General features: G+C 44.5%; 2 protein-coding genes across 6 annotated transcripts; both read left to right on the top strand.

Annotated features, from left to right (window-relative positions):
* Positions 1 to 15,913: 15,913 nt before the first annotated feature.
* Positions 15,914 to 20,746, top strand: LOC123181358 (uncharacterized). Its single transcript, XM_044593617.1, has 12 exons — positions 15,914 to 16,148; positions 16,243 to 16,520; positions 16,622 to 16,695; positions 16,771 to 16,865; positions 17,474 to 17,571; positions 17,725 to 17,808; positions 17,899 to 17,979; positions 18,074 to 18,178; positions 18,253 to 18,348; positions 19,652 to 19,731; positions 19,862 to 19,950; positions 20,037 to 20,746. Exons 1-12 carry the CDS (start codon positions 15,929 to 15,931, stop codon positions 20,372 to 20,374), a joined length of 1,638 nt encoding a protein of 545 aa, XP_044449552.1. The 5' UTR covers positions 15,914 to 15,928; the 3' UTR covers positions 20,375 to 20,746.
* Positions 20,747 to 25,327: 4,581 nt separating this feature from the next.
* LOC123181356 (zinc finger HIT domain-containing protein 2) lies at positions 25,328 to 30,207 on the top strand. 5 transcript variants are annotated; one of them, XM_044593614.1, is made up of 7 exons: positions 25,328 to 25,673; positions 26,488 to 26,680; positions 26,779 to 26,838; positions 27,580 to 27,586; positions 27,872 to 28,022; positions 28,826 to 28,867; positions 29,131 to 30,207. In XM_044593614.1, exons 5-7 carry the CDS (start codon positions 27,908 to 27,910, stop codon positions 30,006 to 30,008), a joined length of 1,035 nt encoding a protein of 344 aa, XP_044449549.1. In that variant the 5' UTR covers positions 25,328 to 25,673; positions 26,488 to 26,680; positions 26,779 to 26,838; positions 27,580 to 27,586; positions 27,872 to 27,907; the 3' UTR covers positions 30,009 to 30,207. The 5 variants fall into 5 exon arrangements, with proteins under 5 accessions (XP_044449549.1, XP_044449547.1, XP_044449550.1 ...); XM_044593612.1 differs by having other exon boundaries at positions 25,338 to 25,673; positions 27,872 to 28,031; XM_044593615.1 differs by lacking the exons at positions 25,328 to 25,673; positions 26,488 to 26,680; positions 26,779 to 26,838; positions 27,580 to 27,586 and adding an exon at positions 26,977 to 27,353 and having other exon boundaries at positions 27,878 to 28,022.
* Positions 30,208 to 72,089: the final 41,882 nt, after the last annotated feature.

The following is a 72,089-nucleotide window of genomic DNA, read 5'->3' as shown; positions in this document are numbered from 1 at the left end:
CGTCGATGTGATCCAGGTGATGCTAGTTCGCCGGATCCTCCCCTGCCAAAGCCGAAGCTCCCCTTTATGGGAATTCTATCCGGAGAAGCACCAGACTTTGGTGAGGCTCTTCGGAACCATGCACGAAGATGCCTGGAAGTTGCTTTTCAAGGGCGCCGAGAAGCCGCCGGCCATAGATTCGGACCGCGGGCACGATCTTGCCCATCCCGCCAATGCGGTAAATCCTTCACATCTCCAGGCGTACCCTTCACTTGCTTATTCAAGGAGGATAACTAAACTTTGCTAATTTATTTTTTCAGGTATGGACAGAGAAAGCGGAGCGAATTCGGTGTCCGGCTCCGCTGCCCGAGGAACCAGTCATCCCACTCCTGGCAAAGATGTTGGTTCCGGCGCCCTACAAAGCGCCGGAGAAGAAGGCCAAAAAGAAGGCCAAGGGGGTCCGGAGTGGCCCCCGCCGTAAGGGGGCTTCGGACATGACGTCCGAAGACAAGACTCACTCCTCTGCCGCCGAAGATGACAAGGAGGAGGAGGAGGAAAACAACGCTCCCCTGATGAGGGGAGGAAGAAGAGGGCGGCCTCCACAAATCTGGAGGCGGAGGCGCCCAAGAGGGGAAGGGCCCCCTCGCGCATAACTCTGCGTGGGACATCGACAGCAGCCCAGAACGACCCCCCCCCCAAGCAAGCCCCTGGCCGCGTCGTAAGTACTAAAAAGCCCAAATGCATCCATGTATCCAGCCTCTCCTCTCTATGGTATTAATATGATTAATCATGTTATTGCAGTCCGGCCCGCGACAGCTCCCAACGATCCTCATCAAGAGATTCGTTGGATTCAAAGGTGATGGCCAGTGAGTCACCGCCGGCCGCCTACTCTCCCACAGCCAAGGGTGACACCGAGGTGCTGTCGCGAAGGACCTTCCCAGGCCAGGGAGAGTCTCAGGAGGCCGTCAGGGTGGCGCCAGAGGGCGAAACCTCGACCGCCGGACACAGGGGGAAGCAGATCCCCATAGGGACTGGCGATGGGGGCCATGTTCAGTTCGGCCCTCATCCGGATATGGTTCCGGAGACCTATACGGCTCCAGAATCCGGCGTGCAACCTCCTTCGAAAGAAGGAGGTGTGCCTATCCCGCCGGTGACCTCTGTCCAACCAGAGGCACCGGATAATCTGCTGGAAGCGCTACGAGGCGCTTCCATTATGGATGAACACCGTATCCTTATGGGTACGATGATTGAGAAGGTTCAGTCCGTCAAGAGCGGATTGTCCGAAGCCTGCAGCAGCCTGCTGACAAGTTTTGAGGTAAGCGACGCAAAAGAGAAAATCCCAGTATAGACAGTAGCCCCTGAGACACTGTCCGGTGTTCGGAAAGAAAATCCGGACAAAGGATCAATCAATTTTTGCAGGAAACTAACTAAATGTGTCTTATATGAGTAAGCATGCGTCATTGCTGGCCGCGACCTCTCACACTACCGAAGTCTCCGAACTAAAGCAGAGACTGGGGCGGGCCGAGGAGGAGCTCGGCGAGGCGAGGAAGCAGCTAGAAGACAAGCAAGGTATGTAAAAACTCGCTATATATTTGGAAAGCATAAATGATGTGTATTGATCGTAGTGTCATTTTATGTGTAGGAGCGACGACCGAGGTCGAGGCCCTTAAAAAGGCCCTGGCCGAAGCCGTGGAGAAAGCTGCCAGGGAGCAAGCCGCCCGTAAGAAGCTCAAGGCCTGGCTTAACGAGGTCCAGCAGGAGCTCCAGGACGCTGTGAAAAAATGCGAGACCTTGGAGTGCGATGTTTCGGCTCGAGAGACCGAACTCGCCAAGGCTCGCCAAAGTGCGGAAGAGGCCCGGGTTGAAGCCCAGGGCGCCCTCCGGGAGATCCAGGAGGCCAAGAAGATCGCGACGGGTAAGGCGTTTAGTATGCAAAGCAAGTATGTGAAGAAGAAGTATTTCTTACTAACCCGGATTCGGAGTTCTCCAGGGGCGTTTGCGGATCTGCCGCGCAGTGTGTCAGACGCTGCATAGTTCTTTCGAGCCGAAGAAGGGAGCTCAACGGAGAAGCTGTTCTGGTCATAATACCTTGCGCCAGAACATCCAGTGCCCTTCACCGATCAGCTAAAACAGCTGGTTGAGCTGCATAGGGTGGCCGAACTGGCCATGAAGGATTTAATAATCCGGTTGTGGCCTGCCGAAGCTATACCCAGCAGCTACTTCGGTCTTGTGAAGTGGCTGGTAGATGCCTGTCCTCGGCTGGATATCATCAAGCGATCGGTCTGCATCGAGGGCGCGCGCATGGCCTTCGCCCGTGTCAAGGTGTGGTGGGCGAAGATGGATGCCTTCAAGCTTGTGACCGAGGGACCGCCTGAAGGCAAGGAGCACCGCACGCCCGAGCGATATTTTGGAGACGTCCTGGAGGGGTCTCGCATTGTGGCGACGCAATGTGCGCAGGACATTATCTTTGAATGAATACGTGTTGTCTCTGCCTTCTATGATGAAATGAAGTTGTTATGTAATATAATGTTTTGTTTGTTTTTTATTAAAAAAATTACCTCCTGTGCGGCCGTGTTGTATGAAATCTGAGAGTTGGCCAGTCGTCGGCTTCTGCCCCCATGTAGGTAGTACGGGGGTGTTCGGGATGGAATCTAAACACTCTTGATCCAATTGTTTGGTCCTTGAAGGAGGTGTTTAGCACAACGAACCAGGCAATCAGACTATGCGGCTTGAACACCCTCACTTAGCCATCGGAGTTTGACAATAAAAATATAGGCGCAGCCCCTAGTATCCGAACTAGGATGCTGTAAACACCTGATCGGGTAAGTACCGATCCCTCGCGTAAGGCGTAAAAAATCTCCAACGATTTGAGACCTCCGAAGAGCTCACCGGCTCTCACTGCATCATGACAGTCAGTTTTCGGCTTTCTCTACCGAGGTGCTCCTTCGGGTAAACCAGGGCACAATCGCAGTAGTTCTCCCTTTACTACCTTAGCCGATATAGCGGAACATAAGGTAGCAAGCACAGGAGCCGGGCAACCCAACTATTGACCAAAGACATGATTTGGAGCCAATGCATATAATGCTAAATTCGGGGTGCCGAACTATACTGTAAAAAGTGTTAGGACTTTGTTGCCGTAGTGCGGGGCGCTATGAAGCCCCTGGCAAATGTGAAACGTACCAAAGTGTACGGGTTCTATCTGATAAGGTTATCAACAGACAAAGGAAAACAGAAAAGGAGCACGAAGGTAATGAGCTGGGGCCCTAAAATTTGGGCCGCAAACTATTTCCATTATAATTTGATTAATACGTCAAAGCGCATTGATATAAATAGTGCGATAAGCAACAGGCTATTTGACATGCCACAACCAAGGGAGAGCTGCGTGTGGGTCCTGAAAACAGGTAGAGTGATCATTAAAGAGACCACCTAGAAATTTCCCTATGCATCTGTGCTTCTTGCCATCTTGGTGTATTTGTCCTTCGAAAGGACCGGTGATCAGGCCATCAGGGAAGGTCTGTGGAAAAGAAACCTGAAAAGGAGAAAAAGGAAACAATGAAAATATATGTGTCCGGGAGTGGTTGAGCCGTATTGTGGATCACCAGTTAGTTATGCCTCCGTCTATGCCCATGGTATTTTGAGTGCGTAGTTATGTACGCGTGGTGCGAATGCCGCCACTTGATCGGGACTGTGATGGAGGCCAAATTGCTAGTCGAGCTCTTGACGAGCCGAGCTGTCCTACTGCAGAATAGTCCGGACCCTCTTGATGGTGTCCGGGAGCTCGGCCGCCGAATTAAGGTTCTGCTTGAAAAGGCCGCTCTGTACTTCCGCTGCTAAGGCAGTGGTGTGCTCCTCGGTACGGAGGGAGCGTTCCGTGTTTCCATTAACTGTTATGACGCCGCGTGGTCTAGGCATCTTGAGCTTGAGGTAAGCATAATGAGGCACCGCATTGAATCGAGCAAATGCGGTTCGTCCGAGCAGTGCGTGATAGCCGCTGCGAAAAGGGACGATATCGAAGATTAACTCTTCGCTTCGGAAGTTGTCCGGAGATCCGAAGACAACCTCTAGCATAATTGAGCCCGTACAGCGAGCCTCTACACCTGGTATGACTCCTTTAAAGGTAGTCTTTGTGGGCTTGATCCGTGATGGGTTAATGCCCATTTTGCGCACTGTATCCTGATAGAGCAGATTGAGGCTGCTGCCACCGTCCATGAGGACTCGCGTCAGGTGGAATCCATCAATGATTGGGTCGAGGACCAGTGCGGCTGAACCGCCATGACGGATACTAGTCGGGTGATCCCGGCGATCAAAGGTGATCGGGCATGACGACCATGGATTGAATTTTGGGGCGACTGGCTCTATCGCATAGACGTCCCTGAGCGCGCGCTTGCGCTCCCTCTTAGGGATGTGTGTGGCATATATCATGTTCACCGTTTTGACCTGAGGGGGAAACTTCTTTTGTCCCCCTGTGTTCGGTTGCCGAGGCTCCTCGTCATCGTCCTCGCTTTGCGATCCCTTTTCCTTGTTCTCGGCATTTCACTTGCCGGCCTGTTTAAAAACCCAACAATCTCTGTTGGTATGATTTGCTGGTTTGTCTGGGGTGCCATGGATCTGGCACGGATGATCGAGTATGTGGTCCAAGTTGGATGGTCCCTGATTGTTTCTTTTATATGGCTTCTTCCGCTGACCAGACTTGGACTAAATCCGGCGTTGACTGTTGTGTCATCGGTGTTGTCACCATTGCTTTGGCGTTTGTGTCTACTACGTCGGAGCTTGCCGTTGCTATTTTTGACCTTGGAGGTGCCCATTTCACTTGCTGTGTTTTTGCTACGGGCCAGCCAACTATCCTCACCCGCACAAAAGCGGGTCATGAGTGCCGTGAGGGCTGCCATGGACTTCGGCTTTTCCTGTCCGAGGTGGCGGGCGAGCCATTCGTCACAGATGCTATGTTTAAAGGTCGCTAGGGCTTCGGCATCCGGACAGTCGACGATCTGGTTCTTTTTAGTTAGGATCCTAGTCCAGAATTTCCTGGCTGACTCTCCAGGCTGTTGAACTATGTGACTTAAGTCATCAGCATCTGGTGGCCGGACATATGTACCTTGGAAGTTGTCAAGGAAGGCTTCTTCCAAGTCCTCCCAGCTGCCATTAGAATTTTCAAGCAGACTGTTTAACCAGTGCCGAGCTGGCCCTTTGAGTTTTAGTGGGAGATATTTGATGGCGTGAAGGTCATCTCCGTGGGCCATATGGATGTGGAGAATAAAATCCTCGATCCATACCGCGGGATCGGTTGTTCCATCGTATGATTCGATATTTACGGGTTTAAACCCTTGTGGGAATTCATGATCCGTTACTTCGTCAGTGAAGCAAAGAGGTTATGCGGCGCCTCTATATCGGGCCGCGTCGCGACGTAGCTCCGATGGAGTCCATCTGCGGTTTTCGGCCCGGGCGTGACTAGGTTTGTCACGTCCGAATAGATAGCCGTCGTCGCGTGTCGAGGCACGTCCTCGCGATCTGTAGATCGATCTTGTATGTCCTGCTCTACTGTCCAGGTCCTGCCGAAGGTCGTATGTGTAACCCCGAGCTGTTTTATCTCTGCCTTTACGGCGAGGTGGGGCAGTCTGGTGTTCAGCTTGAGTTGCCGCTTTATCCCGACCGCGTGGTGGTCGGTCAGCCGCATTGCATGATGATGGTACGGGCTCCGGCGCCTCATCATCAAACTGAGGTAGCAATTTGCGCTTCGGGTAACTTTTGGTTGGGCACTTAAGGCCGTATTCTTTGGCTTCTAGGACATCAGTCCATCTGTCGTTGAGCAGATCTTGGTCAGCTTGAAGCTGCTGCTACTTCTTTTCCAGGCTCCTTGTAGTGGCTATTAGCTAGCGCTTGAAGCACTCCTGCTCGAGAGGTTCCTCAGGAACGATAAAATCCTCGTTGCTGAGGCTCGCCTCCTCCTCGGAGAGCGGATGATAACTACCATCCTCCGAGTCTTCGTCTATGGCCTGTTCATCAGGGCTGACTTGCCCATCTTCCCAATTGTCCTGTTCGGCAGTTTGTTCGTCAGGTTCTTCTACATCTTTGGCACCGTCCGGAGTGTTGTCGTCTCCTGTGCCGGTGTTGCCGTCTTTGCTGCGGCGTGATTTAGAGCGGCACCGCTGACGCCGACGCTTTGGTTGTGTCTTAGGGGGGTCATCCTCCACTGGGTTTTCCTTGTCATCGCCGATATTATCTTTTGGCGCATCCACCATGTATACGTCATATGAGGAAGTGGCCGTCCATCGTCCGGTGAACGGCGGGTTTTGGGCCTCCTCTTCTCCGGCATCGTCGTCCATACCGTCGATGTCTTTGGAGTCATAATCGAGCACGTCGGTTAGGTCTTCGACAGTGGCTATGAAGTGGGCGGTGGGTGGGAAACGAAATTCTCCATCATCAGCCTCCGGTCCAAACTGGATATAATTCGGCTGAGAGTCCTCCACTAGGGATAGATCTTTTAATGAGTTGAGCACGTCGCCTAAAGGCGAGTGCCGGAAGATGTCCGCGGCACTGAATTCGGCGATCGATGACCTATCCTGCTCGACATGCACGGACGCACATGGTTCGGAACTTATAGCTGGAAACAAGTCCGAGGTTCCGGAGACACAGATATCACCCGAGGTTAGGTCTGTGTGCGGCTCCAACGCCGCGGAATCTACGGCTTCCGTGGCGGGGTTGAGCTTCCCGTCCTCGGATGGCGCGATCTGCTCCAGATCTAAGGCCAGAGCGGTTATATGTGCAATTTCCTGGGCATGGCCCGATGACAGATTTAAGTCATGTTCATCGTGGCGACGGGGAGCGACTGCCGTGGTCTCGAATCCGTCGAAGATCAAGTCTGCGCGGATATCTGCGACGTAGTTCAAGCTCCCAAATTTGACCCGTTGGCCAGAGGCGTAGCTGTCGATCTCCTCCAGATGGCCAGGCGAGTTGGCCCGCAGTGCAAAGCCGTCGAACACGAAGATCTGTCCGGGGAGGAAGGTTTCCCCTTGGACGGCATCGTTGTTGACGATTGAAGGAGCCAACAAACCTTTTGAGGACGGCACAGTGGAAATCTCAATGAAAGCACCAATGTCGGTGTCAAAACCGGCGGATCTCGGGTAAGGGGTCCCGAACTGTGCGTCTAAGGTCGATGGTAACAGGAGACGGGGGACACAATGTTTACCCAGGTTTGGGCCCTCTCTATGGAGGTAATACCCTACTTCCTGCTTGATTGATCTTGATGAATATGAGTGTTACAAGAGTTGCTCTACCACGAGATCGTAATGGCTAAAACCCTAGAAGTCTAGCCTGTATGACTATAATTATCTTTCCGGACTAAGCCCTCCGGTTTATATAGACACCGGAGGGGGCTAGGGTTATACAAAGTCGGTTACAGAGAAAGGAATCTTCATATTTGGTTGCCAAGCTTGCCTTCCACACCAAGGAGAGTCCCATCCGGACACGGGAGAGAGTCTTCGGTCTTGTATCTTCACAGCCTAGTAGTCCGACCCATGTCCAACAGGCCGGACGCCCGAGGACCCCTTAGTCCAGGACTCCCTCAGCCGCCTCGCGGAGTTCCAGACTTCAACTCCAAGTCTTCTGGATTGCGTTTGTCCCAAGAAATATCATCGCGAAGGTTTCATTCCATTTGGATTCCATTTGGTATTACTTTTCTGCAAAACACTGAAATAGGCAAAAAAACAGAAACTGGCACTGGGCCTCCGGTTAATAACTTAGTCTCAAAAATAATATAAAAGAGCATATTAAAGCCCATTAAACATCCAAAACAGACAATATAATAGCATGGAACGATAAAAAATTATAGATACGTTGGAGACGTATCAAGCATCCCCAAGCTTAATTCCTGCTCGTCCTCGAGTAGGTAAATGATAAAAACAGAATTTTTGATGTGGAATGCTACCTAACATAATTTTTTTCAATGTAGTTTCTTTTATTGTGGCATGAATGTTCAGATCCGAAAGATTCAAGACAAAAGTTTAGTATTGACATAAAAACAATAATACTTCAAGCATACTAACCAAGCAATTATGTCTTCTCAAAATAACATAGCCAAAGAAAGCTCATCCCTACAAAATCATATAGTTTGGCTATGCTTCATCTTCATCACACAAAATGCTCCCATCATGCACAACCCCGATGACAAGCCAAGCAATTGTTTCATACTTTAGTATTCTCAAACTTTTTCAACTTTCACGCAATATATGAGCGCGAGCCATGGACATAGCACTATAGGTGGAATAGAATGGTGGTTGTGGAGAAGACAAAAAAGGAAGATGATCTCACATCAACTAGGCGTGTCAATGGGCTATGGATATGCCCATCAATAGATATTAATGTGAGTGAGCAGGGATTGCCATGCACTGGATGCACTAGAGCTATAAGTATATGAAAGCTCAACAAAAGAAACTAAGTGGGTGTGCATCCAACTCGCTTGCTCACGAAGACCTAGGGCATTTGAGGAAGCCCATCGTTGGAATATACAAGCCAAGTTCTATAATGAAAAATTCCCACTAGTATATGAAAGTGACAACATAAGAGACTCTCTATCATGAAGATCATGGTGCAACTTTGAAGCACAAGTGTGGAAAAAGGATAGTAACATTGTGCCTTCTCTATTTTTCTCTCATCATTTTTTTGGTGGGCTTCTTTGGCCTCTTTTTTTATTTGGGCTTGTTTGGCCTCTTTTATTTTTTTTCATCCGGAGTCTCATCCCGACTTGTTGGGGAATCATAGAGGCTGTTTGGTTCTAGGCCTATCATTGCCACACTTTGCCACACATTCTTGCCAACCTTGCCTAAGCTTAGTTCATTAGAATGAGAGCCACAAGTTGGCAAGCCTAAGGGAATCTTGCCACACTTTTTGTGTGTATGCCATGTGGGGCTCAAGTGTGGCTTGCCTAAGGTATGGCTTGAACCAAACACTCACCTAAGTTAGTCAAGCTTGCCTAACCTTAGGTGTGGCAACCTTTGGCAAAGTTAGTCACAAACCAAACAGCCCCATAGTCTCCATCATCCTTTCCTCACATGGGACAATGCTCTAATAATGAAGATCATCACACTTTTATTTACTTACAACTCAAGAATTACAACTCGATACCTAGAACAAAATATGACTCTATGTGAATGCCTCCGGCGGTGTACCGGGATATGCAATGAATCAAGAGTGACATGTATGAAAAATGAATGGTGGCCTTGCCACAAATACGATGTCAACTACATGATCATGTAAAGCAATATGACAATGATGGAGCGTGTCATAATAAACGGAACGGTGGAAAGTTGCATGGCAATATATCTCGGAATGGCTATGGAAATGCCATAATAGGTAGGTATGGTGGCTGTTTTGAGGAAGGTAAGTGATGGGTTCATGGTACCGGCGGAAGTTGCGCGGCACAAGAGAGGCTAGCAATGGTGGAAGGGTGAGAGTGCGTATAATCCATGGACTCAACATTAGTCATAAAGAACTCACATAATTATTGCAAAAATCTACAAGTCATCAAACCCAAAGCACTACGCGCATGCTCCTATAGATTGTTAGGAAAAGACCATCGCTCGTCCCCGACCGCCACTCATAAGGAAGGCAATCAAAGAAACGCCTCATGCTTCAAATTTGTCACACAACGGTTACCATACGTGCATGCTATGGGACTTGCAAACCCCAACACAAGTATTTCTCAATTTCACAATTACTCAACTAGCATGACCCTAATATCACTATCTTCATATCTCAAAACAATTATCAAGTATCAAACTTCTCATAGTATTTAATGCACTCTATATGAAAGTTTTTATTATACCCATCTTGAATGCCCATCATATTAGGATTAATTTTATAACCAAAGCAAATTGCCATGCTGTTCTAAAAGACTCTCAAAACAATATAAGTTAAGCATGAGAGATCAATAATTTCTATAAAATAAAACCACCACCGTGCTCTAAAAAGATATAAGCGAAACACTAGAGCAAAATTATCTAGCTCAAAAGATATAAGTGAAGCACATAGAGTATTCTAATAAATTCCGATTCATGTGTGTCTCTTCAAAAAGGTGTGTACAGCAAGGATGATTGTGGTAAACTAAAAAGCAAAAACTCAAATCATACAAGACGTTCCAAGCAAAACACATATCATGTGGTGAATAAAAATATAGCCTCAAGTAAAGTTACCGATAGACGAAGACGAAAGAGGGGATGCCTTCCGGGGCATCCCCAAGCTTAGGCTTTTGGTTGTCCTTGAATTTTACCTTGGGGTGCCTTGGGAATCCCCAATCTTAGGCTCTTTCCACTCCTTATTCCAAAATCCATCAAATCTTTACCCAAAAACTTGAAAACTTCACAACACAAAACTTAAACAGAAAATCTCATGAGCTCCGTCAGTATAAGAAAACAAACCACCACTTTAAGGTACTGTAATGAACTCATTATTTATTTATGTTGGTGTTAAACCTACTATATTCCCACTTCTCTATGGTTCATACCCCCCGATAGTAGCCATAGAGTCATTAAAATAAGCAAACAACACACGAAAAACAGAATCTGTCAAAAACAGAACAGTCTGTAGTAATCTGATTCATACGCATACTTCTCTAAATCCAAAAATTCTGAAATAAATTGGTGGACGTGAGGAATTTGTCTATTAATCATCTGCAAAAAGAATCAACCTAAAATCACTCTCCAGTAAAAAAAGGAATCTAATCTCGTGAGCGCAAAAGTTTCTGTTTTTTACAGCAAGATTGCAAAGACTTCACCCATGTCTTCCCAAAGGTTCTACTTGGCACAAACACTAACTAAAACATAAAACCACATCTAAACAGAGGCTAGATGAATTATTTATTACTAAACAGGAACAAAAAGCAAGAACAAAAATAAAACTGGGTTGCCTCCCAACAAGCGCCATCGTTTAACGCCCCTAGCTAGGCATTGATAATTTTAATGATGCTCACATCAAAGACAAGAATTAAAGCACAAAGAGAGCATCATAGAACATGTGATAAACACATCTAAGTCTAACATACTTCCTATGAATAGGCATTTTATAAGCAAACAAATTATTATAGCAAGCAAAAATTAGCATATGCAAGGAAGAAGAAAGAGACGATAGCAATCTCAACATGACGAGAGGTAATTTAGTAAGATAAAAATTGCTACAACCATATTTTCCTCTCTCATAATAATTACATGTAGGATCATAGTCAAATTCAACAAAATAGCTATCACATAACATATTCTCAACACGATCCACATGCATGCGAAGTTGACACTCTTCCAAAATAGTGGGATTATTATTAACTAAAGTCATGACCTCTCCAAACCCACTTTTATCAAAAATACCATAAGATTGAACATTCTCCAAATATGTGGGATCTAAAGTTGACACTCTTCCAAACCCACTTTCAATATTATTGCAAACACTATTATCAATCTCATATTCATCATGGGGCTTAAATAAATTTTCAAGATCATAAGAAGAATCACCCCAATCATGATCATTGCAACAAGTAGTAGACATAGCAAAACTAGCATCCCCAAGCTTAGGGTTTTGCATATTATTAGCACAATTGATATCAATAGAATTTATAGTAAAATCATTACAATCATGCTTTTTATTCAAGATCTATCGTGAATCACTGATCATAAAGTACTTCATCACAATTTTCAGATTCACGAATTTCAAGCAAAACCTCATAAAGATAATCTAGTGCACTCAACTCACTAGCAATAGGTTCATCATAATTGGATCTCTTAAAAAGATTAGCAAGTGGATGAGGATCAATAAACTTTTAGCAAGCGAAGATGCAAGCAAAAAGAAGGCACATGGTAACACAAGCAAACAAAAGATCGAACGGAAAGAAGGCGAAGAAAAGGCAAAGGTTTTCGAAAATCGTTTTAGAAGTGGGGGAGAGGAAAACGAGAGGCGAATGGCAAATAATGTAATGCGATGGAGAAGAGTTTATGATGGGTACTTGGTATGTCTTGACTTGGCGTAGATCTCCCCGGCAACGGTGCCAGAAATGGCTAGTTGACGGGAGATCAAATCTTGACTTGACTTGGCGCAAATCTCCCCAGCAACGGTGCCAGAAATCCTTCTTGCTACCTCTTGAGCATACGTTGGTTTTCCCTTGAAGAGGAAAAGGTGATGCAGCAAAGTAGCGTAAGTATTTCCCTTAGTTTTTGAGAACCAAGGTATCAATCCAGTAGGAGATAACACGCAAGTCACCTAGTACCTGCACAAACAATCAAGAACCTTGCAACCAACGCGATAAAGGGGTTGTCAATCCCTTCACGGCCAATCGCAAAAGTGAGATCTGATAAATATAGTAAGATAAATATTTTTGGTATTTTTGTTGTATAGATTGGAAAATAAAGATTGCAAAATAAATAAATAGTAAACTAGAATTGTAGATCGGAAACTTGTATGATGGAAAATAGACCCGGGGGCCATAGGTTTCACTAGTGGCTTCTCTCATGATAGCATATATTACGGTGGGTGAACAAATTACTGCCGAGCAATTGATAGAAAAGCGCATAACTATGAGAATATCTAGGCATGATCATGAATATAGGCATCACGTCCGTGTCAAGTAGACCAAAACGATTCTGCATCTACTACTATTACTCCACACATCGACCGCTATTCAGCATGCATCTAGAGTATTAAGTTCATAAGAACAGAGTAACACATTAGGCAAGATGACATGATGATAGAGGGATAAACTCAAGCAATATGATATAAACCCCATCTTTTTATCCTCGATGGCAACAATACAATATGTGCCTTGCTGCCCCTACTGTCACTGGGAAAGGATACCGCAAGATTGAACCCAAAGCTAAGCACTTCTCCCATTGCAAGAAAGATCAATCTAGTAGGCCAAACTAAACCGATAATTCGAAGAGACTTGCAAATATAACAAATCATGCATATAAGAATTCAGAGAAGAACCAAATGTTATTCATAGATAAACTTGATCATAAATCCACAATTCATTGGATCTCGGCAAACACACCGCAAAAGAGTATTACATCGAATAGATCTCCAAGAACATCGAGGAGAACTTTGTATTGAGAACCAAAGAGGGAGAAGAAGCCATCTAACTAATAACTATGGACCCGAAGGTCTGTGGTAAACTACTCACACATCATCGGAGAGGCTATGGTGTTGATGTAGAAGCCCTCCGTGATCGATTCCCCCTCCGGCAGATCGCCGAAAAAGGCCCCAAGATGGCCTAACCCACTTCCTATGCATAGGGATTTTGTGAGCAAACAACTTATGGGAGCAAGAATCAACTAGCATAGGAAGGCAAAACAAGTGCAACTTCAAGATTTTCAACACATAGAGAGGAAACTTGATATTATTGCAATATGTAGAAGTATATGTTCCTCTCTCATAATAATTTTCAGTAGCATCATGAATGAATTCAATAATATAACTATCACATAAAGCATTCTTTTCATGACCCACAAGCATAGAAATTTTACTACTCTCCACATAAGCAAATTTACTCTCATGAATAGTAGTGGGAGGAAACTCAACAAAATAACTATCATGAGATTGAGAATTAAAATCATGATGACAAGTTTCATGGTTATTATTATTCTTTATGTCATCACCATAATCATCATAGATAGCAACTTTGTTATCATAGTCAATTGAAGCCTCATCCAAAATGGTGGATTCATCACTAAATAAAGTGATGACCTCTCCAAATTCACTTTCATCAATATAGTCATCATAAATAGGAGGCATACTTTCATCATAATAAATTTTCTCATCAAAACTTGGGGGACTAAAAATATTGTCTTCATCAAACACAGCATCCCCAAGCTTATGGCTTTGCATATCATTAGCATCATGGATATTCAAAGAATTCATACTAACAACATTGCAATCATGCTCATCATTCAAATATTTTGTGCCAAACATTTTATTGACTTCTCCTTCTAACAATTGAGCACAATTTCCGATCCATTATTTTCAAGAAAGATATTATAAAGATGATCAATAATATGATGCAACCTCAATTCCAGTTTTTTGTAGTTTTCTTTTATAAACCAAACTAGTGATAAAACAAGAAAATAAAATATTCAATTGCAAGATCTAAAGATATACCTTCAAGCACTCACCTCCCCGGCAATGACGCTAGAAAAGAGCTTGATGTCTACTACGCAACTTTATTCTTGTAGACACGTGTTGGGCCTCCAAGCGCAGAGTTTTAAAGGATAGTAGCAATTTTCCCTCAAGTGGATGACCTAAGGTTTATCAATCCGTGAGAGATGTAGGATGAAGATGGTCTCTCTCAAACGACCCCGCAACCAAATACAAGAAATCTCTTGTGTCCCCAACACACCTAATACAATGACAAATTGTATAGGTGCACTATTCGGCGAAGAGATGGTGATAAAAGTGTAATATGGATGATAGAAATATATTTTTATAATCTGAATAAATAAAAACAGCAAGGTAGCAAATAGTAAACGGGCACAAAAACGGTATTGCAATGCTTAAAAATGAGGCCTAGGGTCCGTACTTTCGCTAGTGCATCTCCCAACAATGCTAATATAATCGGATCATATAACCATCCCTCAACGTGCAACGAAGAATCACTCCAAAGTTCCTATCTAGCGGAGAACATAAGAATAATTTTTTTGTAGGGTACAAAACCACCTCAAAGCTATTTTTTCGTTCGATCTATTCAAGAGTTCGTATTAAAATAACACCAAAGCAAATTCATATTCATAATACTCAATCCAACACAAGGAACTTCAAAGAGTGCCCCAAGATTTCTACCGGAGAAACAATGACAAGAACGTGCATCAACCCATATGCATAGATTACCCTAATGTCACCTCGGAAATCCGCGAGTTGAGTGACAAAATATATATCAAGTGAATCAATACGATACCCCATTGTCACCACGAGTATTCAATTGCAAGACATATATCAAGTGTTCTCAAATCCATAAAAGTATTCAATCCGATAACAACGAAATCTCAAAGGAAAAAACTCAATTCATCACAACAAGATAGAGAGGGGAAAACACCATATGATCCGACTATATTAACAAAGCCCGCGATACATCAAGATCGTGACATCTCAAGAACATGAGAGAGAGAGAGATTAAACACATAGCTACTGGTACAAAACCTCAGCCCCGAGGGTGGACTACTCCCTCCTCATCGTGGTGGCTGCCGGGATGATGACGATGGCCACCGGAGATGATTCCCTCCCCCTCCGGCAGGGTGCCGGAACAGGGTCTAGATTGGTTTTTGCGACGGCAGAACTTCTGATCTAGGTTAACCCCGAAGGGTTTTGGAATGTTTGTGAATTTATAGGGTAAAGAGGGGGTGCGGGAGGCCACCGAGGTGGGAACAACCCACTTGGGCGCGCCCTGGTGGGTTGTGCCCCCCTCGGGGCACCCCCCAGGTGATGCTCTGGCCCATCTTGAGTGTTCTGGTCCATAAAAAATCTCCAGCAAGTTTCGCGATGTTTGGACTCCGTTTGATATTGATTTCCTGCGATGTAAAAAACAAGCAAAAAAAAACAGCAACTGTCACTGGACACTGGGTTAATAGGTTAGTCCCCAAATATGATATAAATTTGCTATAAAATGATTGTAAAACATCTAAGAATGATAAAATAACAGCATGAATACTTCATAAATTATATATACGTTGGAGACGTATCAATATGCATAATGTTGTTGCCATACTGCAATTTCATCATACTTTATCGAAAAAGTCACATTGAAGTACAAGCGAGTTGGTGGAATTTCTCTTTTTGGTGTGAGAAGGCTACCGACTCCAAACCGTAGTGCAATTGGGACATCAGGGGTTCTTTTGTAAATACTTCTTCTGTTCTAAAATAAATGTTTTAACCTTAGTAGGAGTAGTTAGTAGTAGTAGTACTAAATTTTGGGACGCTGGGAGTATAAATGAACCGACTAGACACCGCTCCATCTGTGCCGTTCGCCTCAGGAGTCGGTCAGTCTCTGAACGCCGCCGCGCGAGAGAGAGGCATGGCGGCCGCACTGCTGCCGGAGACGGCGTCACGGCTGCTGACTCCGGAGACCCTCCGAACGGCGGCCAAGCAATCTCAGGGGATCCACCGTGTGCCTATCTCCCTCCGCCGCGCCATCAAGCGCTACCTCCGCGGTAACTCCCCTTCCCACCCCTCACTCCCGCCCACCACCTGCTCGACAAATTGCTCAGCGCTAACACTTCCACGGCTGCCGCCGTGCTCGCGCAGACCAGGACAAGACGCACATGCACCGAAAGGTGCTGCTGCTTTCGTCCTCCTTCGAGCGCGCAAAGGGCACCGGTGCCGAGCTGGCTGCGGCGTCAACCCGTAGCGCACTCCTCGACGACCCCCATGCGCCTGCGAGTGCCGAGCAGCGGACTGCACGGTGGAAGGTTCAGTCCTCCTACGGAGATATCGGCCTTCGGTACCGTGAGGATGAGACGGTCGCGTATGTCGCCTCCCGCATGCCGGCAATCTACGCCGCATGCCACCGCGTGCTCCGTGAGGTCCGAGAACCACCAGCCCCCCTTTTTGTTGTTTCCGTCCTCAGTGAGTTAAATCCGCCCACTGGGATGTTTTCATGGACTGAAGCGTGGCTTTGCTGCAGGTTCGTCGTCTGTCTCCAGGTTTTGCACCTAAGAACGTGTTGGACTTTGGAGCGGGGCCAAGCTCAGCACTTTGGTGCGTATGACCTATTTGACAAAAAAATTATTAAGTTCTCACTTTGCACAACCTAATGCCGCTACAAGAATGCAGGGCAATGAGGGCAGTGTGGCCGAAGTCCATAGAGAGGGTTAATTTGATTGAGCCCTCCAAAGAAATGCAGAGAGCGGGACAGACCCTTCTTGATAGTAAGCTATGCTATTTCTTGCTTAAATGATACAATTCATATTTCGATAATGTGATTGATTACTAGTATGTCAGAATTTGGTTTAGTATAACGATTTTATTATGGAAAATAATAACATAACCTTATGATGTTGGTTTCACTAACTAGAGCCACGTTGCAGCAAAGTTATTTTGAACTTTGAAATGTAAATCACAATGTTTGTCTTTTGTCTGTGTAACTTGGATTCCTATTTAGTGGTCTTCACTTACCAATTCCATGGCGGAGCTTTTAATTGCAAGCACTGAAAATATCTGTTTGCTTTGTTAGTACTCCCTCCGTAAAGAAATATAAGAGCGTTTAGAGTCTAAACGCTCTTATATTTCTTTACGGAGGGAGTACCTTGCTACTACCTCTTTTTTCAAAATATAAGACGTTTTGGTAGGCCATTTTAGCCTATCGAAGCATTTTATATTTTGGAATGAAGGTAGTAGTTTGCATCTGTGAATTTGCTGATAGATTTTCAGTTATACTGTTTGCTGCGCAAATGTTTATATATTTGAGGGGCTTGCCACTGTCTACAAATGTTGCTGATAAATTTATCGGCACTGTATAATCTGCAAATGTTTACAGATTTGAAGGGGTTGCCACTTATCCACAGCTATGATAGCATCCAAGAGTTGAACCGCAGCATCGAGAAACATGAGCGACGTCACGACCTTGTAATATCAGTAAGTTTTGACCTCTTCCTCTGTAATGTTCCATGGTGGTGGTTCAGTAGGCAGCAAAATTTAGGAATTACTACACATCATGCTGTATTGAATTGTTTCAATTATAGTTGCTTATTTTTCAACCTGCACTGAATATTTTTTCTCAATCTGCAGTCTTACGCACTTGGGGAGATTCCTTCATTGAATGACCGTATAACAATTGTGAGGCAACTTTGGGACCTAACAAAAGATGTTTTGGTATAATGACCCCTTCTCTCTCATGTTTGTGCATGTTTATGGGGGATATCTTTTTTACTTTGGTATCTCATAAACACGATTCATTTTAAGGTTTTGTTAGAGCCTGGAACTCCTCAAGGGTCAAAGATTATAAGCCAAATGCGCTCATATATCCTTTGGATGGAAAAGAGAGTATGTGCTTTCAGAAGCATTTAGTTAAGTATTCAGATATTTGACATATTCCCTGACAGTGTAGCATTTAATTACATAATATTTGTGCTTCCAGAAGTGCCGCAAGAGCGAAAAATCTACAGGTGCTGCTCCAAGTAAAATGAAGAGCATGGTTGTTCAAGAAGATTTGCTGAAAGATGGTGCCTTCGTGGTTGCCCCGGTGAGTTGAAACTGCAAATGCTCCAATCTTAGTTTGTGTTCCCGAGTAAAACTAATTTCGTTCTATCATATCAGTGTCCTCATGATGGTCGCTGTCCATTGGAGAATTCAGATAAATACTGCCACTTTGTTCAGAGATTGGAGAGGACATCATCACAGCGTATCTACAAGGTTTATTTTCCTTTTCACCTGTTCTATTTAAGCGACATTTAGTATGGATCGGAGGGAGTACTTTTCTTTCATGTTGTATGCTATGTCTTTCTTAAGATGCATTCTTGTCAGTTAGAGCAAAATTTGGGAAACTGCTTCCTTTCATCCGGATGTAGCGCTAGCTTGGCAGCCGCCTCGTCCACACGACACGCGTCCTATGGGACCCACGACCCCTTCTCTCTCCCGTGTAAAAAGATCCAGCCTTATCCTTCCCCAATTCCCACCACTCATCCCTCTTTCCGTCTGCGGCCGCGCACCCTTCATGGTTTCCACGCACCCCAAGCACTCCAAGATGCTGCCGCCGGTTGCTCTCGCCGCTGCAACGCCGGACGGGGCCACGCGCTGCAAGGCGGCCGCGCAGCGCTGCGAGCTCCACTCCCTCCCTCCCTGCGCTCTTCCTCCATGCTTCATGGATCCCAACACCACGGAGGGGCTACGGTGAGGTTGCTGCCAGCCGGTGCTGCGACGTCGCCGTCGTGCTGCTGCGGTGGTGCTGCGACGTCGCCGTCGTGCTGCAGCGGCATCTCGGATGCGACGACGGCTCGACTGCTGCAACGTTTGCTGCCACGGCGACTCAGGCGCTCTGGCGATGCTACGAGCCGAGGTGTTGGGCGGCATCTCGGCTGCTCCGACGACTGAACTACTGCGACCTTTGCTGCAACGGCGGCTCAGGCTGCTCCGACGATGCTGCGAGCTGGTGCTGCGACGGCGCCGTCGTGCCCGCCGGTGCTGCGGCGGCGGCGCAGTGCTGCAAGTCCGCTGGAGTTGCTATGTGTGCTATGGTCATGGTGGCGTTGGGAAGACAAGGAAGAAGACCATGTTGCGTTGACTTTCATCAACGGCAAAGACGCCCAGATCGTACGGTTCAGGAGGTGGATGTTGTTTGCTTTTTCTACATCCGGATGGCGCCTAGCGGCCACCGATTTTGACATACCATACATCTGAATCACTAATATCACAATCATCTATTAATCTCTGATTGAAAAATGCTATGCTGAATATGAGTTGCATGATTGATTAGCAGTTGATACATCTAGGATAGGCATCAAGCTCTCCAGAATTGTGCTGATCTCAAACCAGTACTTTTAGCAGTAAAGTATTACAACAAATCGTAGTATGCTTTTCACTTTTGAGGAGCTCACTGCAACAATTCCTTCTCCAACGTTTTGCATAAGATCTGCAAAATTATTTACGCATCTTTAACAAATGAAAACACTTTCTAATTTTTAGGCCTTTAAATTTCCTGTTTAAATGTTTAATGCAGAGGTCAAAAGGTGTGCCTTTGCGTGGTTTTGAGGATGAGAAATTCTGCTATGTTGCTTTAAGAAGGGGCAAGCGACCAGAGTAAGGGCTTGTGACTTTGAAGCCAGCTTTATGCAATCACTGCTATTATGTGCACCTTTGTTTAGATCACCGTACGCTCCTGCAAGTACATGCTGGACTTAATAACAATTCCTCCTTATCTCTGAACTAGGGAAGCTTGGCCACTTGATGGAATGAAATTTGATACTCTTAAAGAACGTCATGCGAAGAGAAACCCAGAAGATCTTATCATTGACTATGGTGATCATCTATCATTGATTACTTGTCTAGTCCTTCCTTATATGAATATTTTGAAAATTATGTATACTATGTTCTTTTTTGCTTAGACGATCAATTTCCAAGTGAGGAAGATGAAGAAGCTCCTGATGGCGATGAGGACAGTTTGGTCCCATATGCTTCTGATACACAAGAACTAAGTCTATTCCATGAGAGTGGAGAGGAGGAGGAAGAGGAACCCATCCGTGCTGATCTTGGAGGAGGCTGGGGCCGGATTATATACAGTCCCATTCGAAGAGGAAGACAAGTGCAGATGGATGTTTGCCGTGCCACCAAACGGGATGCGTCTGAAGGCGCGTTCGAGCGTGTCGTGGTCACACAAAGCAAGAACCCTGCTTTGCATCTTCAGGCCCGGAAGTCGCTTTGGGGTGACCTTTGGCCATTTTAGGCTACAGACTCTTCAAGCTTGCTTGTAGCCACATTTTAGGGGGCTCCCAATGTGTTCAGCAGTGGACTCGCTCCGTGAAAGTAGAATGTGGCGTTAGTGGTGCTTCTTTCAGTGTTAACTTTTGCTTCATCAGTATTTGTTTTTGAAAGGTTTTGCTTCTTCCATACATTTATTTATCTGTAACAGAGCTAGTCAGCAAACCTCATCTCAAATTCTTGATATCAGGGCTGTGCCGGAGTTCTGAGGTTTGAACTCTGCAGCATTGGAACGCTCTTCGTCAACAATGTAACTGGTCACCATCATTGTATTATAATAATAACAGCCAACAGCGCAGCACCTAATAATATCAAATGTACCCCCTAACATTCATAATATCCTATTTTTATGATTAAATTTGCGGCGATATCATGTAAGCATCTGATTGTGGATGGAAATTCTGGAGGTTTAGGGTTGATCGCCTTTCCCACCTCCAAGCAATCTAGTTTGATGTTAAGCATGAGTAGAAGTGGACGTCGCTTTGCAGCGCCGTTTGATCTGAAGCGGGTTTTTTGTGGTCGTCTATTTTTGGGGCAGTGTTTTTGTTCTCCTTCTGCATTTGGTTGCACTCCCTCCGTTTCTAAATATAACTCATACGGATGTATGTAGACATATTTTAGAGTGTAGATTCACTCATTTTGCTTCGTATGTAGTCATTTGTTGGAATCTCTAAAAAGACTTATATTTAGGAACGGAGGGAGTATATTTGTGCGATCTAGAGGACATCATGTTTTGACATTTATAACCAAATGGATCATGACAAACTACAAGAATGCTGACTCGTGAATGGAGTGTTTTAGAGTTTGAGCCTTTGAGGTGGGATGTGACGCGCTCTCAGCCGCCGCCACCTGTCGCGTCCTTGACTCTCCCTTTGAAATTTTTTTTTCTGTACGCGTTTTTGGCTTTTTGATGGGTTTTTTCGGTTTTTTGGCTTTTCGGTCTTCCTCCATTTTTACTTAGGTTTTGTACCAAAAAAATAAAAAAAATTGTGCATGAAAAAACGTGCTTTTTTCCTTCCAGGAGAGGCAAAGATTTGCTCATCTCGGAAAAGGAAAAAAAAATGCGTTTTTCCTTTCCATGAGAGGCACGAATTTAGTTCTCGTGGAGGCACAAAATTGCTTCAGCACCTCTCGAGAAAGGAAAATAAAACACTTTTTTTTACTTCCGTAAGAGAACGAATTTAGTTCTTGTGGAGACACGGATTTGCTTTTCATGGCATAGTCGTGCCTCTCGAAAAAGGAAAAAAAACACTTTGGTTTTGGTAATGCGGTGCCCCATGTTTGGTTTTGGTAATTGATGACAATCTCTATGGACTAATGGTTGCCTTGAGTTATATTTGAAGGATTTGTCCATAGGCATTCCTTGAAGTTCATGTGTTGGTTTCAAAGAGTTTATGTGGTGACCAAGGTGTTATTAAGGAATTATCCAAAGATTGGTCATGTGAGAGTTGAGCTTATTGCAAGCATGTCTTGGAGAAGAAGATTGTGTGATCATTCATGTATATCTTCAAGACATCATCCAAATGAAGAGAGTTGAAAAGATTCAAGGTTGATCAAGACTAAGTCAAGAGTGAATCAACTTGATCAACTCACAAAGCGTAGAAGATGTACCGAGAGGGATCAAGCGATCCCATGGTGTGGTAAGCATTGTCAATTACGCCTTGGGTACTAACCCATGATCTTCGTGAGAGTTCTTTGTGGGGTTAGGTTGCGGTGTGCAAGTTCAAGTGAAGCATCATGAAGAGATCAAATGCTTGAAGCTTGCCGTCCATTGTGGTGACAATGGACTTGTGAAGATGTTGCGGTGTGCAAGTTCAAGTGAAGCATCATGAAGAGATCAAATGCTTGAAGCTTGCCGTCCATTGTGGTGACAACGGAGTTGTGAAGATGTGCGGAAGAGTGGCTCACCCATAGTGGAGTATGGGGGAGCAATCAACTAGTCTTCATCGAGCCAACGCAACCAAGAAAGGTGGTCCAACTTGAGGGAGTCAAGATCGTCATCATCTAGCTCAAGTGGACCATGTGCAAGGCAAAGGTTTGCCCTTGATAGGTTTTCTATTTTACCGGTCTCATGATGGTAGTTGGGAGACCGGGTTATAGGATCGATTGCCGTACTATCAAGGGGGCTCTCGATGAGTAGCTTGATCGTATCATTCGTAGAGAGCTCAAACCATTGCATCCTTGCATCATCTTTCTTGGTTCTTGTTTGGTTTTTCTCTTTGTGAGTTTTGGAGCTTATGGTCATCTTGATGACAAGCTCGAGTTCATCGAAAGCGGAGTTCACTCGCATCTTCTATGATGTTTTCGATGTTGGAAGGTTATGCCGGTTCTTCTCGGTTGGAGGTTTCACTCCTCTATTTTGTTGGCATACCTTCCCTGCCTCTTCTTACTATAACCAGTCGCTGTTTTGATGCTACTCGTCGTCTTGTATCCAACAAGCTTGAGTTTGCTCAATTCGGAGCTCATATGAAGAAGTTTTGGCAGTTCTGTTTTTCTCCCTGCGGTAGTACCGCTTGTAGCGTCAAGCGGTAGTACCACGGTGGCAGCGGTAGCACCGCTTGTAGCGTCAAGCGGTAGTACCGCTCTACTACCGCCTCGATTTTGGGTCTGCTCTTTTCGTGTCGGGTTCAGCGGTAGTCGCGCGACAGTAAGGCACGGTAGTTCCGCCTATAAGCGGTAGTACCGCTCCGGTCGAGCGGTAGTACCGCTGGGGTGAGCGGTAGTACCGCTCGTGTTTTGTTGATCCAAGGTTCATGTTTTGTTGATCCGTTTCCCTGCTTCTTCCGCCCGAGCGGTAGTACCGCTCGTGTGCGGGCTGAGCACATAACGGTTGGATTTCCCCCCTCCTATAAAAAGGGGTCTTCTTCCCCAATGAACCTTATCCTTTGAGCTCGTGTTCTTCCCCCATTGTTGACCTTCTTCGAGCTTGCTCTCAATCCCTCCATGGATTCTTGCTAGTTTTTGAGGAAAAAGAGAGAGGAGATCTAGATCCACATTTTCACCAATCACTTTCTCCTTTTTGTGAGGGGAACCCCTTGGATCTAGATCTTGGAGTTCTTGGTGTTCTCCTTCTTGTTCTTCCTCTCATTTTCCTCCCTAGCATTAGTTGCTTCGGTGGGATTTGAGAGAGAAGGACTTGGGCACTCCGTGTGCCCTTGCCATTGCATTTGGTGCATCGGTTTGAGTTCTCCACGGTGATACGTGGAAGTTACAAGTTGAGAAGCTTATTACTCTTGGGTGCTTGGTACCCTTGAGCTTGTTCCTCTTGGGTGCTTGGGCGCCCTAGACGGTTGGTGGTGTTCGGAGCTCAATCATTGTGGTGTAAAGCTCCGGGCAAGCGTCGGGGTCTCCAATTAGGTTGTGGAGATCGCCCCGAGCAATTTGACGGGTTCCGGTGACCGCCCCCAAGGGTTGCCAAAGTGTACAGGTTCGGTGACCGCCCCCAAGGGTTGCCATTTGTACGGGTTCGGTGACCGCCCTCAAGGGTCCCTTAGTGGAATCACGGCATCTTGCATTGTGCGAGGGCGTGAGGAGATTACGGTGGCCCTAGTGGCTTCTTGGGGAGCATTGTGCCTCCACACCGCTCCAAACGGAGATTAGCATCCGCAAGGGTGTGAACTTCGGGATACATCGTCGTCTCCGCGTGCCTCGGTTATCTCTTATCCGAGCTCTTTACTTATGCACTTTACTTTGTGATAGCCATATTGTTTCTTGTCATATATCTTGCTATCACCTAGTAGTTTATCTTGCTTAGCATAAGTAGTTGGTGCACATAGGTGAGCCTAGTTGTTGTAGGTTTTGTGCTTGACAAATTAACCGCTAGGTTTATTCCGCATTTGTTCAAGCCTAAACCGTAATTATTTTAAAGCGCCTATTCACCCCCCCTCTAGGCGACATCCTCGATCTTTCATTTACTTTTCGTGGAGGCACGGATTTGCTTCCGCGAGAGCACATTCGTGCTTCTTTGATAAATGAAAAAACGCGTTTTTTCTTTCATGAGGGATATAGATTTACTTCTCATGTAGACAGGATTTGCTTCCGCGAGAGGCACAGTTGTGCGTCTTCGGAAAGGGAATAAAAACATGCTCACGATTCGGTTTTTTCACCTGGACTTTTTCGTAAAAAGAAAAGTTCGTCGAAACCTATCAACATGGGCTCTAACTTTAAAGATCTTGACGCGGGGAATCCAACGTGAAAATGGTTTCAAGATTTGGACGCATGGTTTAAGAGATAATATACTTTAAATAAACGAATCTAAAAAAAAATAAAACTCTCAGGTTGCAACAAGTGCCGCAACCTGCGAAGGTGGGAGTAATCTTTGCAAATAGTACTCCTTAATTAATTATTTCAGTTACAGTGCTTCAGATGTCTTTTTTAATTGATTTAAGTGGGCTGGCCCATATAAGCTTCTCCCCTGCACCGGTTTTGGAGACCTTCCCACCGTTTTCTTTTTGGGCTGCTGACTTTGGTTTTTGTTAGGCCGTTTCCCCCCTTTTTTTGTTTTCTTTTCTCTTTTTTCTTTTATATGTTCTTTTTCTTCAAATTTTTGAGAGTTTTATAATTTCTTGAAATTTGTCAAATTCACTAACACTATTCAATTTTTACTAAAAAAATTCAAATCCATAAACTTTTTCTAAATTTTGTACATTTTATTCCAAATCTGCAAACTTTTTTTAAATCAATGAAATTTATTTCAAAATTTTATTTTTTCTCGAATTCGCTACTTTTTAAAATTGAAAAAAGAGAGCAATTTTTGCTCATTTTTTTCCTGAAACAAATACAAGATAGCGATCGAGTTGGTTTTTTTTTTTAGCGCCAGATAGCGATCGAGTAGTGACGGGCGAACGAGAGCGAGCGCGGGCGCAAGGCCTATTGGGCCGTGGCCCATGCATCGCGCCCTGTGCGCTGCGGGAGCCAACGGGCGCTTAACGCACTGATTAGGGGCTCTCCACGAACAGCCGCCATCAGCGAGCGGCGGACGCGGGGCTCGAGCCTCCAACCCTAGCTAGCGACGAGCGGACGCGGGGCGAGCAGTAGCCGGCGATAGTGGTTAGCTTTGCCGGCGGTAAGCAGCAGCCCATGCCCTGCGCCCCACGGCAAGCAGCAGCCAAGCCCCACGCGCCAACGACAAGCAGCAGCAGCTGTTGGGCGGCGGACCCTAGGCGCCTAGCGTCGGGATTCGGAAGCAGCAGTCGGCACCCGCGCCAGGAGCCAGTCGCCACGAGCACGCCGCCCACGAGCTAGCGGCATCCAGCAAAATCAAGGTATATGTCCGACAAATCCTCAATATTTTTCTAAGTCAGTTCATGTACTGTTAGTTTATTATTACTAGTTCATGTATTGTTAGCTACTGTTAATTGATGTAGTATCCAATACAAATTATTTGCATATCTATAAAAATGGAGAGCACGAATATGATCATGCATAGTTTTATGCTAGTTCAAGCAATCCTCTTGTTGAACCTAAAGCTGTCCTAGTTAATGTGGATTTAGATCCCCTTACCTTAACTACATGTGCTAGAAAGATTCAAATTTGGTTTAAATTTTGATATATTTAAAAAATCCAGAAACATTCTGGTAAAAACTACATGTAGTATTAATTTGGAAAATTTTGAGCAGACAACCTGATTGGGTGATATTGACTATTTTGCTAGAACGTTTCAAATTTGGTTCAAAATTTGATATTTAAAAAAAAATCCACTAAATATTAAATGTTCCCAGTAATAATCTGGAAATTTTGAGCTTATTTGGACAATAGGATCGGGAGATGATGACCATTTCTTTCAAAAAGACGCTTAATTTTCTCACTGTTATCTTTGAGCCCATCCTGCATTTTCTTCCTGGATTCGCCACTGGGTGTGTCAACCTTAGACTACAAACACAAACATGTCCTTAATATTTGTAAGGATAATCACCAATGAAAGGAAAAAAGATGATCACCATCTTAGCTTGTCCACCGCTTAAAATTTGCTAAAGCCTGAACGAAAATATCCGATAGCCAGTTTTTAATCAAAGCTTCACTATATCTTGAACAACTCGGGGTTAATATGGACTTCTCTTTCTCATCCTCCGCGTTCAGCTTCAAGCTTCTTCCGGTTCCAGCTTCGAGAAAGCTTGGCGCCGCACGCCAGGAAGGAACCGACTCAAAACGCCTGTGCACAGCACCACTCGCTGGCGATGGAGAGGGTCGTGGTGGTCTCCGAGGATGCCGCCGCCTCGGTCTCCTCCGCCCCGTCCTCCTCCTTCGCGGAAACCAGGGTCATCTGCCGCGTGTGCGTCCTCATCGGCCCCTGCTCCCTCCCTACATTTTTCTCTCCTCTGGCTTGTAGAATCCTGATGATTGATATTCGCGCGTTTGGTGTTTGTGCAGATGTCAGAAGCAGTTCGCACAGTACACTTGTCCACGCTGCAACTCCCGCTACTGCTCGCTGCAGATGTCAGAAGCAGTTCGCACAGTACACTTGTCCACGCTGCACGTCTCTCTGTGCGCTCTGTCATTCGGTTATGCCCACACGGTGTTCTTCGAATTGCCGCAGTGGAGCGGTAACTTTTGGCAGAAACGGTATTCAGAATATATATTTTTGTGACAACTGTCTTGTTGCTTTTCAGTAGCTGTTTTGTTGCAAAACAGGCTAAAACGAAAATGTGGGGACATAGTGTGAATTCCTGAAAAAGGTTGCAATGCGTTGTGCTACACCAACAATACATGGTGCCATGCTGGATTTTAGTAACGTTCATTTATTTATATAAGATTAGAGGAGGAGCAAATCAATTGAAAGGACAGAAGTAACTGTGCATTTTCCCTGTTCTTGTGTCATAGGTTATTTGAGATCCATGGAAATATAGTTTGGATCTGTTAAAATTTCAACGGTAAGCAGTGGCGGAGCCAGCACCCGGCGAGCCTGGGCTCCCACGGTGCATCTCCTTCATACTTTATTAGAGAAAGTAAGTTCAGTTAAGAGTTAATTTCGGCAAAATCTTATCAACTTTGACTACACACATGTCTTGCCCCGGGTCCTTGAATAAGCAGGCTCCACCACTGACGGTAAGGTGTAGAAATTTGGAGGAGGCTGGGATTTGGGTCACATGCAATTAGGTACCATAGTTCACATCTGCTTGCTAACAGGGATGGATCTATATAAGTACATTCACTAGTTAGTTTGAGGAAAAATACGTGCATGTTGGTACTGTGGAAGACTGGTATTTGACTGCTATGTTATAGAGTCAATTTAGGCAAGCTGGTTCTGTGGGGTTATACTGCATTGTCGTGCTCACTGCTGAATGCCGTAATTTTCATTACCGTGAATTTTCCGTTGATAAGCTCTGGAATTGTGTGTCTTCTTCTGTGGAAGATTGGTATCTGACTATTTTCAGTGTTTACAGTTTTTTTGTTTTTTTTGCGGGGGTTTACAGTTAGCTTTACATCAAAGGTATTTCTTGTAATATTTTGTTTCATTCTTGTTTAACAGGGGCATAGTGTGCAATGCACTGAATCATTTATGCGTGAGAATGTTACGGAGGAGCTTAAGCAAATTCAGCCTGAAGATGAATCAAAAAGGAAGATGCTTGATATACTCAGACGGTTCCACTTGGAAGAAGAAATGGAGTCCGATGGTGAAGATAGTATGTTGGTTTAACAAGATTTTGTTTGTTATATGCATCTATGCTTGAGAACCATAGAACATAGTGTATTCCTTGGTTTACGCACAGGCACTCCAGTTTGCAGTCTTCTGCACTTTAGATGTGTATGCATTCTTATTGAGGCCTTCATAGCTGTCAACTATTGCTTCAATGTGTCTGATTATCTCCGTAGTTATATTGAGCTTTCTTGAAGTATGTTTTAGGAATTATCTTCTGGTTTGTCAGTCCCGCAAAAGTATGATTTCTGTTTGTGTATCATTTCCTCTCAAAACTGTTAGTAATTGGCAAACTAGATGATAGCTAATAAACAAGATAGTTGGCATGTGGTACGGTTTCTTGGTGCTCATATCTAGTTGTAATAGTTACTATTGTAGAAAATATTGCTTACAGGCTGCAATTGCCAGCAATTGTATCCAATTTCACAAAAATGGTTGAAATTAAGGTTACTGGGCAAAAAGTGAACTAATGCTTACCCTTGGAAAAAATGACCCTCTTCCCTAATTTTGTGACGGGATCTTATTTTGTGATGCATGGTGGCATCTGGATTTGTGCAATAGCTTCTCAGATGACCAAAACTTGGTCCAGGACTCCTTTTGATGTACAAATTACAATTTAGTTCGACACAGTTAGTTGGAGCTGCCTTTTATGAATTCATTTTATGCGTCCTTCTGGTGATTATTGTTAGACACTGAATTATCTTGTAGATAATTTATCTATCTTTTTTTATGCCATCAGTGATTTCACTTTCGTAATGCTGAACATTTTTTGCCCTGCAGAGTCAATGTTGTCAGAGGAGCTTATTCAGAAAGCCATCTCTGGTATGCTACATTTACTTCTGATCTTTATAATTGTGATAAATCAGTAGCATCTTGTAACACTATGATAGGTTCTTTAAACAAACTTGTTCATGTTGCAGTTTTGTTATGTGATGTTTAAGTGTAGCTTAGATGTTAATGGCATGCACATTTGTATTTTATTAAGCCTTTGCCATTCTACATTGGATGTATTGTTGGACCAGTAAATTTTTGCATTGTCCGTCAGGTTCTGCGTTGAGTTCTTATTTGTTCTTTCTACTAAATAGGTGACGAAATCAAGCTTGAGGACCTCTCTGATGATGAAATCAAACGATTTCGTCAAGCTCTGGCCTCTGGTGAACTCAGCAAGATGATTGAACCATGGACTCCATGGTGGAAAAATCCTTCAGCTAAATCGATCTCTCTTAGTCATGATGGGAGCCAGCTTATCAGACAGATAAGTACAGACGATACTACTCTATCAGATCCAATGACTGCGTCAGAGTCTATCATCAATGAAATACCAGAAGGGCCAGAATATCCTCTCCCATCACTCAAACAGCTAACCAGGGCAGAGCCATCTCCTCTGCTCACTGTTCACTTGGTTGATATTCTCTACAGTTACTGCTTCACGCTTCGCCTCTACAATGGTGACTGGCAGTCTGATCCTTTGGGTGCTTCAACTGTTGCCTTGTCTATGTCGAAAGTCATGGGGGACGGCGCTAAGCCTGAGACAGTATCTGAAGCGCTCACAACATGCATAGAGGAGACATGCTCCCCAGCTTACAGGCACACCGGAGGTTTCAGGTTTGCTATTGGACTTGTGGATGATATCGTCACAATCCTCTCCTTAGGAGGCAATGCAGTGGTCTGTGCATTGTGTGACTTCCACAGGCTCATCCAAGCTGGTGAGAGCATCCTCAAGGAAGACAAAGTGGGCGAGACGGAAAAGGCGCGGAGCTTCAAAAAGCTCCATGCCGCGGGTAGGAAGCTGTTCTTCATGACATGCTGGGCTCATGAACAGCCAAGTGAGGCCTGGCCGTCGTTGGCTCGCATCGTTGAGGTGCAGAAAGCGGCTTTTGAGGAGCTGGACAGTGGAAGCGGACTGAGGAAGGCAGGAAGAAAGAACAACCCGCAGTCCAAGGTTCTTATCGAGGAGGTGTAAGCATATCAACGCAGTACTGCTGGAATAACCGCACTTTGTTTTCTCGCCACCCTTTTGGTATCTCTCAGCTGTATCATTTGATCCTTGTGCCCTTCTTCATCTTCAAGTGCAGTGGCTTAAATGTATAAATTGTCATCTTTGGAAGATGTGATAGTTACATTTCTGAAGTTCTGATATTAAAGCGACCTGGTTAATCACATTTCCTAGCGAATATTGCTCATATCAACATGCTATCTGTGGCGCTAATTTTCAGTTTCAGCAAAATAAATAACAGTTTCGTAGTACGGTAGTAGAGTATTGTGCTAGAAGTATTTTCTGAGCATCTGAGTATCCTTTTTCTCAGGACTAGCTAATTGCCTGTGAGTTGCAAAGGGGCATGCATATTTTATTGGTTCAACTCTTATGTCAATGGCTCACCTACTATGTCTGCCCTCATAATCCCAATCCAATCTCATCACCTACGTCAATGGCTCATCGGGTCAAAATCCCTTTCCATTGCCATTAAGGCATTAACACACACTTTTCAATTTCAAACACATAATTGTGAAGTTGTGTACATGGAGATTCGGCGAAGGAAAAAAAAACCATACATGAAGGGTCATCAATATCTGCATGACCCAAAATTTGAGACTTAGGAACCTAATCATTGTCTAACAAAAGCAAAATTGGAGAAAATATGAACTCACGATTGGACCTGAAGATGGTAGAAACTCCCTGAACAAAAAAACAGATATCGTAGAAACCATTTGCAAAGAAAGTATACCTCTGGAACAATTCATGAGGAATAACAATATTAACTAAAGTGGTAGTTAAATGCTTGGTTATCCAATTTCCTTCGGTAATATTTTATCAAGGTTTACATTTTACAACATCCTTCTTAAACGCGAGTTTTTGCATAGAACTCGAAGTGCATGTATCCCTAATGGTATTTTGGTGTTGATATAATATGGGCTTAGTGAGGACTAATGTCGTTTATCAAGTTTACCTCAGGACATTGGTCTCGGTGCTTGTATGGACATGGCCCCCTAGTTCAACAAGGGGAAAGCCGTCAGTTTGTCAAAGACCTAGAAGTTTATCTCGCAGCAGATAAATAGAGATATTATAAGCATGCTCTAGAACCAAGAAACCTCACCTTTGGAAGGGCATCACCATGCCATCAACTCGGTCAACGAGACTCTGGCATCGCGTCGATCATCATCATCATCGCCATCACCAACACTCCACTCATCTCTTTGTATAATACCAAGACATAGCGTGGATTCCTACAAGTGTTACATTAATCATTTATCTATTATTGTCATGACCACTTTGATGATGCTTGTTGTGTCTGATATGTCTCAAATGATTATATAACTTTTGATTGTTTCATGCTGCTATATTATCACTTATATATACTTATATTATCATTTTACATAATTTAATATTATTTTTCTCGACTAACATATTAATTTAGTGGCCAGGGCTAGTTCCTATTCTTTGCTTGTTTTTTGTTTCATAGAAAATCCATATCTAGGAAGGTCCAAACACGCACGATGCCAATTTTTGACCGTTTTTTCTGGACCAGAAGGACCCTAGAAGCTTCGGGAGACACCGAGAGGGGCCACGAGCCAGCCACAAGGGCAGGTGGCCACCCAGACTTGTGCCCCCCCTAAGCCATGTCTTGACCTAATTCCCCCGCTTATAAATTCCATAATTCTTGAAACCTTTAGAGGGAGACACGAAAGAATTTTATCAAGCCGCAAGCCTCTGTTCCGAAGCGATCCCTTCTGGAGCCCTGTTCCGGAGTTCTGTTGAAGGGGAAAGCCATTGGAGGGAGCTTCTTCATCAACCTTACTGCCTCTTTGATGATGTATGAGCAGTTCCTTAGGACCTACGGGTCCATAGTAGTAGCAAGATGGCTTCTCTCTCTCTCTCTCTCTCTCTCTCTCTCTATCTCTCTCTCTCTCTCGGATCTTCAATACCATGTTCTCCTCCGAGATCAATCCGATGTAATTCTTATGATGTGTTTGTTGGGATCCGATGAATTGTGGATTTGTGATCATATTGTTCATTGAATATATTTGAATCTTTTGAAGTTTCTTTGATATGTAATTGAGTAGCTATGTATGCTTTCCGAGTTATTTGTCTTCTCTAGCCAAGATAGATGGGTAATTCTTCAGAGGGAGTGGCACATATTAGTAGGTTCAATCTTACTGTGTTTTATATCCCGGTGACAGAAAGGGACAAGACACGTATTTGTATTGTTGCCTGTAAGGTAAAACGATGGGGTTTAATCTTATTGCTAGGCTTTCTTCCTGTCTACATTATGTCATCTTGCTTATTGCATTGCTCTATTTTCCATTAAACTTAATACCTTAAGATGCATGTTGGATAGTGGTTTTGGGATGGAGTAATAGTATTAGATGCAGTTGGATAATGGTCTACTTATCACAGATGTAATGCCTATACAAGATTATGCCATGAATGATGTTTTTATATCAGTTTCCCAACAATAAGTTGTCTACCATGCCATTACCCGCTTTCGAGAGAGATGCCACTAGTGAACCTATGGCCCCTGGATCCATTCTCTATTTATACTTGCATTTACACAATTGCTCTTTTATTTACTTTCATTATTTTGCTGTTCCACTATATCATTATCCATCCACTATTTGCTTTTAATCTTGTAACTAGCAAGATGAGCGGATTGACAACCCCCTTGCCAAGTTGGGTGCAAGCTTTTATTTTATATTTGTGCATGTGCTGCTTATCATTTTAGCTTGTTGAGACCTACTGGTTCGATTAAACCTTGGTTCTTAACTGAGCGAAATACTTTCTCCTGTTGTGCTATATCACCCTTCCTCTTCGAGAAAATCCAACGACTCCTACGGCAGTAGCAGTCTCCTTGTCCAAGTAAACTTCCTAGTTCTATATGATATGAAGGAACCCTGATGTGTGTATGAGCTGATAAGATACACAATTCTCTTTGTATACTAGAGGATACTTCACACGTTGTTGCAGGAATTGGTTGATGAAAATTTGGGTTGATAACATATGAACCGAAATTTAAAATAGATATGACTTATTATATTTGATTATGTATAGTTGTATAATATTTATTGAAATAAGGAAGAATAATTGAATGAAAACATTTCCCCATGCATGGTTCAATGTTGTGGTGGAACTTTTTCCATGCATGATTGCATGTTGAGGTGGGGTTCCGTTCATAATTGTATGGCGAGGTGGCATGCTTGCATGTTGAGTTAACTAGGTAGTGAGGATGAATCTCTTAGGTATATATATGATTTATGTTAATATTCTTCTTGATGTTGTGTGTTAGTCGCCCGCACAACATTTGCCTTTATGGTCATGAAGGATATTACTATCAGAGTGAAGTAGGGAGCAAAGGTACACTGGTGATAGAAGCTATCTCCCTCCTTGAGACACCGCTGACCTTGGATAGAGGAATAATAGAGACCACCCATTAGCCGCGTACATGGGAGACCATTAGTCATCGTTGTCGTAACCTGAATGTCGGAAGGAACGGTGGTGGCGTGTGATGCGTGGTTGCTGCGTATATGCACATATCTGTGCTTGCGTTCGCTCACTTACAAACATACGAGGTGGATTAGTTATCCAAACCTAGAATTATGCATTCGCATGATTACATAACATACCTACTAGTGGTGAATCCAAATACCATGACAATGCCTTAGTCGTATTGTTTATTTCATCATTTCCATTACTTTCTTGTTATTTCTACCTTATTCTTGTGCACTTAGTTTTTAGTCACAACACCTTGCAATATTTCAACTTCCGTTTTTGCTTTGGACCGCAACTAACTTGAGCACATCCTGATAGCCATTTTGTGTCCTCCATGTGGGATGGACATTCTTACTTTGAAAAGGTTACAACTAAGCCTGGTGCACTTGCAAAACATCACTATACACTTTTTGGTGGTAGCTGCCGGAGGTTCCGGGAGAACTACCTAAATCAGGCTCCAACTCCAGCTGGCAGCAGAGGCTTTTGTTGCCTAAATGGAGTATGTGTTGGGGGTTCCATCAAAATCCGAGACCTCTAGTGTTTTCTCTAGAATTCAGCATCTCCGGAATCCGTTCTCATCTTTGAATGTGGTTCCGACTGACATCAGATGGTTGTCGTCTCAATTAGACGCAATGCACGGAGTAGGCCTGAATCCGGGACCACCCGATGGTAGCCTCCGGACCCTCCAAGAGGACATACCAGGAGGTGTCAGGACACTCAAACAGGCAGATTTTCAAGTGCGCTATAAAAGGCCCACTTCATATTCCCCAAGGGGTATATCCTTCCCCACTCTATTGAGTTGGGCTCTTTCTCTCTCTTACTCCATTTTTGTAACTTCAAAATACCGATCTACTCCACTTTCATCCGCCAAAACAATGTAATCCTTAGAGGGAAAAGCGAGGATCACCCGATCTACACTTCCACCAAACCAATTTGGATTCCACGTTGATTTCATTGAGTAATTGTTACCCTTGGAGATTTGGGCTCCTAGGCGGTGGGAGTCAAGGTCTGGAACTTCCTTGCTTGTGGTGTGCTACTCCCGTGTTGGATTCCCCGAAGAGGAAAGGTGATGTAGCATAGTAGTAGAAAGTATTTCCCTCAGTTAAGAACCAAGGATTATCGAACCAGTAGGAGTCACCAAGCTAACAATGTAAACAACACCTGCACACAATCAGATAAAAATTGCTTGCACCCAACTTGGCAAGGGGGTTACCAGTCCCCTTGTCTTGCCAGTTACAAGATTAAAAACAAATAGATAACCGTACAGGTAAAATGGCAAAAAGTAAAGGAAAATAAAAGACCAAATTATAGGTTCACTAATGAGATCTCTGTGGAAAGAAGGTAGTGGCATGGTAGAAAAATTACTGTTGGGCAATTGATAGAAAAGTAGCAATTTATAACTATGATCATTCATGGCATAATCTCACAAAGGCATTATGTCTGCGATAAGTAGACCGTTAATTCAACTGCATCTACTACTATTACTCTACCCCAAGACCGCTATCCAGCATGCATCTCAAAGTATTAAGTTTTGCAAGAAACAGAGTACCACTATAGGCAAGATGACATAATGTAGACAGAAAGAAATCTGGAAATAAGATTAAATCCCGTAATTTAGTCATATGCCCAACCCAGACAGTCTTGAATTGATTTATTTTGAAGAAATCCATATTGATTGATGTGCACCAACTGTAAAATAATCTTTTGTAGTCTATTAGCTAGAAGTTTTGTAATGATCTTGATACAACTATTAAGCAGTGAAATAGGTCTGAAGTCATTTGCAGTGATTGGGCTTGACACTTTTGGAATTAAAGTAATGAAGGAAGTATTAATGCTCTCCAAGTTAATAGTCCCTTCAAAGAAATCATGAACCAACTTTCTAACATCAGGCCCAATAATGTCCCAGCATGCTTTGAAGAAGTTATTATTAAAACCATCTGGCTCTGGAGACATATCAGAAGGCAGATCTTTCACCACTTGATTGATTTCCTCATCAGTAAAAGGTTTCTCCAGCTCTACAAACAGACTTTGGTCAACATTGTTACCATAAATAGAAGGCAGGTCAAAGTGCATGGTGGTGTGTTGAGAACTGCATTTTTTTTCTTAAAAGCCTCCCAGAGGATAGCAACTTCACTTTCATGATCTTAGAATTCCACTTGCTCATCATTCTGCAGAACAACAATATAATTATGCATGTTATTAATGTTAGCCTTAGTATGGAAGAATTTAGTGTTCTCATCTCCAAATTTGACCCCCTTAATTTTTTCCCTTTGCTTCCAACAAATCCTCTGGTTTTGGAGCAACACCAATAATTCCTCTTTAAGAATATTTCTGCAGTTCCATCCTAAAGTACTAAGGGCTCTGTACTCCTCAAAAAGGTCCAGAAGAAAGATTCCTTGATTAATAGCTTCAACTTTCCTCTTAAGACAAGAAAGACTTTTAACCCAAATCTTTATAGCCCTCCTCAAGTTCTTGAGCTTGGCATTAATAATTTTAGCAGAATCAGAATGACCCACTAGGATATTCCAAGCATTAATCACAATCTCTCTAAAGTCAATGTGTTGTAACCAGTAATTTTCAAATATGAAGATTTGAGCTTTGGGAATCATAGTCCCAATTTTGATCATGCAGGGGATGTGGTCAGAGGTAGGTCTAGAGAGGGGAAGGGCATTATGTCAGGAAAATTTGTCATCCAATCAACAGAAGTGAAGAACTAGTCTAATTTCTCAAGGAAAGGTGTTTCCTGCATATTACTCCAACTATATTGCCTCCCCTTCAGAGGGAGTTCTATCAAGCCCAGGTTGCTAATAGCCTCATTAAAGAGCAGCATTTCATTTACATCTCCCCCAGGTTTGTTTCTATCAGAGGGATCCCTGATAAAGTCGAAGTCACCCATAATAATCCAATTAACATCATTTGGCATATGTGTATGAGAGAACCAAACAATGAATTCAGCTTTTTCGCTGTGATCACAAGGGCCATACACATTACACTACAAAAAAAGATACATCCTTGACATTTTGGCCCAAATATTTTTTTGTCATGCTTATGACACTTCTATGATGATAATTGTGAAAAAAGCATGTATCATCATAGATGTGGTGGGCTCCTATTTCTATGACAAAAAATCATGACAGGAAATGGGCTTTTCGTCCTGGGCGGGCCGGGGACGCACCTGCAAGACATTCTTTGGGCCGTCCATGACGGGAAAAATCGTGGTAGAAGCGAGGGCGAGGAAAATTTCACGGTGTTCTCAGTTATGATGGGTGGTCGGGGCGGAGCGATGCACGAGAGGTTTGCGCATTTCTCTCGTACACGTACGTGCGTGTGTGCGAGGCATTGGGCTCTAACTGAACCCGAGTGAGGCGTTCGCTTACTGAACCCAAGCGATTGCACTAGCTACTTTACTGAACCCGAGCGATCGATCCCTTGGTTATTAAGTGAACCCGAGCGATTCCTTCGCTACTGCTGCTAACTGAAGCCGATCGAACCTGCTGCCTCTTGATGAACAGTGACCAATTTGGGGGGTTGGATGAACAGGACCCCGTGGTAGTAGAGGCCGTTGCCACTGGATGAACAGGATGCCGATCGAGGAGGCCGCCACAAACCCGAGCCGGTTGGGGGTGGATGAACAGGACCCCGTGGAGGGCTGGTTGAACAGTAGCCGGTGGAGGCTGGATGAACAGGACCCCGTGGATGAACAATAACTGGTGGAGGCTGGAGGAAGTCGACGATGGGTGAACAGTAGCAGGTGGAGGCTGGAGAAAGTCGACGGTGGGCGAGATGTGGCTTAGGCGGGCTGGCGGGATCTGCCCACACGACGGCAGTGAACAAAGGCGCGGAGGGCCTTCGTCCGCGCCGGCGCCGGCTCAGAGAGGACGGTGCGCGTCGGCTTCCTTCATCGCCGACTGCGACAACGTCAACGCTGGACCTCCTCACCTCCCGCGGCGGACGGGATCCAACCTGATCTGTGACCACCAGTGAGGAGACAGATAGAGTGGACACTGTCATCTTGTTTAGATATGGAGAGGGTGAGAGAGCGAGACGCGAGTAAAAAAAATCTCTCCATAGGAGTGGTTTTAAATAGAATACATGCATTCTCGGGAAAAATAAACGAAAACTGGCGAACAAACTTTTTTAAGGTACCAAGAAAGAAAACTCAATCAATAACACGCCCCCGCTTCCAGGTCGCAGTTTGTATCGCTCACATGTGGTTCCCGACCCTCAATTATTAAGTGAACAAATTAAAGGGTCAAATTATAACGTACGTAACCTGCCTCTTCGTGTACAAATGCGCTCCATCGTGTACTCGCGGGTATGTTGGAGGCAGAGTGAGTGCGTGTACATTTCTTCTTGTACGTAATACTCCATTTATCTCACTTAATATTGTTTCCCACTCCTATGATATTCTTATCCTAAGAACAAAATGAGGCGGTACTAAGTTTGGGTGTGTGTAGGGAGAAAGAGACATCGATGATGTGTACGAGTAGTCGTCACTATGTATGTGTGCGCGCACACACACATGGACATGCATATCCGTGTTTACGCAAAATTCTTACTTTCATCTCCATCTCCATCTCCATCTACAATCATATTTGTCCAACTGGCACATTATTTACGTTATTAATTACGCAGCAATATTTACGTACGTCCAACATCTCTCGTTTGCGGGCATCCGGACCGCTGCCACGCCTGCTCCTGACCGCCCTGGCCAACCCGAACCCTCTTCATCACTCGCGCGCGCTTCCTGCCCGAAACGGTCAGTGCCACATTCATGCCCGGCTAGAGCGGACGCGACCTCTCACTGGCACTGGCATTGAAGCGGCGCGCCGGACAAGAGAGCGCCGCCCGCGACGCTTCCCGGTGCACACAACTGCTCCGCGTTCAAACGTCACCATGGCCAGCTGCGACATGCATGCAAAAAAGTTCCTGGGAGTCCGTGCTACAGCTAGCTGTTCTCCCCCTCCTTCTTCCAGTAGTGCTAGTACTCCATGGCGCGATCCATTGACAAGCAGAGTTTGCGTATACTCGATTTGCGATGAGTGGCATGCCGAGCGATCATGTGGGGTGGAGGAGGGTGAGACACAAACGCGACAGACATGATTTAAACGTTGGTTTTGCTCGATGGCGCGATCCAACGAAACAAAACGTTGGTTTCCAAAAGAATACAATATTGCATGAGGGAGAATAGCATGGTTAATAGTATAACCATCCGCTAGCTATAAAATGTTGCCACATCATCTATAGTCAAGCTTATAGCCGGCAAGTATAATAGTCCACTACAAGAAAATACACTTCCATGATGATACGTGTTTGTCACAGTAGGTCACGTTTTCTGTCATGCATGTCCATCCATGACGATTTTATGACAGAATCAGGATAGTCATACCTGTACTGTCGTAGAAGTGTTCCATGACATTACCAAAATTATCATCACGGAAGTGTCCACTTCCATGATGATAAATGCCGCGTCATGGAAGTGCTTTCGTCAAGGGTGACCGACACATGGCATCCACCGTAACGGGTCGCCGTTAAGCTATCGGGTCCGGTTTTGGATCCGATAACCCGCTAACAACCACGACCAATGCCGATTTTCCACATGTAAAATTCTCATTGGCTGACGGAACCACGTGTCAGCTCCGCATTGGCACAGGTGTCACTCATCCAGTGGGCGAGATGCACCTATGATATGTTGACACGTGGACCGGCCCAAAAGTGGCCAATAAAGATTAAATGGGCCGGCCCAACTAAAGGCCCACAAGATTTAGCGGACCATAATGGGCTGGCCCAGCTAAAGGCCCACAAGATTTTGCAGACCATAATGGGCGGACCCAGCTAAAGGCCCAACATTCTTAGTTAAGGCCCGTACGGCTAGTGTCAAATCGGCCCGTCAATGGCCCGTCCTAAACTTGTCATCATCGCGGCCCATGGTCACTTCTGGCCCATTAACAGTCCGCTAAGTATTTGGGCCGAATTACGGACCGGTGTGTTTCCGGCTTGTTAAAGGTCGTGCTTCATTTGGGCCCATTTATAGGCCATTGAAACTTTCGGACCATAAACGACCATGAAGGATTTGGGTCATATTCGGCCATGTCTGACATTCAGCCTGTTAGAGGCCCACTATAGATTTGGGCCACTTTCAGCCTATTGTGACTTTTGGCCTGTTAACGTCGGACGAAATCCATGGGCCATATGTGGCCCAACGTCACATCGGTCCTACTAACGGCCCATATAAAAATGACACTAATCAAGCCTGACCGAACTTCCGGCCTGTTAAAGGCCCGTGTAGTCGGTCGGCGCATTTACGGCCCGTTTGAATTTCGGCCTGTGGACGATCCGCATTGTAAATGGGCCACCATTTCAGCCTACTAAGACCAGTGGGTTATTTGGCACAATCAGGGCCCAATCTCACTTCTAGCCTATTAAAGGCCCATGTTTTTTATGAGCTCGAGATATTTACACCTGTAAACGGCCTATTATTACTGAGGGCCCAAATTATGTTTAGGCCTGTTAAAGGCCCACTATGGGCACTTGTCACGCCCAATATGCGACTCTATCCTAAAGGAACTCGAAGGTCCCACCAAGGATAGAAGTGCATATTGGAGACGATTTTGCAAGGTGGATATCATTACATCGTACCATTACATAATAGTTGGGGATACATACAAAGGCACACAATGCCACATGAATACATCAAACTTCATACATGAGAACAACATCCGACTACGGATGAAACGCAAACAGAAACTCAAACGACATCCACCCTGCTAGCCCAAGCTGCCGACCAGGAACCTAACCCAAGATCGACGAAGAAGAAGAAATCCAAAACAGGTTAACATCGCTCCCACGTCATGAACATCGCATTACCTGTACCTGCAACGGTTGTTGTAGTAATCTGTGAGCCACGAGGACTCAGCAATCCCATTACCATGGGTATCAAGACTAGCAAAGCTTAATGGGTATAGAAGGGGTAAAGTGGTGAGGTTGCAGCAGCGACTAAGCATTGTATGGTGGCTAACTTACGAGTACAAGAGTAAGATGATAAACTACGCAAACGGTCGCCAACTAGTAATATCAATAAGTGATCCTGAACTACTTACGTTCAAACATAACCCCACCATGTTCTCCTCTCGAACTTCCCCGAAAAGAGACAATCACGGTTACGCACGCGGTTGGTGTATTTTAATTGAGTTTACTTCAAGTTCACTACAACCAGATATTAACAAATTCCCATCTGCCACATAACCGCGGGCACGGCTTTCGAAAGTTTAAACCCTGCAGGGGTGTCCCAACTTAGCCCATGACAAGCTCACGATCCGCGGAGACAAACCTCCATCGCGGGACCCTCCGGTCAGACTCGGAATCCCGGTGCACAAGACATTTCGACAATGGTAAAACTAATCCAGCAAAGCCTCCCGGCGTGTCGACACCCTGATAGTAGCCGCGCGTATCCCGTCTCAGGCCACATCCGGATGGGTCAAGCTACGAGTAAAACCAGATCCTCGGGTTTCCCCGTGGTGGCCCCGTAGGTTGCCCGTTTGGGACCAACACCATCAGCACTGGCCCCCCTGCTATGTAGAAAGAATCCTCGGGTTCATGACGCCCTATGCCAATTAATTATTTAGTTCAAGTATTATTATGGCAAATGTTAAAACCAATGTTGGGCCTTGCTGGAAGAGTTTTATTCAAAGCGAACTGTCAAGAGGGGCCCATAAACCCTCAGCGTGTTAGGGACGCAAAATCAAGGAACATAACACCGGTATGACAGAAACTAGGGCGGCAAGAGTGGAAAAAAACACCAGGCATAAGGCCGAGCCTTCCACCCTTTACCAAGTATATAGATGCATTAATTAAATAAGAGATATTGTGATATCCCATGATATCCATGACATCCATGTCCCAACATGGAACAACTTGCACCTGCACCTGCAACTAGCAATGCTATAAGAGGGGTTGAGCAAAGCGGTAACATAGCCAAACAACGGTTTGCTAGGAAGGGTGAAAAGGTTAGAGGCTATCATGGCAATTTGGGAGGCTTGATAAACAAGTGGTAGGTAGTGTGACATAGTGAAAGTGCAACTATCCCTGGGTGGTTTTGGTAATTCCTAACAACATATAGCTCATTGAGGTAATGCTATTCCAAGATAAATATTTCAGGAAAGCTCAATGTTTGGCATGGCATGGATTAGAAAGTGGACCCTTCAAAATGCTAAGGACAAAAGATTGGCTCAAGCTCAAAGCACAAGACTCTACATTTTTTATTTTAGTGATCCAAGATCACATTGAGTCTATAGGAAAAGCCAATACTATTAAGAAGGGATGAGGTGTTGCTTAATGAGGATCTTGCTCAAAATGCTTAGTGATATGCTCCAAAAGCCTCCACTACTTTCTCATATCCACATATGTCCTAAACCAAAAAGTCCAACTCGGCCCCACCGAGTTCAGTTGACATAGCCACTGCCAGAAACCCTAATCAATTCGGTCTTACCGATAGGGATCTCGGTCTCACCGAGATGGGATTGCAAACTCTCTGTTTCCCTTCGTAACGTTTCGGTCAAACCGAGATGAGCGATCGGTCCCACCGAGATTGCAATGCAAACTCTCTATTTCCTTTCCGTAACATTTCGGTCCAACCGAGATGAGCGAATCGATCCCACCGAGTTTGCCTGACCAACTCTCTGTTTGGCTATTACCAAAATCGGTCTCACCGAGTTTGTGTAATCGGTCTCACCGAGATTATGTTATGCCCTAACCCTAATGACATCGGTCCCACCGAGTTGACATGTCGGTCCCACCGAGAATCCTAACGTTCACATTTTGAACTAAATCGGACCAACCGAGTTTGGTGATTTGTGTGTAACGGTTAGATTTTGTGTGGAGGCTATATATACCCCTCCACCCACTCTTCATTCATGGAGAGAACCATCAGAACATGCCTACACTTCCAATACATATTTTCTGAGAGAGAACCACCTACACTTGTGTTGAGGTCAAGATATTCCATTCCAACCACATAAAATCTTGATCTCTAGCCTTCCCCAAGTTGCTTTCCACTCAAATCTTCTTTCTACCAAATCCAATCCTATGAGAGAGAGTTGAGTGTTGGGGAGACTATCATTTGAAGCACAAGAGCAAGGAGTTCATCATCAACACACCATTTGTTACTTCTTGGAGAGTGGTGTCTCCTAGATTGGCTAGGTGTCACTTGGGAGCCTCTGACAAGATTGTGGAGTTGAACCAAGGTGTTTGTAAGGGCAAGGAGATCGCCTACTTCATGAAGATCTACCCTAGTGAGGCAAGTCCTTCGGGGGCGACGGCCATGGTGGGATAGACAAGGTTGCTTCTTCGTGGACCCTTCGTGGGTGGAGCCCTCCGTGGACTCGCGCAACCGTTACCCTTCGTGGGTTGAAGTCTCCATCAATGTGGATGTACGATAGCACCACCTATCGGAACCACGAATAAAAAATCTCTGTGTCAACATTGCGTTTGCTCCCTCAAACTCATTCCTTTACCTTCATATGCAATTGTTTTACATTCCGCTGCTATACTCTTAGAATTGCATGTGTAGGTTGATTGCTTGACTTGTGTTAAGTTGCTAAAATCTGCCAAGAACTAAAATTGGGAAAAGGCTAGATTTTTATTTGGTCAAGTAGTCTAATCACCCCCCTCTAGACATACTTCGAATCCTACAAGTGGTATCGGAGCTTTGGTCTCCATTTGCTTTGATTTCCATAGCTTTTGGTGGTCATAGCCTTGGTTTCACAACCTAGGAGAGTATGGCGTCTAGCGAGGAAAATTACCACCATAGAGGTCCTTACTTTGATGGCACTAATTTTGCTAGTTGGAAGCATAAGATGAAAATGCATATTCTTGGACATTACCCCGCCGTTTGGGCTATTGTGTGTATTGGCTTGCAAGGTGAATTCTTTGATGGGAGAGAACCGAACCGTGAAGCTACCGCGGAAGAGTTGAAGATGCTATAATACAATGCTCAAGCTTGTGATATTCTCTTCAACGGATTGTGCCCCGGAGAATTCAACAAAATCAGCCGTCTTGAGAATGCAAAGGAAATTTGGGATACTTTGATTGATATGCACGAAGGTACCGACTCCGTAAAGGAATCCAAATTGGATGTGCTTCAAAGTCAACTTGACAAGTTCAAAATGAAGGATGGTGAAGATGTCGCTGAAATGTACTCTAGGCTTGCTCTCATCACAAATGAGATTGCGGGCTTAGGAAGTGAAGAGATGACCGACAAATTCATCATAAAAAAGATCCTAAGAGCCTTGGATGGAAAGTATGATACCGTGTGCACGTTGATCCAAATGATGCCCAATTACAAAGATCTCAAGCCAACGGAAGTCATTGGAAGAATTGTTGCTCATGAGATGTCACTCAAGGATAAGGAAGATCTTCACAACAAGTCAAGTGGTGCTTACAAAGCCTCATGTGATACTGCCACATCTTCAAGTGAGAAACAAACCTTCAATGAAGAATTGAGCTTAATGGTGAAGAACTTCAACAAGTTCTACAAAAGTAGAAGCAAAGAAAGAAGTTCCAAGTCAAGGTCCTACAATGACAAAAGATCTTCTAGTCGTGAGCGTAATTGCTACAATTGTGGAAGACCCGGACACTACTCCAATGAGTGTACGCCCCCCTACAAAAGAAGAGAAGATTCTCCCAAAAGAAGAAGTAGAAGAGAAGAATCACCACCAAGAGAAAGGAGGAGTAGAGATGATCGTTATGAACGAAGACCCTCTCGGAGAAGCAAGGATTCGGAAAGAAAGGAAAAATCATCAAGGAGCTACACAAAAATAAGACATCAAGCTCATGTTGGTGAATGGGTATCCGACTCCGACTCCGACAATCACTCCGAAAGAAGTTATCACTCCGACTCCAAATATACTCAAGATGAAGGTGTTGCCGGTCTAGCACTTGTGTCAACCAACTACTATGACATATTTGACTCACCAAATGAAGGAATTGGAAGATGCTTCATGGCCAAAGGTCCAAAGGTAACACATCCCGAGTATGTTGATTTCAATAGTGATGAAGATGATTTGCTAGGTGATGATGATTTACTTATTGACAACTCTAGTGATGAAAACTATGATGAAACGTCAATTAAACATGCTAATCAAGATAAAACGAATGACGATGATAATAAGGAGATTGAGCGTCTAACCAAAGAACTAAACACTCTTAAGTTAGCTCATGAAACTACCTCGGAAAATCATCGAGAACTTTTAAAGACTCATGATAAGCTACTCTTTGAAAAGCTCAACCTTGAGCAAGAGCATGAGTTTTTAAAGGAAATCAATGATGATCTTCGCAAGAAAAGTTCTTCTTACATTGCCAAGCGTTTACTCTTGTCTACATACATGCCACAAGTTAAATCTAGCAACAAGAACAAGAAAGATTCTTCATCTAGTAGTAACAACAATCATGCTAAATCCAATGTTGATGCTTCTAGTAGTTCTCTTGATTCCACTAATGATTCTCTTAGCCAAGTTACACTTGAGCAAGAAAATAGCTTATTGAAGGGAATCATAGAGAAAGGTGTTTACAAGAGTCTTGCCGGAAGTAAGCAATTTGAGGAAATTGTGCGCAAGCAAGGAAGACACCGGAAGAATCAAGGTGTTGGTTTTGAACGGAAGTTCGATGCTAATGGAGTTGAGTGGGAAGAAGATCAATACCCCAAGACGAAGTTTTTTTCTCAACAAGACAAGTATGATCCTACTTCTTTCAAAGGAACACAAGCTCAAGATGATCTTCCACCCCAAGATCACAAGCAAAAAGGCAAGGATAAGCTTCAAGAGGAAATTGATGCATTTGAAGAAGCACCTAAGGCCTTGGTCAAGTGGGTTCCAAAGACTACATCAAGTTCCACTTCATCAAGTACAACTACGACTCCAAGGGTTCCCATCAAGATGGTGTGGATCCATAAGAAGAAGAACTAGAGAGTTCTTGAGGGTGACTCTGCCAACATACTTCACTCCTATCATTTTGGCGAGGACAAGTGCAAACAATTTCCATATCTTGCACTAGTTCAAGGAGTCACAAACCCTCTTGTTGGTAAGACAAGGGACAAGGCAACCTAATGACTTCATGGACATCATCTTGTGTACGCGTCACTCTATGTCTATGGATATCCTTGTTTGTTCCTTGTGGGACTAACCCGTGTAGGTATTGAAAGTGCAACTCACTCCAAAGGATTGCTCCAAATGATCTACATCAACATTGAGCATCTACACCTTCAAAACCTACATGAAGTCATCATCGACAAAACCCAAGGTTAGTTCATTCCCTTTAGGGGGGATATCACATCTAGGGGGAGCTTTACTCAAATCAATGAGCTAAAGCAACTCTAATGATGTGAACACAACAATGCTTTATGTAAAAGTGGTAACCCCACTCATGCTTAAACGATGAGTATGACTTATGATCAAATGTTCTCATTTGACTTCTAAGTCAATATACTCATATATAGATGACCTAGTCATCGCCAAATTGCTTGATAGATGCTAGAGTGTTTGTGCATGCTTTGTCACATATTTCATTTGCCATTTTAATTGTGTGAGCATGTTGGATGCATATTTTACTCATTCGAGGACATCCATTTGTTGCTACGATTGTTTGGCTCTTTCTCTTTTGCCAAATGGATGGACAAGAATGCCTAAGAACACCCTCTAGCTATCTATGCTTTTCTCGTCTCAAACTCTATTCATGCTACATCACAAAGTTTGATCAAGTCATATTCAAACCACACTGTGTGAGGAGCACTCGGAGATCCCGATTCGTCATAGACTTAAACCTCCAAAACCTCTTTGTGCATCTCGGTCTGACCGATTCATCCTTTTCGGTCCTACCAAGTCACCAAGTTGATCTAGGGTTTTCAATCTCGGTGCAACCGATTAGAACTTTTCGGTCACACCGAGTTGCAGTAACTACTTGCAGTTTTGCATCTCGGTGCGATCGAGTTATTCCACTCGGTCACACCGACACGGTCAGGTTATATATACCGCTGGGTCAAAATTTGGAAATTTCTCCGAACCCCTTCGCCCGCGCGTAACCTACTCTGCCTCCTCTGGTCTCCGGATCGTCCTCTCGTCGCCAGCGACCTCCCGCTGCTGGTCTCCGCCGCCGTCAACGGAAATCTTCTCCGTCGTTGCCGCCGTAGCAAGTTCGTCACTGCACTAGGGTACGGACTTGATCATTGTGCTAATCTTTAACTCCGATTCTTAGCACATTGCTTTGCCATGTTTCTTGCCATAATTGAAATCATCCTGTCCAGCGAAAACGTCCCGTAGATTAGTTTTGATTTGAAAATTTAGGGTTAGGTCTCCGCCGAATTCATCTCGGACCGACCGAGTTGTAGAAATCGGTCTCACCGATTTTGGCTTAGGCCAGAGCACACGCATTTTTGGTCCGACCAAAAATTGCAAATCGGTGTGACCGAGTTCGATTCTCTATGAAACCCTAGCAGTCTCGGTACCACCAAACTGTGACTCGGTCTGACCGAGTTCACTAGTTCAGGTTCCAAAAGCTGCTTCGGTATCACCGAGTTTACAAATTGGTAGATCCGAAATGCTTTCTGTGAAGAACTAAAACTAAATTTTTAAGTCATCTGTTTTGTAAAAACTCATGTACTTTGTGATGCTCATCTACTCTACCTCATCGATAACCTATTCATAGGGTCTGCTGACACTGTACTTGCAAGATGTCTGACCAAAGTGACAGCCAAAAAAAGTCAGAGGAATAGGTTCAGGTAAGTGAGGGCACTAGTCCCTCTAGCAGCTATGATGAAGGCAGTAGGAGCACTCCAAGCAATCTGCCAAAGGCTGCTACTAGAACAAGGAAGAAGAGGACTTCTGACTTTGAAGATGAAGATTATGTGGCTGTTGAAGATGAAGCCACTTCAAAGAAGAAAGTGCTGAAGAAAGAGTATGGCTCAGCTGCTGCAACTAAGCCAGGTCTGAAAACTAAGATGCCAGCAAGAAGACAGCCCATGTCTAAGCCAAGGAAAGTTGCCACAGGAGAAACAATGGAGTTCACTCTTGAACCCAAGGAAACTGGAGATGGTAAGAAGAGGAAAGAAAGGGTCAAAAATACCATTGCCAGAGTTATTGGTAAACCTTCAATGATGAGAGATTCTGAAGAAGAGGAAGAGGAAGAGGATGCAGCACCAGCACCCAAAGCTCGAAAGCTTATGGGAGATGCAATTAAGGCAGGGGCTGCTCCATCTAAGCCCAAAACTGCTCCTAAGACTGCTGCTCCAGCTCCAAAGCCAAAACCCAAGAGGAGCACCAGGAACATCTCTGCTGAGGAGAAGAACAAGGCCCCAGTGTCTCAAGCTACTGAAGAAGAAGAGGAAGATGATTCTGTTGTTTTGAGGAAGCTGAAGCCCAAGATACCTGATCACAATGATGCACACCCAGTTGCAGAGAATATGAAAATCAGGAAGGATCCATGATTGAGGCTACGGAGAGAGTCTGATCCATATGCCACCAGGAGAAGGACTGCTATGGACTACAGATTCCACACTAAGGAACAACAGGACTTCTATGAGACTGTTTTACTTGACAAGAAGCCCATAGTGTGTGACATGAGATGGGTTGATTGGAAATTCATTAAGGAAAATGAGGATCACTTCGCTGGTGTATATGACAGCTTCAAGGCATGCAGATTTGATGAGTTTGTGGCTCAGAAGTTCACCAAGTGGAATGATGAGCTCATTATGCAATTTTACTCCACTGCACACTTCTATCCAGATGGAAGGATTGTGTGGATGTCTGAGGGTACTAGGTACCAGTCTATAGTTGAAGAATGGGCAAAACTCATAAATGCTCCTGAGGAACATGAGGATGACTTGGATGTCTATGCCAAGAAGAAGAAAGACCACAACTCTATGGCCAATATGTACAAAGAGATCCCTGATGCTGCTTTGGACACACATAAGTTTGGATCTGTACACTATTTGTTGTCTAGTCTGCCAACAATCAATTGGATTCTGAGGCACACACTTCTACCCAAGTCAGGTGATCACAAGATGATCAGAGGACATGCTATCAACTTGCTGCACATATTTGATGTCCCACAAAAGTTCAAGGTTATGAGCCTGATTATCGAAACAATCAAGAGGACTGCAGCTGATCAGAAGAGAAGCTGTGGATATGCCCCACACATCCAGGAGCTCATCAAATCAAAGATGGGCAAAGGCAAGTACATCTTGGACAAGGAGCATCTACCCATCTATCCTGAATTTGAGGACAACACAGTTGTCATGATTGAGAATGAACCATCATCTGTGCAAGCACAAGAGAAGAAAGCCAAAGCTAAAGCTGAGAAGGCTGCAAAGATGCCAACTGTGGAAGAGGCATCTCAGGTCTTCTTGAAGATCAAGCAAGACCATCTTGGATATCTGATCCAATTCACTCTGAGGATTGAGCAGGGCCTGGCCACCCTGACCAAGAACGAGGAGAGCTTGGAAAGGATTGTTGGGACAAAATTCTATGACCTTGATGTCAAGATCACAGAGATCCAAACTGCAGTTGAGCAACTTCAGGAGGAAGCAGAGGAGAAGAAGGGCAAGTCTACCACAGATGCATTTGCTAGATTGCCCAGAGGACAGGGATCTGCTGCAGTGCCAGTGACAGACACTAGAGCTACAGCATCAGCACCAGCAGCTACAGCTCCAGTTCCAACTCCAGCAGCTACTCCACCAGCTCCAGCCACTTCATCAGAAGCTTTCGTCCTTGGCGTTCTCTCAACACCACCTCCCGAAGATCAAGCCTGAGAGTCGTTTAGCACTATGCATTTTCAAACATTTTGGTAACTTGTTGCCAAAGGGGGAGAAAAATGTATAGATCATAGGCTTTGAGAGAGAGAGTGTTGGTTTTTATCTCTCTTTGCACTCTTTTTGGTTGGTTTGAAACTTTACTGCGTGCTTGTGTGATACTACTTTGTGTCCTTGTGAGATACTTATTTGGTCAAGTGTTTGATCATTTGCTACCCTTAATGCTTGTTGGATAATGCTATCTTTCATATCCTATTATGATCATTCACTTTGCTTGGTGATGAGTGCATGCTTTTAATCTCTATCATTTTGAGCACTCCACCAAGATGTATGTGACATGGAAGAGTAACCCATGATCCTAATCGATTGTGCATTTGCATTCAAAAGAAAATCTTAAATAATGCACAAATTTAGGGGGAGCTCTTGCTTATCACATACTTCTGAAAGCGACGATGTTTTTCAATCTTATTTATCATTTGTCGAAGCTTTGATCTATATGTTGTCATCAATTACCAAAAAGGGGAGATTGAAAGTGCAACTATCCCTGGGTGGTTTTGGTAATTCCTAACAAAATATAGCTCATTGAGCTAATGCTATTCCAAGATAAATATTTCAGGAAAGCTCAATGTTTGGCATGGCATGGATTAGAAAGTGGACCCTTCAAAATGCTAAGGAAAAAAGATTGGCTCAAGCTCAAAGCACAAGACTCTACATTTTTTATTTTAGTGATCCAAGATCACATTGAGTCTATAGGAAAAGCCAATACTATTAAGAAGGGATGAGGTGTTTCTTAATGAGGATCTTGCTCAAAATGCTTAGTGATATGCTCCAAAACCCTCCACTACTTTCTCATATCCACATATGTCCTAAACCAAAAAGTCCAACTCGGCCCCACCAATTCTTTCCATCTAGAGCCATCGAGTTCAGTTGACATAGCCACTGCCAGAAACCCTAATCAATTCGGTCTCACCGATAGGGATCTCGGTCTCACCGAGATGGGATTGCAAACTCTCTGTTTCCCTTCGTAACGTTTCGGTCAAACCGAGATGAGCGATCGGTCCCACCGAGATTGCAATGCAAACTCTCTGTTTCCTTTTCGTAACATTTCGGTCCAACCGAGATGAGCGAATCGGTCCCACCGAGTTTGCCTGACCAACTCTCTGTTTGCCTATTACCAAAATCGGTCTCACCGAGATTACGTTATGCCCTAACCCTAATGACATCGTTCCCACCGGGTTGACATGTTGGTCCCACCAAGAATCCTAACGTTCACATTTTGAACTAAATCGGTCCGACCGAGTTTAATGATTTGGTCCCACCGAGTTTGGTGATTTGTGTGTAACGGTTAGATTTTGTGTGGAGGCTATATACCCCTCCACCCACTCTTCATTCGTGGAGAGAGCCATCAGAACATGCCTACACTTCCAATACATATTTTCTGAGAGAGAACCACCTACACTTGTGTTGAGGTCAAGATATTCCATTCCAACCACATAAATCTTGATATCTAGCCTTCCCCAAGTTGCTTTCCACTCAAATCTTCTTTCTACCAAATCGAATCCTATGAGAGAGAGTTGAGTGTTGGGGAGACTATCATTTGAAGCACAAGAGCAAGGAGTTCATCATCAACACACCATTTGTTACTTCTTGGAGAGTGGTGTCTCCTAGATTGGCTAGGTGTCACTTGGTAGCCTCCGACAAGATTGTGGAGTTGAACCAAGGAGTTTGTAAGGGCAAGGAGATCGCCTACTTCGTGAAGATCTACCCTAGTGAGGCAAGTCCTTCGTGGGCGACGGCCATGGTGGGATAGACAAGGTTGCTTCTTCGTGGACCCTTCATGGGTGGAGCCCTCCGTGGACTCGCGCAACCATTACCCTTCGTGGGTTGAAGTCTCCATCAACGTGGATGTACGATAGCACCACCTATCAGAACCACGGATAAAAAATCTCCGTGCCAACATTGCGTTTGCTCCCTCAAACTCATTCCTTTACCTTCATATGCAATTGTTTTACATTTCGCTGCTATACTCTTAGAATTGCATGTGTAGGTTGATTGCTTGACTTGTGCTAAGTTGCTAAAATCTGCTAAGAACTAAAATTGGGAAAAGGCTAGATTTTTATTTGTTCAAGTAGTCTAATCACCCCCCTCTAGACATACTTCCGATCCTACACATAGCGATAGCATCGAGACAACTAGCATAGCAAAGATAGTAGTGAGATCCAAGGTGACGGTCGTCTTGCCTGAAATCCCGCTAGGAAGAAGAACGAGTCCATGAAGAAGACGATCCCACGTAGCCGTACAAATCCTCACAATCGCAACGAAACATGAACTATCGAGAAGAAGCACAACCGGAAAGAAGCAAACAACACGGTAAACAACCAAGCATTAACATGGATGATGCACAACCAAGTATGATGCATGTCCGGTTTAATGAAACATGGCATGGCAAGGCAAAGTGCAACAAACAATACTACACATTAAGTGGAGCTCAATATGCAACGAGTTGCATATTGACGGAACACCACATTCATGTATTCAGTTCACTCTCGTTTATGCTAATCATCAATATTAAATGTTGTTAAGCATGGCAAGAGGTGAAGCATGACAAAACTACCTATCTAGGCAAGTTTAAATGAGGCCGGAAACAACAAACAACAATTTCGGAGAATCCCCACATGTTATTTAGCAATCTGATACAATGGTACGATGTAATGATATCCCCAACTATTATGGCATTGTGTGCCTTTGTATGTATCCCCAACTATTATGTAATGGTACGATGTAATGATATCCACCTTGCAAAAGCGTCTACAATATGCGCTTCTATCCTTGGTGGGACCTTCGAGTTCCTTTAGGATAGAGTCGCATATTGGGCGTGACAACACAGGCCTACTAGAAAAATTTGAAAGCTTATGCTGATTTAGGCCTAGATATTTTTAGTGGGCTACATGCAAATTTCGGCCCATAATCGTCTTTAGCCCAATTGGAATGGGCCCGACGAATGTTGGCATGTTGGGCTCCTACGAAGTTTTCGGCCGAATACATTACTAAGATAAACCTACACTATACAAAAATAGCATCATAATTACTACAGCCTTTGGCAGCATCATAAATGCTGTATCACAACAAAATAAATTCCAACCATACAGGCCTGTTGGCATAAAGTTTATAGTCCTTGCTGATAAAAGCACCATCAGATGTATAGAAGCACATATCATTTGACCTGAGTGCTAATGTTTTAGGCTGTAGAATCTGATGGAGCAACACGATCTTCCCCTTTTTTCCGCCATTGCTCTTGAACAACGAAGCAAATGTCTGATAGTCTGGTTTCAAAACTATTCATATCTTCACGACATTTGTCAACCACTATTCCTGTTTCAGAAACAACGTCCATTAGGGATTGGACTTGTGTCTGGAGCACAGATATATCACTCTGTCTAGCCGGAAGATTTTGTTCAGTAGGTGATTTGGACGAGGTTACCTTGACAACCAACCTAGAATTACGCAGGAAGGTGCTTTTTGCACTGTTAGTGGAGAGATACTGACGCACTACAACAAGAGGTGACATTGTGCCTGTGGTAGCCTCGTCACCTTTAGGTGGTTGTGGCTGTTCAATCATTTGTTCCATAGCTTGCTGAAAGTTTGAACTTGTAGATTAGTGTACCAGATAAGTTACTAATGAGACAAAACAAACAAAGTAGGTTTCACGTTTATACATAACTTATTTTGGTGAACTACTGTAATACATTAGCATGTATTGTAGTGCCAACTACATAATAAAATCACTTCCGGAACATATGTCCATGTAGCATGCCTACTGTATTGTCTATTTCCTCACATTCGTTGACATCTAAGGATAAAGAGACATGGTTTAAAGTAGGATGAACATAGTATGACATCATTCATATCATGGGTAAACATATATAAAACAAACATGCTATTGTATCATTGCGTGCGCACGTGAACATCACAACTAGATTACAGATCAAGACCAAAAGAATATCCTTCATCTTTTTTAAACCATGTAAGGTGAAATGATACGTTAAGACAACTGTGTATAAAAGTGAACAGAGTAACTGACATTGGCTGCAAACCAAGCAGTTAAATGAACAGATCACAATATCAATTAGTTCAAAGGCAGGAGGAGTAAGGACTTACAACAGCGGTTTGAACTGGTGTGCTCATGCCCTTATCTTGCTGGTGTGGCAATCCTTGAAGATTTGCACTGCATTCGGTTCAGGTTCTTTTTGGTCCGCACGGGTTTTCCTCTGTATTTGGAACAAGTCAATATAGAATAATATGGCACAGAAAAAAGAAGGAACTAGCAGCTATTTACAAGAGCCTCACAGTGTGCAATATAGCTACGAGATCCTGTTGTCTGTTGGAATTTCACTTTAGAACGGTTGGTCTTGTTCTTCAAACAGTTAGCCTAGAAGAATATACACTTGTAAGGCACATACATAAATACAAGTTCAATATGTGGTCTGATCAAATACATATACCCTACCTGATACTTTGGATCAGACCAGTGTGCAATATAGCTTCGAGATCCTGTTGTCTGTTGGAATTTCACTTTAGAACGGTTGGTTTTGTTCTTCAAACAGTTAGCCTAGAAGAAGATACACTTGTAAGGCACATACATAAATACAAGTTCAATATGTGATCTGATCAAATACATATAGCCTACCTGATACTTTGGATCAGACCAGTGTTTAACAAGGGCTATCTAGTCTTCATCTGTAATATATCCCACTGGAGAGGTTTGGGCTATTTCATTGTTAGCCTTGCCTTCAAAGTGAGATTTTCTAAGGTGGTACCGATACTGTCATAGAGCAGACTAAAAAACATGAGTGCATGCTTGTTTAGTTGCATCATCTTTCGGATCCAACTTGAACCTCATCTGTTGAGAAAAGAATGTGAGTCTTATTAGGAGGAAGCTAGAAAGATGGCACAGAGCAAGACAATATTACAAATTGCGATGAATAACATTACTTACGGATAAATGGTCAAGGAATGTGTTAAACTGGGTATTGTCTTTCTCATTCCTGTACTGGATCCACGTTGGGAGGATACGTGCATGACACCTAATGGCAACGGCTGCCTCTGATACTAACTTGGCTGACTCTGTAGCATCATGTGGCCTTTTTAAACCTGCTTCAAAATGGATCTGCATTCTTTCTCCTTTAGATTTTGTTAATCTGTCAAGCATTATCCCTGATGTCTGTTTCCGCTTGCAACGTGGTGCTAGTTCAACAACGAATATGGTAGTGCACATCAAACTGTGAGAGTACATATAAAGGAGCATGCAACTACAACTTGACTCGGTCAGGTACCGTCTTGGTGTTGATGCTCATGAGGTTCATCTGATCTTGCCAAGTCCTGTTGTGTCAGCAATGCTTCAGAAGTAGTGTTAGGTGTGAAGGCAGCTTGGGAACTAGCCAGTTCCGGAGCAAACAAACGAGTAACTCGTTGAGATGTTGGTACAGTTGAAGCGGATGCTGCAGCTGGTGGAGCAGGTGATACTGTGTTTGTATATTTAGCCGGTGGACTTGGACCTTCTACTGCACTATAAGTACCAGCAGAATCTCGAGGGCAGATCCTTTTCCGTTTCACCCAACGAGTAACACCATTCCCTACTATATTCTTTTCCTTGCTCTTTTTTGAATTTGCCATGTCAAGATGTACCCGCAACACAAAAGAATAAAATCGCTTTTCAGAACTCATTGATGCATGATACAGACAAGCAATACTTTGATGTAAGACAACCGTATGAGCATGGAATATGTAAGAAAAACAGGACGGTGTGACATACTCACAGCTACATGTGTAAACTAAGCAGAAGGATTTTCAAGAAAATAGAAGTAATGCAAGCTAGACACCATATGAAAGATGCAACCAATATCACTCTGCCAAGTTAAAAGTGTCTTGTCATAAGTGGCATTTCGAAAAATTAGAAGCAGTACAACATACAAATCAATACAAGATGCAACCACTATCAAACTGCCATGTTAAAAGCGTCCAATCATGAGTGACTGACGCGGGATACACAACAACAGTACTTTAATGTAAGAACATGGTATGATTGATAGATGCAATGTATTCTAGACACAGAAAGGCATGTCATATGCACATGTATAACGTATAAACTCAGCAGGTGCAATTTAATCAAAATAGAAGAAATACATGCTAGACAACATATGCAACAGGAAACCAATTATCACACTGTCAACTTAGAGCAAGCACCTGCGATGGTGGAGTACGGGAGATGAACTCATCATGTAGACTTGGGACTTCAACTTCATTAGTAGTAGCAGTGGCAAATCTAGAGAGTCTCTGTTTGCGTCGGTCCGGAGGACCACCAACATCCCCTAACTTACTCTTTTCCTTCCTATTTTCTGATATTGCCTTATGAAGTCAAAACCAAAAGAAGATGAATAAAATTAGCTCTGCATAACTGGTTGATGCATGATACAGACGAACACTACTTTGATGTAAGGAAAGTGCAGGATAGGAGGATGGAATATATACAAAAAAGACAGCATTGCATATTCAGATGTACGATAGGAGGATGGAATATGTATGAAAAACAGTAAGCAGAAGGCATTTCAACAAAATTAGAAGAAATGAAAGCTAGGCACCATATGAACATGCAACCAATATCACTCTATCAGGTAAAAAGTGTCTCGTCGTAAGTGCCATTTCAAGAAATTAGAAGCAGTACAAGCTAGAAGACAATGCAAGATGCAACCTACATCACACTCTCAAGTTAAATGTGTCTTATGGGTAAGTGATCATTGCAGGTATAAGTTGTAAGCTATGCAGATGCAATTCAACAAAATCAGAAGCAATACAAACTAGACATCATACGGAACACGCAACCACATATAACAGTTCCAAGTTAGAGCAAGCACCTGTGATGGTGGAGTAGGGGAGATGTGCTCATCATCTACACGTATGTTCTAGAAACATGAACATGTGTCATATTCACATGCATTATGTGTAAAGTAAGCAGATGCAATTCAACAAAGTTAGAAGCAATACAAGCTAGAAATCATACGCAACATGCAACCACATATAATAGTGCGAAGTTAGAGCAAGCACCTGTGATGGTGGAGTAGGGGAGATGTGCTCATCATCTACACAGCTACGTTGACTGTCCAGCCTTGTGTTGTCTTGCAAATCTTGTAGGGAGGATGGCGGAGTAGAATCTGCAGAGACCCTCTGTTTGAGTTGCTCCGAAGGACCACCATCATCCACTGCCGGACTAATTTCCTTCAGCTGTATTGATTTTGCATTGTGAAGTCAAACCGATAAGAAAAAGGAATAAAATTCGCTCTTCAGAACTCATTCATGCATGATACTGACGAACACTACTCGGATGAAAGGCAAACACATGATACGAGGATGGAATATGTACGAAAAACAGGACGATGTGACATATTCACACCTATGATGTGGTAACTAAGCAAAAGGCATTTCAACAAATTAGAAGCACTACAAGCTAGACACCATATGAAAGGTGCAACCAATATCACTCTGCCAAGTTCAAACTGTCTGGCGTTTCAACAAATTAGAAGCAGTACATGCTAGAAATCTTATGCAAGACACAACCAATATCACAGTGGCGACTTAAAGGTGCCTTATCATAAGTGACTGATGCGGGATATGTAAGAACAATAGTCTGATGTAAGAACATGGTGTGATCAGATATAGTATGTTCTAGAAATAGGAACACGTGTCATATTCACACGCATTATGTGTAAAGTAAGCAGATGCAATTCAAGAAAGTTAGAAGCAATACAAGCTAAACATCATACGCAACATGCAACCACATATAATAGTGCCAAGTTAGAGCAAGCACCTGTGATGGTGGAGTAGGGGAGATGTGCTCATCATCTACACAACTACGTTGACTGTCTAGCCTTGCGTTGTCTTGCGAATCTTGTTGGGAGGATGGCGGAGTAGAATCTGTAGAGACCCTCTGTTTCAGTTGCTTGGAAGGACCACCATCATCCAATGCCTTACCAATTTCCTTCCGCTTTATGATTTTGCATTGTGAGGTCAAACCGACAAGAAAAAGGAACAAAATTCACTCTTCAGAACTCATTCATGCATGATACTGACGAACACTACTCTGATGAAAGGCAAAGTCATGATACGAGGATGGAATATGTATGAAAAACTGGATGGCTTGACATATTCACACCTATGATGTGGTAACTAAGCAGAAGGCACTTCAACAAATTAGAAGCACTGCAAGCTAGACACCATATGGAAGGTGCAATCAATATCACTCTGCCAAGTTAAAACTGTCTCATCATAGGTGGCGTTCATCAAACTAGAAATACTACATGCTAGAAATCATATTCAAGACGCAAACCAATATCACACTGCCAACTTAAAGGTGTCCCATCATAAGTGACTGATGCAGGATACACAAGAAGAGTAGTTTCATGTAAGAACATGGCGTGATAGACAGATATAGTATGTACCAAAAATAGGAAAGCGTGTCATATTCACACGTATCATGTGTAAGCTAAGCAGATGCAGTTTACAGTAATTAGGACCAATACAATCTAGACACCATATGCAACATGCAACCGGATATCACACTGCCAAGTTAGAGCAAGCACCTTGGATGCTGGAGTAGGGAGCGGAGACTTGGAACTTATAATGCACTAGCAGTACAAGGAGAATCCGTACAGATGCTCCGTTTACGTTGCTGCAGAGGACCACCATCATCGCCTTCCTTACTCTTTTCCTTCCTCTTTTTCGATTTTGCCTTGTCAAGTCAAACCCACAAGAAAAAGGAATAAAATTTTCTCTTCAGAACTCATTGATGCATGATACTGACGAACACTACTTTCATGTAAGGCAGCCGCATGATAGGAGGATGGAATATGTATGAAAAACAGGACGTCATGACATATTGACATGTATGATGTATAAAGTGTAAACTAAGCACAAGGTGTTTGAACTAGTTAGAAGCAATGCAAGCTAGAAACCATATGAAAGATGAAACCAATATCACTCTGCCAAATTAAAAGGGTGGCCTAACAAATGTATTTGACCAAATTAGAAGCAATACATAGCAACAGGCTAGAAATAATATGCAATATGCAACGAATAAAGGTGTCTCATCGTAAGTGATTGATGCAGGATGCAGAAGGGAGGTAGTTTCATGTAAGAAAATGGTTAACACATAGATGTAGTGTGTACCAAAAATAGGAAGGCATGTCATATTCACAGGTATAATGTGTAAACTAAGCACATGCAATTTACCCTAATTAGAAGCATTACAAGCTAGACACCGTATGCAACATGTAACCACATATCACACTGCGAAGTTAGAGCAAGCACCTGCGATGGTGGTGTAGGGGAAGTGCGTTCTTCAAGTACAGAGCTATGTTCAATATCTTCATTTAGGCTTGCTGTTTCTTGAGAATCATGTGGAGAGGATGAAACTGCACTCTTTATAAGAGTAGCGCGTCTCATACTAACCCACGGGCGTGACTGTCTCATCATAAGCGATAGATGCAAGATACACAAGAACAGTAGTTTGATGTAAGAACATGGTGTGATAGGCAGATGTAGTATGTACCAAAAACAGGAAGGCGTGTCATATTCACATGTATAATGTGTAAGCTAAGGAGATGCAATTTAACAAATTAGGAGCAATACAAGCTAGGCACTATATGCCACATGCAACCAGATATCACACTGCCATGTTAGAGCAAGCACCTAGGGTTGTGGAGTAGGGGAGATGAGATTTGAAACTTGCACTGTAGTAGGAGTAGCAGGAGAATCTGCAGAGATCATCTGTTTCGGTTGCTCCAGAGGACCACCATCATTCTGTGCCTTCATCCTTTTAGATTTTGCCTTGTCAAGTAAACACACAAGAAAAAGGAATGAAATTCGCACTTCCAAATTCGTTGATGCATGATACTGACGAACACAACTTTTATGTATGGCAACCACATTGTAGGAGGATGGAATATGTATGAAAAACGCTAAGCAGAAGGCATTTCAAAAAATTGGAATCAATGCAATCTAGACACCATACGAGAGATCCAACCAAAATCACTGTACCAAGTTAGATGTGTCTCATTATAAGTGGCACTTCAACAAATTAGAGGCAATACATGTTTGAAATGATATGCAAGATGCAATCAATATCACACTGTCAACTTGAAGGTGTCTCGTCAGAAGTGATTGATGAGGGATACACAAGAAAAGTAGTTTGATGTAAGAACATGGTTAATAAAAAGACGTAGTATGTACCAAAAACAGGAAGGCATGTCATATTCACAGGTATAATGTGTTAACTAAGCAGATGCAATTTACCCTAATTAGAAGCATTATAAGGTAGACACCATATGCAACATGCAACCACATATCACACTGCCAAGTAAGAGCAAGCACCTGCAATGGTGGTGTGGGGGAATTGCGGTGATCAACTAGAGAGCTACGTTAACTATCTTCATTTAGACTTGCTGTTTCTTGAGAAAATCATGTGGGGAGGATGACACTGCACTTTTTAAACGAGTAGCGCGTCTCACAGTAACCCACTGGGGTGACTGTCTCATCATAAGTGACTGATGAGGGATACAAAAGAGCATTAGTTTGATGTACGAACATGGTTAATAGACATGTAGTATGTATCAAAAACAGGAAGGCATGTCATTATCAAAGGTATAATGTGTAAAGTAAGCAGATGCAATTTAACCAAATTGGAAGCAATACAAGCTAGACACCATATGCAACATGCAACCACATTTGACAGCGCGAAGTTAAAGCAAGCACCTGTGATGGTTGTGTGTGGCAATTGAGATCATCAACTGCAGAGCTCCGTTTACTGTCTCCATCTGCTGACACTGCACCCTTTAGAGCGCTGGAACGCTTAGTGCTTATCTTCGAATTACACTGGAGCGACTTCTGTATTTTATTTTTTGTATTCATCAACACTGCGTCAGAGTCTGAAATACCCATGCATAAAAAAACAATAGTGTGAGTATGGGTGAAGTGTGTGCACAAGTAGTACAGTGTAAAGGTAGCAGATAGCAGGTCGGTGAGAAATAAATGACGGGAGACATATGATAGCTCTACAACATGCATGACACATGAAATTACTAGATTCTAGGATTTTGAAATATGAGCACAGGGATGGCTGGGAAATGCAGATGCTCCTCCAGCACACCACAAGGTGTGGTCCTATGAAAATAACAGTCGACTGAAAACAAATAGGCCAGTCCATTTTTTCTGCACCGTCCGATGTACAAAGAACAGGCAGATCGCCTTCATCTACCTCCAGCCAGTCAGTGTTACGATCTTCCTCGAAACGCCAGCGACCACCGGCCCAGTCCCCTGGCTCCACCCTCCCCTCGACCTCACCACACCACCATTCTTGGCACCGCCCCGACCATCCCTTCAAGCCCCGCTGACCTCCAGATCAGGCACAAGCAGCTCCTGCGCCCCACACCCCTATGATAGACACCGATGCGCTGCTTCCCCGGCGAACAGGTGGACTAGGTGCTCTGCACGCCTAAGCGGGTGATGCTTCTTTTAATTGCGATTCGACTAACCCTGAATTGAAATCCAGGCGGGCTACTGACCTCTAGCAAAGGTGAAATAGTAAATGGGAGGAAACCTTGTGCATTTAGTATCACGAAGAAGATGTAGTAAGAAGCGCTCAACTAGTTTCTTTCGTGGGATGAATACGGTGTGAGCAAAGACGTAAGATTTGCACGAATAAGGGAAGAGGAGTACCTCTTTCTGCTGGCAGTGTTGTGTCCTCCTTCTGTTTTTCCAACGATCTTATGGTTTGCTGGAAACGAGAAGTTGTGGAGGACGGTGGAGCCTTCGACGAACCCATGGCCAAGTTGTTGAGTGTGGTGCGGTGGCCGTCTGTCAGCGGCGGGGAACCAGATCCGAGGCGGCGAACGATGGCGTAGTGGGAACAGCTCCGGTGCGGTGGACGGTTGCGACAGTGGAGCGGCAGCGGTGAGGCGCAGGACGGCATGGTCGAAGTGGTTCTGGTATGGCGCATGACGGCGTCGGCGTCATGGAGGCAGCTCTGCCTCAGCTTCAGCTGCTAAGTCCTTGAGGGCGTTGCGGTTGCAGTTGCGGTTGCGTTGGTCAACGACGTCGGGGTACCGGATCCGGCGTGATGGAGGAGGGCGGCGGTGGATTGGGCGCGATGGGGTGGAGGACAGAGGAGGCCGGGGTTTCGCGGCTGGTGGAGAGGGCGTTTTGGCGCCCACGGAGTATGAATAGGGAAATGGAGGGAGGGGGAACTAAGGGGGAACAATGTTTCGGTTTGGGACGCGCTTGTTTGAAATTTACGGAAAGTTACAAACTTTGCCCCCATCTGAAATTTCGGACATATTGCAGGTTGGGGGTAGGACAGTAATCTCAAGTGTCCCAAATGGTAGGCGGGATAGATTTCGGCCGAGCGCATGGGTGTTTAGGCGCCCATGGCGTATGAATGCTTCTCGGAGGCGGTTGAGACTGGCGTCTTGGTGAAGTTACAAACCTACCCTGGTTTAGACCTTTGGACATCGGGTCGATAGGCTACACGGGACAGAGTCAGGATAGTAATTTCCTACCACCAAACATTAGTCTCGCGCGGTTTCGGGTGACCAGAGGCTTATTTGGCGCTTCGTTCAATATTTGGAGCAGAAGCATTAATGTTTTTGGTTCTCTTGAATTAAACTTTCAGGATTTGTCAAACTTCACAAATCTTTACTCTTGAAAATCTTAAAACTACGATTATTTTGGAATGGAGGGAGTACATTTGAATATACATTGTTCACGAGTATATATTAAAAAATATGCAACTTACCTTAGTTCATGCATGGTCCCAGATATAATCTCCTTGGTTGCAAAAAAATAGTTAGACATGCGTATGAATATATAGCATGTTCAAACGCACAACAAAGATTGATGCCCCCTTTTAGATCTGGTTTACAAATGCCATTTTCTCGGGTTCAAATAGATGAATGCACTTCCTATGAATTCGAATCTTCGAAACCCCCTTTATGTTGAATTCAACGTGTACTCTATTTCGTAGCTAGCAATTTGGAATGCATCCATGTAACTGACAAATGTATAAAGCGGTTCACACTAACAACATGGAGTGCACTAATTAATGTTTATATATGAATTGCAAAAGCAATGCATTGCCTGGGTGTCTGATAGACCTGTTCATACGCAAATTGCAAAATTCGTGATCTCATCCAAAAATAATAATACCATTTATATTTTAATTTAATGCGTAGAACCGCCTTTTACACGTAGATGCACTATGCCTCGGCCCGTTCTCACAAACGCGCTATATATCTCTCTATCTAACGCATAAGTGCACACACTTTATATACATCGGCATTTCTCTTTCACACATGCTCACAATCTCTCCCGGGGTGTCGGGGTGTCTCACGCGCGCGCGCGCACACACACACACACTCTCTCTCTGACTACTATGTACCACTCTTTTCACTAATCTCAGTTGGAAAACACTATTTCTCTCACATGCATATATACACACGCACGGTCTCTACTAGCACTCTATACGCACATATATGTGCCTATGTGTCTTCCGCACGCACATTATCTTTAGGCCTCTCTCGCAGACATTGCCCCCCCAGTCACACCTCTCTCTTAGTAGTTGGCAGATATGATTCCATCAGATCATCCGGTAGGATATCCCTGACTGTTAGGCTAGATGATAATACGAGGCAAAGTTTTATCCAAGTTCGGACCCTTGCAGTTGAGGAAAAAGCCTACTCCTGGTACTATATATTAGTGATAGGGGTGTGTACAAAGTACACGTGAATACCAGGCATTGTGCGTGTGTGTATACTATCAACGAACTAGCCCCCAGGCTTCTATAACATACTCGGGGCCTAGGGTTACAAATCATATATAGTCAGCTTATCATCAGTGGGGATAGAGTCCTCCACGACTCTGGTAGCTTCGTGTTGTACGCCGAGTCCTCCACATGGGTCTTCGTATAATGCGTCTCGGTCCAACCTATGTGGCGCAGGATGGAACCGACCCATGAGTCCTCATGTTGACCCACCACAACTAGAAATGATGTGCCCACCCCAACTAGAAATAATGTGCCCACCACACCACACACGCAATCGGCCACCAAGAAAATAAGCATATACAATAGTACAATGTTATACATGAAAGTTAATTGCATGATGCATCCAAAAATATTTGTTCTGCATTGTGAAAGTTTATATTTTCTTCTAAAATATTAGTCACGAGAAAGAGAAACGAAGGGCATATCTCTCCTTGTCTCCACCGGACACCCCTCTTTCTACACCACTTTCACATACGCACACAAAATACTAAGAATACTAGGCCCGTAAGGGTTCAATTTTTCTGTTTTTTCGGGATTTTTTTCCGCCCCTGAGAAAATGACGCGTGTGACTGGGGCTTTCCTTGCCGTTCCTACTTCTTAGCTACCTAGCGTCTTGCAGGGTTTTTTATTTACCATGTCTTTTTTCTATTGAATGCCCATGAAGGGTCACGTCAGTTTCCTTTCATGTGTTCTGATGGTACGTGTCCATCGCTGGTTCCTTCATTTCCCACGTTACAATTTTTACATCAGTTTCAGTTATTTTACTATGGAAGATGGGTCCGGTCGGGACACGTATCTTCTCTCTGGAAAACTCCAGTCCAATCTCATGTCCCCTCCACCGCGTTGTGGATCTATAAATTGTCTCCCCTTCATCCCGACACAACACAGCCACCTCCTCCTCGTCCCACCACCAAGTTCCAAACTTCTCTCCCGTCGCCCCCACCACGATCAGAGGCCATGGCAGGAAGGGAAGGCGGCATACATCCGCGCGGGAGGCTAAACTCAGGCCGCGGATGCACATCGTCGACGTCGCCGTCATCTTGGGCCAATGCCATTGCTCGCGGCCTCACGCCCGTTCAGGTGCCGGAGTCCCTGTTCAAGCGTTGCTCTATGTCGCGAGCCACCCCGCACCTCGACCTTCCGCCCGCCCAGTTCGCCGACGCCCACTGTCGCATGCCACCAAAGCCGTCCGCCCACAGCGTCGTCAGGAGTTGCCGCCTTGGCTAAGCGGGCGCTGAAGCTGACACGAGGAGGTGCTCCAACACCCTATCGCTCCGCCCTGATCGGCTGCTCTGTGTCAAGGCAATGGCGAGGTGGAGCGGCCACTGTGCACTGCCTGAAGGAGGCGCTGGCGTAGTGGCGACGTAGGACGGCAAGGACGATATGTGCAGGATGGTGGAACCAATCGAGGGTGACCATGGCGGGAGGTTTGGTAAGTCCCCCCCCCTCGCGTTGTCCCGTGCTCTGCTCCGCTCTCCTGCGGCGGGCGCCAACTCCCTCCCAGCGTTGGCCCGTTGTCGGCACTGGCAATGACATGGTGACGCAGCACGACCATCAGAGGCGCCCTTCCTCAACAGCATATAACATGGCTTTTGAGGCGCCATGTTCCCGGGCCACAACCGTTCCTCTCTGTAGGGCTGCTGCCACTGCATAGCTCACAAGCGATGGTATAGATGAGCACAGCATCACCACTCCTGGTTCCTCTTCCTTCTACTTGCCTTATATTTTGATTAGCCTACTCATTAGAACATCATGCATGTGAATCGCATCAGACTGTATAGCTACGACACTAGAATGAAATAATTCTGGCACTGTGCTATTGTGGCGTATTCTTGTTTCGAACTATCATGGCATAATCTTTTTAAGTGACATGTATTTGTATTTACCATTAGGATCAATTGACAACAGATTGAATGACATGGCTTTACATTCTTGAGCAGCAGGGCAGATTTTGTCTGAAATCTATTTGGTACAAAGTATGGGGAAAACAACTTCTGTCAAGCATCTCCTGGAGAATAAACTATCCCCAGCTTCTGTACATGCAACATGTATTTTCTTTCGTTTGCCAATTTGTTTCAGTACCATCATCTGTGAGAATTGATCTTCTGCAATTGCAGGTGTCGATATTGGACCAGAGCCAACGACCGTCAGATTTGTGATTATCACGGTATGCTTAAGCTAACATTCTTGGACGATGTTACATGAATTTGTTTCAGTATCATCATGTGTGGGTATTGATCTTCTGCCTTTGCAGATGCCCATAATAGGAATTTAATATGTACATATTATATCTTCCTCTGCCATTTGATTTTGCTCAGTTAAGCTGTGTTGTAATTTTGAGCGAGTTCTGGGTTCATGCTAATATTTGCACTCCTTATTTGCTGCTCAAAGGTAGAATCTAAATACATAGTATGTATTCTTAATTTAAGAGTACGAGCAACGCTGATCTGTTTCAGTGATTACTGAATTTAGAAACACCTTTGTATGTCCCTGTTGTTGATATAACAAGGCCTGGTATGTTTCAATATATTCCAGTAATTTACATAGTGCTCCTGTACTATTGACTTAAGATACTGAAGATAATTTCAGGTTTATGCATTGTTATTAACTATCATAAGATTAATTGCTGGCATTTATCGCTATATTTTCTTTTGGCGTTGTGGACTGAAGAAAAAGTGATGTATTTTCTATAGCCAGGTGTGTACTTGCTTCATGACTAAAACTATTGATGTAGCTTACCTAGACAGAGGAAGAAAGAGCATGGCGGCCATCTTTGCGAGGCTCATGATGCAGAAGTTCTAGACGAAGCAAATGAAGTCCCATGGAGACGAAGCAAATGAAGTCCCAGTCGGGAGAGGAGACGGATGAGCCACGCTGGGGCGGCGAGAGCAACAAATGCGCTAGGGAGATTGGGGAATGGTGGAGGTGGGGAATGAGCAGGGAGGTTCGAGGAAGCTAGAGAGAAAGAGAGTGGATCTCAGACTTCTCAGTCCAGGGCACCGCTGTGGTCCCAAGTGCAGGTGCACACGCGTGAGCAGAGATGGGTCTGTACACTTTATTATTGCATTGTCCAGATATTCAATGATAAGTAATAGAAGTTGCTGCAACAGTCCTGACTCAAAATTGCTTCATACAGCTCCTTCTGTTTTATCTAATTGTTATCTATAGGATGATGATAATTTACTTATTATCATGCTTTGCTTCCAAATTACTTTACCTATCATCTCACTTACTTCATCCAGTAATATGTAGCTGGATTATTGTGGACCTGGGTTAGAGGAAGAATTTTTTTTAATTCTTTTATGTTTTCTTACAACTGCACTGATGAAATGTATGAGTTGTTAGCTCGAATGAAGCGGAGGGTAAAAAAATTTGTGGGAAAAAATCAATGTATAGTTGTATACATTTAGTAGTAGGAGAGATTAAAGTTTTTTTTCAAAGTTCAGTTTGATCCATATTTTTGTATGGTTTAAAATTCATTATACTGAGTGGCTTATTCTTCCAAGCTCCAGCAAAAATAGGTCAGATTGTTCAACATTCTTAAGCGAGACTATGCTCTATAGAAATCTCTACCACTGTTCTATTCTTTTCCAGGGGAATTTTTCAGAGTAATAACTTCGTGTTAACAATGGATAGTGATAGCCGCCCTCTACAGTGATAATAAATCGTGTCCATGTTTTGGTCACTATATTTCATAATAGTTTTGAAGTTCATGGTTCCATCGTCTAATCTTGTGGTAAGATGGTCTTGGATGATCCACCTGCCTGGTGTATTGTCTCTAATGTCTAACTATTTTTACATGCAAAAGTTTATGCAAAATACAAAAATCAACACATGTCGAACCTACCAGCAAAGCGCGGCGTGCTGCCACGCACTACCCGCTAGTATCTCTCGGCTGTCTAAAAGTATACATGCCCATGACATATTCACGCGTGACGGTCACTGTATTTCAAGCGAAAGCACTATACGGTCACTGAACTTCAGAATATGCTCATTACGGTCATCGTATACATTCTCGTGGTGATCATACGGTATATAGCTCACGATATGTCTCCATATTTTGCTGATGACACTGACGACATTGTATTTGATGCGTGCTTCATATTTTGTTGACGACACTTACGGTCATTATATTTGAAGCGAAAGCACGATATGGTCACTGGACTTCAGGATACGCTCATCATGGTCACCACATACATTTTGTGGTGCTAACCAACCTATGGTTGGATGGTTAGGAGGACAGTGGTTTCCTGAGCCCACCAGGGTTAAAGTCCTGGTGCTCGCATTTATCTTGGGTTAATTTTAGTATTTTCCGGCGATGTGCGTTCACTGGGAGGAGACGTTCCACTCGACTAGGAGGCACCTATGGTGACTTCGTAAAATCTGAAGATCATATGTTGGCTCACTCTCTCAAAGGTGCTCATAGGGGTAGGGTCTGCGTGTGTGCACTTATAGCGGTGAGTGCTTGCGCGTATATATGAGCGCTTGCGTCTGTACCGTGTTAAAAAAAATACATGTCGTGATTATACGGTCACTGGCTCACCCGTAGAACTCCGTATTTTGTTGATGACACAATCAATTGACCGGTCAAACGTTCCACGTGGCGCAACTAGTGTTGCACCATCGGGGCGCGTAACCGTGGGGCCCACCTGTCAGCGCGTATATGAAAGAAATAAATGGTAGTTTGAGTATGTACTGTGTTAATAAAATACATTTTAGGGTGATCATACGGTCACTGGCTCACCATACAGCTCCGTAATTTGTTGATGACACGGTCAATTGACCAGTCAAATGGTCCACATTCACCAGCGCACATTACCGTAGGGCCCACCCGTCAGCGTGTATATGAAGGACATAAATGGTAATAAATTAGTGGTCGGTGGGGATTCGAAGTCGTGAGATCTCTGGTTGGCAGTCGCCGGCGGTGGGGGGCGCAGTGATTGGGCGGTGGCGTGGGGATCGCTGGAGAAAAAGCTCGGCGCGGGGGGCCTAGAGGGATGGCCGGGCGGCGGCGGACCGGCGGTGGGGAGTGGTTTCGAGGCGGCGTGGCGGCGCGGGCCGGCCGCGGGCGGCGGGGGCCGGCGCTTCGACCGGTGGTGGCTGGCGGCTCAGGGGGGGGGGGAGGTTGAAGATAAACAGCAGGCCCTTGATTTCGTATCCAACGGCTGGAAAATCTACTGACCAGAGATGAAAAAGTCAGTCGACTGATGTGTAGCCTCACCCCGCACGCACACATGCACGCACGCAACACTCGCACGAACACACGCACGCATGCAGGCGTGCAACACTGACATGTACACATAACGAACACACGCACTCATGCAGGCGTGCAACACTGACACGTACACATGCACTCATGAACACACGCATGTACGCACACATGCATGCAACACTGAAACCTACACATGCATGCACGCAACACTCGCACGCCTGCATGCACACAACACACGACGCAAGACACATGCTCAACCTATACGTGCATGCACCCTTTGTTAAGGACATGGATTGTTACGGGTATTAATCAATCTTATCTGTGATAAGCAGAACATTGATGTTTGCAGCGGTCTTTATGAATCAGAACGTATCGAACGGGCTATCAACGTATATATGAAAATTTTAAAATTCTCTTACATTATATAGTAGGCTTATCTACATGAAATAGATGACGTCACACTCAATGAACAATCATCAGTTTATGAAATGCCCGCTTCTGACCGCCTTGGCCCACCAAAAGTTCCTCCGCCGTGCGCTGCCTGCGTTGGGTCACTGACATGCAGGCCATGTACCCAAAGAGCCCACACGTCAGTGGAAGAACGGCGCGGTGTCGTACATCAGAGTCGAGGGCGTCACTCGCTGCACGCCCGGCTGAACACGCCTCCTTGCCACATTCAAACGCCTCCATGAAACCCGTGTGGAAGCTGAGATACCCACTCTGGACACACGTCCATTCATGACCGGGCCGGCACTAAACGCAACGCCGGACGAGCTCCTCCCGTCCGTCGTCTATTTAATCTCCTATTTAAACTAGGCCAAATGCCGGCCAAGAATCGCACACCTCCGCCGCTCCCCTATCTCCTCCTTCACCATTTTGTCCACTCTTACAATAGCTTACAAAGAGTAGTTATCCCGCATCCAAGCCGGCTGGGTGGCCCGCCGAGCCCGCCGGAGACGAGCTATGTAGCTCGCTGATCCACCTCCCTCCCCTCGCCCGACGGAGCCAGTTGCCGCCCCAAGCCGGCGCGCGGTTCAGGAACTCGCCGCTTCAGGCCAGCTCGACGAGGAGCAGCGCACGGGCGTCGTCGCTGCCGTCCATGCCACCGCCTCGTACCGTGCCTCCCGTGTCTGCGACTGCGCCTCCCGTTTCTGTGGCCGAGATTCCCATGCCGGCGGCTGTGCCATGCAAGCAAAGACAGAAGCCGGGTGCGCGGAGAGTGATGAGTCGGTGGCCAGCGCCTTCGCGTCCGCCGCCATCATCGAGGAGAAGTAGAACACGAGAGGCCGCCGCCGCTTGAGTCCCATGAAGGCCACCGCGGAGGCGACGCTGGCGTACACAGGAGGTGTCTTGCCGGATCCTTTTGTTGCGAGGACCTTCGTCGACCCCGCATGGGCTCCACGGAAGCGGAGAAGCCCCCTTCCACCATCATCTTGGGCATCAGCCAACGATATCAGTTGGGCAGTGGGGAAGCGAGCCGTCCTTTGTGCTTAAGAATTTACCTCCGGGGCTCCCGACAGTCTCGTGATCATGCTGCCGGACATGAGGAACACAAATGGATCAGCGGGCGACCATTTAGACCAGGTATTATATACATGTGCTGTCCAGAACTAGCACCGCTTAGTTGATTTGAATGTAACGAAATCCATCATATTTGTATGAAAATCCAGTATTTTATATGAATTCTGTCATTGTTTATATGAAATATCGCTGTGTTTGCATGAATTTCGTCCGGTTGGTTGAGTTGCTGTCAGAATGTGTGCGGCTATGGTTGGATGGCGTAATTTGCGGGTCGCCGGTTGGTCTGCGGCCGGCTCGGGCGGCGTGGTGGGACAAAAAAAGCACAGCTCGTATGAGCTCGTCTCCAACATGCGCGCTGGAGGATGCATGATCACCCGAGTCATTCCTCGTTCATCGGTGGCAAAGGCACCGGTGGACAAAAGGGTCACCAATATTTTGGCTACTCCGGGCAAGATCCAAACAACCCCTCCCAGCAGATTCAAATCCCTCGTTCGCCGTGAAATTTTGCAATGTGTTGTTTTCATGGACTAGCAAGATGCCCGTGCATTGCACAGAACATCAAGATGCATTTTTTTACAAAACACCTGTTGTGATTGACCCATGCAGGAGTAATCCCATGTGTAAAAACTAATGATATCTCGATAATTTTATTGGAAAAATGGCATCTCAAGAATTTCATCGAAAAAATGATATCTCGAGAAAGATGAGAGATAAGGTGAGGAGGAGTGGGGCGTGGTGGTGACTGGTGGTCGGACTGGGCGGAGGCATGGGGATAGACGGCGCATTATGTCTAGGTTTGTATCTCTCTCACACACACCCACGTAGGTGGGGACGTGCACGAAGAGAAGAGGTGCACGCACGGCGCACATACTCCCGTCTCTTTCCCAACCACACCCGCGCGGGTACACGGTGGAGCTCATTTCTATACGAAAAGGCAGCCCACGTGGTAATTTGACGCATGTACTGGTTGTCCACTTGATGGAGGATCGTCTACCACGGGTGAACAAACAAATTGCGACTTGACGCGTTATGTTAGAAAAGAGGCAAACCATGTGGGGCCTACCTTAGAGGCAAGGCTCTATACACTCGAGATGCTCTATACGTATTACGTACTTTTGATGTGTCCCATCAACTCGTAGAATGAGGAGAAGCTTGCTTAGTACGCCGTCTCCCGCGCCCATGGGCGCGGTGGCTCGCAGGACGAGGTGAAGCTTGCTTACTAGTACGCCTTACGCCCGCTCCCTCGCCCACGCACGCGGTGGCTCGCAGGACGAGGAGAAATTTTTACTACCCCCTTTGTTTATTTCTCGTCCCTACCTTGGTTAGAGAGATTATCGTATTGTTTGAAATATATGTCTTTTAGTAGTAGGGGTAGTACAGTGGTATATAGGAGTACTACTACTACAACAATTTCCTTGGAGTTCGTGGTGCAGCAAGCTACCCTAGGCTATGTTACTACTCCATCCTTTCCAGTTTATGGCTCAATTTCAAAATCTTTCCAACCAAGGTAGATGGTGAGTGGTGGAATTAATTTCGTAGTTTGCACAAGTAATTAGTACATTCGTTTTTCTCAAGAAGTTATGTTTACCGAGGCATTAATTAGAACGAATGCATGCATGACCACTATATTTCCACGAACTTCTACATGCATTGGTGAGTTTTCTCTTGACACTGCTTGCATCGGGTGATTTAACGCACCTCAAAATCCAAACATGTGATGGTACTACTAGTACTAGTAGAATTGAGACTTATAAAACAGAAAAACAAATTCTTTTAGATGAGCCCTATAAACCAGAAAGGAGGGAGTAGTAAGTAGTACTACCTCCATAGTGGGTACGTACTCCGTAAAATCAGATTTTCCCAAAACTAAGTCGCTCAACCTTTATTTGCTTGTTTCCCTTCCTACCTCATTGCCTCGAACAGACTATGCCAAACTCCCCTGCCTACCGCGTGGGAAAAGACCCGCCCTCGCCTTTTTTTAGTCCGGGTTTGTATCGATGGATCGCGCGTAGCAGAAAAAACCAAGCTGTGTCTTGTACTCCTCCCTCGATGCTCACATTCATGAATTCTATACTTCCTCTCGCTGACATGTGGGACATATAGCAACCGGGTCGACGTGTCATGCGCCAAATAACAGTGCAGAACAGCAGGGGGGACGCACCC

Source organism: Triticum aestivum, chromosome 1D (genome assembly GCF_018294505.1).
Source record: "Triticum aestivum cultivar Chinese Spring chromosome 1D, IWGSC CS RefSeq v2.1, whole genome shotgun sequence".
NCBI classification, from domain to species: domain Eukaryota; kingdom Viridiplantae; phylum Streptophyta; class Magnoliopsida; order Poales; family Poaceae; genus Triticum; species Triticum aestivum.
Note: the sequence above shows the minus strand (reverse complement) of the source record. Positions and strands in the feature narration are given on the sequence as shown.

Excerpts from the sequence above, each read along its gene's own strand:
- LOC123181356 (XM_044593612.1), top strand. The coding sequence starts at position 27,908 with ATGCGTGAGAATGTTACGGAGGAGCTTAAGCAAATTCAGCCTGAAGAT. Across the intron at positions 28,032-28,825 it reads GGAGTCCGATGGTGAAGATA|AGTCAATGTTGTCAGAGGAG; the intron begins GTATGTTGGTTT and ends TTTGCCCTGCAG. Across the intron at positions 28,868-29,130 it reads TATTCAGAAAGCCATCTCTG|GTGACGAAATCAAGCTTGAG; the intron begins GTATGCTACATT and ends TCTACTAAATAG.
- LOC123181358 (XM_044593617.1), top strand. The coding sequence starts at position 15,929 with ATGAACCGACTAGACACCGCTCCATCTGTGCCGTTCGCCTCAGGAGTC. Across the intron at positions 16,521-16,621 it reads GCCACCGCGTGCTCCGTGAG|GTTCGTCGTCTGTCTCCAGG; the intron begins GTCCGAGAACCA and ends GCTTTGCTGCAG. Across the intron at positions 16,696-16,770 it reads GGGCCAAGCTCAGCACTTTG|GGCAATGAGGGCAGTGTGGC; the intron begins GTGCGTATGACC and ends ACAAGAATGCAG.